This window comes from Molossus molossus, unplaced genomic scaffold (genome assembly GCF_014108415.1).
Source record: "Molossus molossus isolate mMolMol1 unplaced genomic scaffold, mMolMol1.p scaffold_m16_p_4, whole genome shotgun sequence".
In the NCBI taxonomy this organism is placed as follows: domain Eukaryota; kingdom Metazoa; phylum Chordata; class Mammalia; order Chiroptera; family Molossidae; genus Molossus; species Molossus molossus.
The window spans coordinates 65297868-65369229 of NW_023425377.1; the positions used below are offsets into that span (position 1 = coordinate 65297868).

Below are 71362 nucleotides of genomic sequence, written 5' to 3' on the forward strand. Positions count from 1 at the left end.
GGAAGAGTATTGTGGGGCCCACAGGGGAGTGGTTAGAAGCAAGGGCTCCCTCGTACAGGCTGTGAGGCCCCCCCGCAGGTTATCTGACCCCTCTGAGCCTCTGTTCCCTCCTGGGGGGAAGGAGTGGACTGAATGAAGTCACACATGTGCAGCTCCCGCTCAGCACACACTAAGCTCTCAAACTGCCATAGGCTGTGTGTTTCCAGTTCCTCTCCCTTTTTACTCTCAAGTAAACAGAAACGCCAGGGACGCGGGGATAGAACTGACGCAGGGATAGAACTGGGCCCCATCCCGAGGCAGGCAAAGCTTGTTGTTGGTGCTGCAAAAAGAAACCTCGTTTCCCCAACACACAACACAGCGCCCATAGGGAGATGTTTACGCAGCTGTCACCCACACAGACACCAAGATACACCACCCCGTCCCCAACCCTGACCAGGGGCCTTTTCCAGCTGCCCTCGTTGTAGGGTGACCATTTCTGCAGAAGGTCCCCACGGTCAGGGGAGGAGAGGTGGGGCTGAGGAAGGCACCCCTCCCCACGCACCTCGGAGTTCTCCACCACCTTCTCCAGGTACTTGTTGAAGATGGAGTAGTCCTGCAGCTTGCTGCTGAGCCGCTGGTGCTGCAGCCGCAGGGCCGCCATCTCCTGCTTGGCCTTGGCCAGCTCGCGCATGCGCTGCCTCCTGAGGTCCCTCTCCTTGTTGGCCTTCTTCAGGGCGCGGATCCGCTTCTGGTCATTCTCCTGGGGCCAGGGAAGGGGTGTCTGTCAGGCACTTGCCTTGCCCACCCTGGGACCCAGCTGGTGGTGCCCCAGACGGGAACTGTTTGCTGAGCTCGGCAACCCTTAGGATGTGCAGGGATCGTCCAGGTGGGCAAGAAGGCCTATCCTCCCCCCCGCCCCGGATTTGGTACTTGGTGCCTCAATTTCTCCAACTGCGCAAGTGAGAGGCATTTCCAAAATGCCTTCCAAAAGCTGGGGAAATAGTGCTCCAGCCATAGGGAGATGAGAGAGGGATGGGCCTGCTCCAGAGGGCCTGGGGGCAAGGCCATGTGACAGAGCTTGTAGCTAATAGCTCAGACTGGCATCAGGCTCAGGCAGGAGGAAACGATGCAGGCCATTCGATGCCCAGAAAAAGACACGGGGTTCAGCTACTGGGACCAGGCTGGCACCTTCTCCTTCCTTCTGCAAAGCCCTCCCCCCAAGAATAGAGGGCAAATCCACCCCTCAAATGCACTCAGGTGGCTCCTTCCCTTCTTTAGGGGCTCCTGTGAGGCCACACTGGTGGGCATATGTGCTGGTGGCACTTGCAGGTGTGTGGAGAAGGCACACAGAGGATTGGCACGGTGCCCTGTAGCCCAGGAGAGGACTGAAGGGCCTCGAACCAGTGGTTTTCAGGTCCAACTGTACATCACAATCTCCAGAGGGGCTTCTTAAAAATGTAGTTGCCTGATCCATCAGCTTCTTTCCCCACCTGGTTTAGGCCCAGAGCAAGACAGAAGATGCTAAAGAGCAGAGTCCCCTGTCACGCAGGCCAGTGATTTCTGCCTGGAGCTGGGCCAGGCCGTTCCTTCTCGGAGAAACCTGGATTGTAAAATGGTGAAATCACTCCTCAAAGGACCAATGGAGAGGATTTGCTTCAGAATGGACTCTGGTGCCTGGTCCTTCAAATACCCATTCCCTGGACCCTCAGTGTTAGGAGGGAGAGGTGGAGTGAGTTGGGGGGACTAAAACTCTGCCTGATTCATCTTTGTATCTCCAAGTAACTCATTCAATCATTCATTCATTCATTCATTGTATTGTGTGACCCAGGTATGGGCAAGGAAATGGTAAATGGACATCTAGAAGGAACAAAGATGGACAAGTAAAAAGAAATTACAAACAGCAGTAGGTGGGGACACAAAGGGAGAGAAACCCTAGGTATTGTTGAGCACTGAAGAGACGTCTAATCCAGGGTGAGGAATCAGCAAAAGCAAGGAGGAAGAGGAGGAGGAAGATGTGGAGGAGAAGGAAGGGGAGGAGGGGACCGCAGAATGTGGGTTCCACACCCTGATACCTGGATGAATTGTTCAAACTTCTGAATGTGGGCATTCAGCTGGGCCTCCTTGGTGCCCAGTTCCTCCCAGCGCAGGTTCATTGTTTCCATTCTACGTTGAAATGTCTTGGGGTGGAGAGAGCAGAAAGGTCAGGAGGGCCTCTGACATGGGGACCAAGGGAGGCCCCAGCACCCTCTGCCCAAGTACCTCTATCCCCAGGCCTCCCACTTTCCCCCCCATACCTGCTTCAGAGCAGAGCATCCCAGGACACTGGTACCCCAAAACTTGAATAATTTCTGTCTTTACAGAGGGAACCCAGAACCACTATCCAGGACTCCTGGCACTGGCCACTGTCACCCACAAATTGAAGGGCTGTCTCGGTGGCCCCTGCACCCCACCCCAGCCCCCTACCTCTTTCTTCTGCAACATAGCATGATGCATGATCTTGACCTCCTTTTTCTTCTCCAGTAGCTGGATAGATGGGGACTCTGACTGCTCTCCAATGTGGGGGAACTTTCTGTCCAAGACATGGGCAGGAGGGGCCTGGGGCAGCTGGGACTGGGAGTAACCCATGGAGACAGAAAGCCAAGGGGAGGGAAGGGAGTCCTGTTCCCATCTGAGTGAGAGGAATGCCGTGTCCAAGGAGCCAAGTGGAGCCGGGGCATAAGGGGTGGGGATCCGGGTGACAGGGTGGATTGGTGCCAGGGTGATGGGGCAGGACGATCTGGGACACGGGGTTATAGGGGCAGGAGGGGTGGCAAGGTGGGGCATGGGTGAGTATGGGAGGTCCCAGGCACAGAGTCGAAGACACTCACTGAAGTAGTTGTAGCAGCCGCTCCCCATACTGCAGCCTGAAGTACTCGGCCAGATCTTCCTCTTCCATGATGCCCAGACTCATGGTGGCAGTGACCTGAAGGCCGGGGCAGCCGGACCTTCACAATAAGACAGTGCGTGGTGGAGCCACAGGTAGTGCAGGAATGGTTGGGCTCCTGCTTCTCCTTTCTGCCTACTTTTCAGGGTCCACCGAGGGTGGGTGCCCGAGAGACTCCTGGAAATTGCTGGAGGCCGAAAGCAGCAGCGACCAGAGATCCGGTTACCTAGCAACAGGTCGCTCAGTTCCGTGGACCACACAGGAAACGCAGGCTTTGCCCTCTGACCCCTGTCCCCGCTGACCCCGCTGCAGCTGGGGTCTTGCTCTCTGCTCCTGCGTTCACCCTTCGGGAACTTCGGAAAGAAGTCAGGCCTGATCAGATGCTGTTGTCCAGTCTGGGAGGCAGGGCCTGGGCGCCCATGGCTGAGAAACGGGTTTGGGTAGAGGGGTGTCCTGTGAGGGACCCCTGCCCCTGGGGCCTCCCTCGGGGTTCAGGGTGTGCGAGGGTCAGCGAGGAGGCTGGCCGGGGACACGGCCAAGAAGACAAGGAGAGAAGGAAGGGAGGCGCTCGGCGCAGGCCGGCCCGGTGGACAGAGAAGCGGGGACCTGCGGGAGGACGGGGGACCCGGAGCTGAGAGCCAAGGGGCGAGGGCAGAGTGGGGTGCATGTGGGGGCGGCGGACAAGAGGCCTGGGAACTACAGAGGCCTCCCCGGGAGCACGGAGGAGGGCCGGGCAGGGCGCCTCGGAGGGTAACACGCCTTCTTTTGGGGTTGGCGGAATATTAAAACAAAAGATGTGCCAAACCGTGGTACCATAAATGTCACGTCTGTTACGTGTTTACTTGACGCCGGCTGCCCGCCTGGACCCCAGAGCATTGCGCGAGCTCATCTGGCGGAGGGTCAAGGTCTCAATGGGGGAGACTGTGCGTGCAGAGCGGGTGCCCTGGGCGGTGCCGGCTGGGCTCCCCGGCTCCTCTCTGCGCCCTCGGCGACCCGGCCCACGCCTGCCGAACCGCCTGGCTCCGCTCTGGGTCTGGGAGCCTGGGGGGGGTCCCTGCCGGGGGGCGGTGTCCCGAGCTCAGCAAGCCCAGCCCGCGGCATTTCCCGTCCTCTGGCGCCCCCTCTGGCAGCGCTCCCACCCCAGCCCTAAATCCTGGCCTGGGGGAAGAGGAGACTGAGGGCGAGGGGTGAGGGGCGGGGGTGAGTGGAAGGGGGTGGACGAGGTTGCCAACCTCCACCCTCCCCCATTTACACACCCTAGTCTATCGTCCAGCCAGCCCTGGGGGCTAGACAGAGGCAGTGGTATCGACCCCACCCCACCCGGGAGCACACCCACCTACCCACCCTGTCACCATGCCCACCCCACCCTAAATCCCTCAACCAGAGATTGAGGGGGAGAAGGAAATACCAGGAAAAACTTAGGTTAATGCAAATATTATCCTGTCATATGGACCAGCATAGTGCTGGGTACACAATTGAGTATCCGCTATAAGGAAACTGCTTTTTATCTGTTATATTCCATTCCATATGTCTTCCATTTCACAGAAGTGGATCATGCAGATAAATTCTATTAAAGACATTCGTGTCTCTTAACAAAGGGGATATGTTCTGAGAAATGCATTGTTAGGCAATTCTGTTGTGCCAACATCGTCGTATCTGAACACAAACCCAGGTGGAAGAACCTACTGCACACCTCTATAGTGCAGCCTACTGCTCCCAGGCTACAAACCGGCACAGGATGTAACTGTACTGAATACTTAGGCGCTTGCAACACAATTGTATTAGTCTATTTAAACGTATGTCAACACAGCAAAGGTGCATTAGAAATATGGTGTAGAAGCTGAGAAGCAGTACATCTGTGTAGGGCACTGACATGAACGGAGCTGGCAGGGCTGGAGACGCTCTGGGCGAGTCAGCAGGTGAGTGGGGAGCGAATGGGAAGGCCAAGGTCGTTATGTCGGCCACGCAGACTTTATAAACACTGCACACTTAACTACACCAAGTGTATAGAAAATATTTTTGCCTATTTATTAATAAATTAACCTTACCTTACTGTAACTTTTTTACATTCTACACTTTACGAAGTTTTTAACTTTTCAACTCTTTTGTAACAGCATTTAGCTTAAAACACAAACATGTTGTACAGCTATGCAAAAATGTTTTCCTTCTTTATATCCTTATTCTATACATTTCCCCCCACTTAAACATTCTTTTTTACTTATTAAATATTTTTGTTTGAAAACTAAGACACAAAAACACACAGTAACTTAGAACTGCAGAGGGTCAACACCATCAGCATCAGTGTCTTCCACCTCCACATCTGGACCCCACTGGAAGGTCTTCAGGGCCGTGTATGGAGCTGTCCTCTCCTAAGACAACAATGCCTTCTCCTGGAGGACCCCCTGGAGGACCCGTCGGAGGTTCTTCTTGAGGGCGTATCACCCTTTTTTAAAAAAAAAAGTTATTCTCACCTGAGGACATTTTTCTATTTATTCTTCAGAAAGAGTGGGAGGGAGAGAAAAGAAGTGAGAGAGAGAGAAAGAAACATTGATGGGAAAGGGACACATCGAATGGCTGTCTCCCACAAGACCCAACCAAGGCCTGGGACAAACTGCAACCGAGGTACACACCCTTAGCGGGAATCGAACCTGGGACTCTCTGGACCGCAGGCCGATGCTCTAACTGCTGAGCCAAACTGGCCAGGGCGAGGGGGTATCACCCTTTTGAGAAATATGTCTATGGTGGTTTGCTTCTTTTTTTTTCCATCATAGATTTGCTTATAAGCAGATAATGTAGCATGAACAGTCCTCTCTATTAATGAAAACCTTATGATGTTGAGGTCCATGTTTTTAAACTTTCTAAGAAGCTTGTTGAAGTCTGCATAAGCTTCTGCTAAACCGTTCATTGTATAACCTTAAGGGACCACTGTTACACATACATGCAATCTACCCTTAACCAAAATGTAGTTCTGTGACATATAGCTGTTTCAAGATGGTGTTGTATTGTGCGGTATTGTATTACATTAATAAAAAGGTTTTTTTCTTTATTGATTTTTAGAGAGCGAGGAAGGGCAAGAGAGATAGAAACATCAATGAGAGAGAACATCAACTGGCTGCCTCCTGCATGCCCCCCACTGGGGATCGGGTCCATAATCTGGGTATGTGCCCTGATCAGGAATCAAACCAGCAACCTCTTGGTGCATGGGTCGACACTCAACCACTGAGCCACATGGGCCGGGCTGGAATTGTATTGTAGTGGATTGCATCAGTTACTATAACAAACAACTTCAAATCTCAATAGCTTAACAAAGTCCAGTGTGGAATTTCCTAGTGGGGTGGTTCTCCTCGGAGGTCTTCTTCCAAGCAGTGAAAGGTATTATATGCCTTTTCCATCTTGCAGCTCCATGACCTCCATGGTTGCTGTGGAAGGGAAGGGGGAGAGAGAGAGAGGGAGAGAGAGAGGGAGAGAGAGAGAGAGAGAGAGAGAGAGAGAGAGAGAGAGAGAGAGAAGGAAAGAAAAAACAAGGCCCTTCTGCTTTGAACATACTTATCATCACTTTTGTGCCCTGGCCTTTGGTGGAAACAGTCATAGTCACACACAAGGGGTTGGTGATGCGGTTTAGCTGTGTTCCCAGGAAGAGGAAACTGATCTGATAAACATCAAAGCAGTTTGTGCTATACTCCTGAGAATTGAAAGGATGTTCGGAAGTAAGCTGAAAGTCAAGCTTCAAAAACAAACTAATTAACAAAGAAAAAAGACAGGCCAATCACAATCTCATATATGAAAATCTTAATGGAAACATTATCAAATTTAACTTAGTATAATATTAAAAAAAAATCCACCAAAACCATGAGTACAAAAATGTTTTAATAGTAGGAAATCTATTAATACAATTAATTCTATCAATGTGTCTCAAGAGGAAAGGCTTATTATCATTGCAACAGACGCCAATATGGCATTGAAAACTTCAACATTCATCCTGATTAAAAAACAAATAAACTGCCCTGGCCAGTTTGGCTCAGCAGTTAGAGGGTCAGCCTGTGGACCAGAGAGTCCCGGGTTCGGTTCCCACTAAGGGCACGTACCTCGGTTGCAGTTTGTCCCTGGCCCGGGTTGGGGTTGTGTGGGTGGCAACCACTCGATGTGTTGATGTGTCTCTTTCACATCAATGTTTCTCTCTCTCTCTTCCCCCCTCTCTCCTTCTCACTCTATCTGAAGATAAATGGGAAAATGTCCTCAGGTGAGGATAACAAACTATTAGTAAACAAAGGCATTTTATTAACATGATAAAACAAATCTGAACCCTACAGATAACATTAAAATTTACTCTAAAGACTTTCTCATTAAAGTTAGGGACACAGGCTTCCTTCTGTCACTACAATCATTTCACATTGTTCTGGATACTCCAGCTGTTGAAAAAAAGACAATAAAATTAAGTTTTCTTTTTTTAAATAACGAGAGATGCTGTGATCACAGACTGTGAAAAGCCAAGAATGGTTAACTAATAAAAAATGGTTAGAATTTAATGTAATACTATACACATTATAAAGAGTGAGGTTGGTTTACACGCATGGACATGGAGAGGGGTCTGTGATAAACCATGTGACAAAAGCCAGAGGCAGAACAGTGTGTGTAGTGTGACCTGGTCAGTGTGCGTGCGCTCGTGCGTGCATGATTACGGATAGAAAAAGCTGTAGAAAGATAGTACCATACCTCTGGGGAAGGAAATGGCATTGGTGGGGGTGATGGTTCTTTTACTTTTTACTCTTTTTATTTCTGTATTGTTTAATTTATGTTCCCAGTGACTGTATGTGGCTGCAGTGGGCATCCCCGTCTGGAGCTGGGTCTGGGAGGAAAGGCCTTCAGGTTCCCGCATGGGTCACGTCAGCTGTGCACCGTCGTGAGTTGTCTTTCGTGTGTCGAGGACATTTTTCTTTCTATTTTTTAGACTGTTTGTCATGAATACATGATGAATTTTCTCAAATGCTTTTCCTCTACAGAGATAATCATGTGGTTTTTGTCTTTCATTCTGTTAATATGATGTATCCCATTGATTAATTTTTGTATGTTGAACCAACTTACATTCCAAAAATAAATCCCACTTGGTCATGGTGTGTAAACCTTCTGATGGGCTGTATTCTGTTTGCTAGTACAGTATTTTATTGAGGATCTTTGAACCGATGTTCATCAGAGCTATTGGCCTGCAGTTTTCTTTTCTTGTGGTGTCATTGTCTGACTTTGGTATCAGGGTGATGCTTGCCTCATAAAATGAATTTGGAAGTGTTCTCTCTTATTCTATATTTTAGAAGAGTTTGAGAAAGATTGGTATTAATTCTTTGAATGTTTGGTAGAATGCAGCTGTGAAGCCGTTTCGCCCTGGGCTTTCCTTTGTGGGGAGGTTTGAGATGACTACCTGGTTCCCCATATTTTTTATCGATCTGATCTTTATTATTTTCGTCCAACTTTGGGTTTAGTTTAATTTATTTATTTAATTTTTTAGTTCTTGGAGGTGTAACATTAGGTTGTTTATTTGAGATCTCTTCTTTTTTTAAATGTAGGCATTTATTGCTATAAAATTCTCTCTTAGTACTGCTTTTGCTGCGTCCCATAAATTGTGTTCTCGTTTTTGTTTGTCTTGAGATATTTTTTGTTTCCATTTGATTTTATTCGTTAATCCAGTGATTATTCAAGACTATACAAGTTTAAATTACAGGTAAATTAGAGTTACATGTAAAAATACATTATGTAGCAGGATATCCAATGAAAATGACATTGTTCTGTTTCCAATGAAATTGACACTATTGTGCCCCAGAGGAGAGAACTGCCAGAAAACAGCCTTGAAACAGTGAGGTGCCGAAGTCGCATTCGAGTCTCTGAAGACTATACTTTGCAAGTATGTATTCTGACCAAAAGCATATGGAGTCTTCATTTCTCTGCATCCTCACCAACACCATATATGACTACTCCTTAAAGTTTTGCAAGTCTGATAGGTAAAAATAATGTTTCATTGTTGTTTTAAATTAATTTTCCTAATTCTTTGTGAAATGATGCATCTTTTCATATATGTAGCCATTTCTTCCTTTGTTGTTTTTGTTCATATTTGATGCACATTGTTTGTGTAGTTTAATTTATTTATAGGAGGTCTTTCTGTATTCTAGATAGCAATCCTATAATGTCGATGCTCTCTTATACCCATCCTAATATTTTGAGTGGGTTGGACTCACATTGATGCAACAACAGGCACAGAAGGCAACCAATGGCAAGCTGACCAATAGTAAGTAACCAAGTCAGCTCACCAAATCACTGGGAGAATGAGCTCAAGAGCAGAGATGGCACCGAGCAGAAGAGAGGGAGGCACTTTGGTTGTTTTACCCTGTGACCACATCATAGGAAGTACTACGGACCTGCAACCCCAAGAATGTCTTGAGCAGATTCTTTCTTGAATTTATTTTTTATCTTCACCTGAGAACATTTTTGCATTTATCTTCAGATAGAGCAGGAGGGAGTGAGGGGGGAAGAGAGAGAGAGAAACATCAATGTGAGAGAGACACATCAACTGGCTGCCACCCACACAACCCCAACTGGGGCCGGGGACAAACTACCACGGAGGTACGTGCCCTCAGCAGAAGTCAAACCCAGGACTCTCTGGTCCGCAAGCCGATGCTCTGACCACTGTGGCAAATTGGCCAGGGCCAGACTCTTTTATAAATAACCTGAGTGCACCCCTCTGTGAGTTCATTCTTTGACATTGCACAGACTCTTACCAAATGCCTCTCAGATCTGGCTGGCCGCATTTGCATGTGCTTAGGTGTCAGTGAGAGGAGGGGTGCTGTGATGGAGCCAGTCTGGAGTAGTACTTGCACCGTTCTGTTTGCTTGAATGATTGTGTTCTTGGCTCGACCACTTGGTTACAAAAACATCAACACTCTGCAGCCTCCTACTTATCTTGTTTGTTTCTCCCAGTGTCTCCTCTAAATTCATTGACTTTCATTTATTTCTAGCTAAACCCACTACACTTCCCTGCTCCCATACAATAGTTTTCTTTTATGATCAATACTGCGCAACATACAAACGTAAATATTTTCCCCCAGCCTATCTTTGTCTTTTACTTTATTTGTATTTTCTTTTATCATAGGAATTTAAATCTATCTAGCCAAATCTGTTTATCTTTTAAATTTTTATAATAAGGAGCCCTGTGTTTTGTTTAAAAATCTTCCACACTTAAAATTATAAATGTATAATATACTTTTAGAACTATATTATTAAATATTTTAGTTAATTGTGGCAAAATACACATAACATAAAATTTACCATTTTATCTATTTTAAGTCTACTGTTCAGTATTGTTAAGTATATTCATACTTCTGTGCAACCAATATCCAGAGCATTTTCATTTTGCAAAACTACAACTCAATACCTATTAACCAACAACTCCCATTCTCCCTAGCACCTGGCAACCACTATTCTGCTTTGTTTCTATGAGTTGGACTACCCTAGGTACCTCATATAAGTGGAATCACATAGAATATGCCCTTTTGTGACTGGCTTATTTCACTTCACAAAACTTTCTCAAAGTTTATCCATGTTGAAATAAGTGACAGAATTCCCTTTCTCTTTAAGGCAGAATGACGTTTATTCATATGTACATGCCTCATCTGTTTATCCACGTACGTGTTGACAGATGCTTGGGTTGCATCTACCTTTACCTATTGTGAATAATGCTGCTATGAACATGATTGAGCAAATATCTCTCTTGAGAAGTTGCTTTAAATTCTTTGGGTATATATCCAGAAGTGGAATTGCTGGGTCATATAATTCTGTTTTCAGTATCTTGAGGAAATACCATACTGTTTTCCATAGTGGCTGAGCCATTTTACATTCCTACCAGCATTGCACAAGGGTTCCAAGGTCTTCCCAGCCTCACCAACCCCTGCTAGCTATTACTTTCTCCCTCCCTCCCTCCCTCCCTCTCTTTCTTTCTCTCTCTCTCTCTCTTTCTTTCTTTCTCTCTCTCTCCCTCTCTCTCTCTTCTTTCTCTCTCTTTCTTTCTTTCTTTCTTTCTTTCCTTTTTCTCTCTCTCTCTGTCCCTCTCTCTCTTTCCTCCCTCCCTCCCTCCCTCCTTCCCTCCCTTTGTCCCTGCCTCTCTTCCTTCCTTCCTTGTTTTGATGGTAGCCATCCTGATGGGTATGAGGTGGTATCTCGTTGTGAAATTACTTTATTTTTTAATTAGAAGAGTATTAAGTGAATGCATTCTCATTATATATCATTCAAACAATAAAGATACAGCTGGAGCTCTGTGTATCCAATCCTCAAAGTGACTGTGCATTCAACAGATACTTATGTTGAATACCTAGAGCTGTGCCTGACACTCTCCTCGGCTGGATACAACAGTCAACAAGAGAAGCTTCCCACTGTCACAGTGGTTGAGGGTGGAAATAGGGAATACATTCTGGTGACTACATCTGGGGATGTTGTCTTCAGTGAGCCCCTCACTACCACCATGAGTGACCCTCAGCAGGGAGCTGTGGGGAATTGAGACAAAGAAGCCCATAATGCCCACAGACCCAGGCACCCCCCATAAAAGTTTATCTATGTTGGAATATGTGACGGAATTTCTTTCCTTCCAGACCTGTGGGCACAGAACCAAGGTTCATGATCTTTTCAAGAGCCTACAGTAGTGTTTGAAGCCTGGAAATGGTTACTGGCTCTAAAATACAAAACGGAAACCACAAAAGAAAGAATACATTTTTAACTAAATGCATGCAAAGGTAATGTTCCAACTTCATAAGTTCTTAACTTTGGCATTCATACCACAACATTTCACTCATCTGAAAGTAATTTGTGGAGTTGATTTCCTCACTTATCAAAAATTCCCAATTATGTGCAGACATTTAGGGGGAAAAAAATCAAAGCAAATTGAAAATGAAATGAGTTACTCAGAGACAAATTATTTCAAAAGCAAATTTATAAAAATGCTTTCACTTTTCCCACAATTATATTAATGTTGATTAAAATATATTACTACTATTCATTTTCCCCAAATTTTAGAGTACATTTTAATCTGTTTGTTAAGACAGGGTTAGGGCTTAGAATTATCCCTTTCAGCCTGGCTAGTGTGGCTCAGTTGGCTGGAATCGTTCCATCCACCAAAATGTTGCCAGTTCCAACCCTGGTCAGGGCACATGCCCAGGATGCAGGCTCAGTCCCCATAGTGGGTGGGCAGGAGGCAGTCAATCAATGTATTGTTCTCACATTGATGTTTCTCTTTCTCCCTCTCCTTTCTCTGTAAAAATGAATTAAAAATTAAGAAAGAAAGAAAGAAAGAAAGAAAGAAAGAAAGAAAGAAAGAAAGAAAGAAAGAAAGAAAGAAAGAAAGAATTGTCCTTTTCTTCTAACCTTGATGTTCTAGGAGTGTGGCCCTCTCTCGGTATCAGGAGGCTGTCCAATGCTGTCAGTTGATCTATGGGAGATTCTGCCAGTGACCTCATGACTAGAAGAGACCTAAATGAGTAGGAAGAAGCTTTCCATGCTATGATACAAGTTATTCCATTTGTCTTATTATTCTCCTTGCCTGGGACTCCCTCAACAATGACACATTTTCTTAAAACCTCAAAGAAGTAGTTTAATCGTAATACTTCTCAGTGTTCAAATATCAAAGTTGAGATTTTTAAAGATAAAATATTTCCCTTGAGCCCTGGCAGATTTGGCCCAGTGGTTTGAGCCTGTGGATTGAAGGGTTGCAGATTTGATTCCTGGTCAAGGGCACATACCTGGGTTGTATGTTTGAACCCCAGCCCTGAATGGGCCTGTGCAGGAGGCAATTGAGACACATCGATGTTTCTCTCTCTCTGTGTCTCTCTCCTTCCCTTCCACTCTATCAAAAGAAAGAAAGAAAGAAAGAAAGAAAGAAAGAAAGAAAGAAAGAAAGAAAGAAAGAGAGAGAGAAAGAAAGAGAAAGAGAGAAAGAGAGAAAGAGAAAAATATACTCAGGTGAGGATTAACAACAACAAAATACTTCCCTTGAGTACAAAAATAGATAGTAAAAGTGTAATGCTCTACTAGGAATGATAAACAACAAATTAGGATAATCCTTACTACCTCTTGGTGGTGGAGAGAGCGTTACTGCATGTTGCTAAGGAGTAATGTAGATTGAGCACTGGGGACACAAGTGTTCAGTAGATTATTGTGTGTACTTTGCTATGTCAGAAATATTTAGTAGGAATTGAAAAGAAAATATTGCATCTTCTTAAGGTGTATGTTATTCTCACTTGCTGATTCTCCTTCAAACCTCTTTTCAATCAGTGGTTTTCCTTTCACCTGTGAACCCCTGCCCATGTCCACCCCCTTCGCATACTTGAAACTTGATTGACAATCCACCCTCTAAACTTTAATCCATTTTTGCTAATAAGTCTCTCTTGCTGGGTGTTCCCCCATCAGGTCTCTTTATCTCCTTTGAAACTGTGTAGTCTTAAAATGTCTCACTGTGTCTACGCGCCTCCTCTTCATCCTCCGCGTGGAATCACAGGATCTAGAGCTAGAGCAGCTTGAGGAAAACTCTTCCAAACTTCGCATTAGAGTTAGAAAACAAGCCCTGGCCGGTTTGGCTCAGCGGTTAGAGCGTCGACCTGCGGTCCGGAGAGACACGGGTTCGGTTCCCGTTAAGGGCACGTACTTCAGTTGCAGTTTGTCCCCGGCCCTGGTTGGTCATGCGGTGGCAGCCACTCGATGTGTCCCTTCACGTTGGTGTTTCTCTCTCTCTGTCTCTTCCTCTCTCTCCCACTCTCTCTGTACAAAAAATGGAAAAATGTCCTCGGGTGAGGATTAAAAAAAAAGAAAAGAGTTAGAAAACAAGAGGAGGCGTGAGATTTCACTTTATCTTCAGCAACTGCAAAGCCAGGATCCCACAGGAGACGAACTTCAGCTTCTCCACAAGATTACAAACTGGGAAAGGCTCTTTGCTCCCGTCCCGGGAGATGCTGCAGAGGTGGGAGGGAGGCTGGTGGATCCTTGAACTGAACACAGAAGTGTAGAAGAAACCCTAGGGAGGCAGAAAGTGCTTGGTTGTCTCTCTCTCTGTGCTGTGCAGTCTAGAGCTGAAGAGGGCCAGGAACCAAGAACAGGGGTCAGACCCTGCCGATTCCGTCTTTTACATTGCTCTGGGGGGATTGCTGCCCCAACCCTACACGTGTGGCAAGAAAACAGCATTGGCCCAATGCCAACTTAATGCCAGCCCAGAGCAGTGGGGTGAGAGGAGACAGCTCTGAAGCAGACACAGGGCACTCAGAGGGAGGCAGCCCCTAGAAAACAACCTGTCTGAGAAGGAGGTTCCAGATGATTTCCGGAGAAAGTCTTGCCTGGTTGGGAGAGGCAAAAGGCAGGAGAGGTTGCTCTCAGCAACACCGGGCCCTCTGGCTGCTCAAGTACGCGCGCTGCCAGCCGAGGTAGCTGGTGGGCTCCAGGACACATGAGCTCATGAGAACAAATACATAATGTGATGTCTGAGCAGGGCAGCGGTTACAAAAGAAAGGCAACAGACTGAAGAACCTGGACCACAGGAAGCAGAACTAATGGATCAAAGGAATGAGTTTAAAATAAACATAACACATATCCGTGGGGAGATGAGAGAAGATATTGGAAACCCAGAGCCAGAAGCAGGCAAAAGTGAAGAACAAATGTGATTGACATGCTGGATATGAAAACCGAGTGAAGTAACGCAATGGGCGCATTAAATGGCAGGATGGACATAAACAACGAACATTAGTGAAAGGAAGACCACCTTTAGGAACATTCCCAGAAGCATCAGAAAGAGATAAAGGAAGAATAAAAGCGAAGGAACAGAGGATTGAAGTAAAAAGTTAGAAAATCTAAGTAATAATAGGAATTTCATAAGAAGAAAAAATGGAGAGAATAAAATATTTGAAGAAAAAAATGACCAGGAATCTCCTGAAGAGATTCAAATTGTATACAATTTATAGCTGAGAAAAACAACAACCACACCTTGAAATATCACAGCGAAATTTAAAAATATCAAAAACAAAGGGAAAGGTATTTTAAATTTTAAACAGATAATCATTGTCATGGTTTAAAAAAAAAATCCAAAAAACAGGTGCACAGTGAAAAATCCAACTTTCACCCCTGCTTCCATCTGCCCGATTCTCAGTCCTTCCCTAAATATCATCACTTTCATTAATTTTTGTGTATTTTCAGAGTTTCTTTATGAAAATACAAGCAGACATGAATACATTCTCTTTTCTCCCTATTTCTATACAAAAAGTGGCCCATAGACACTTCTGCCCCTTACTTTGAATTTTCTAAATTGAATAGCTATTAGGCACATTTCCATATTAATATATAAAGGGCTGCTTTTAATTGTTTGATGTTCTATATACCATACCTTAACTGGTTTCTTAGCAATGGACATTTGTCTGTGTTATTTTTATTTTTTTGCAATAAATAACACTATAAATATCATTCCACATATAAGCCGGTATATCTATTGGGTAATTTCTAAGAAATGGGATTGCAGGATCGATCCATTTGTATTGCCTTTTCTATGAACTGCCTATGTTAACCTTTCCTATCACTCTATTGGGTTTGTTGGCCTTTCCCTTATAGGCTGTAGATTTGTAGGGAGAAAACCTTTTTGTACATGAAAGAGTTACAGATATTTTTCCTAGTTTGTCTTTCGACGTATGGTGGTTATTTTTTTTCTTTTGGTAAAATTTACTTTTATTTTAATACATCAAATACATTAATATTTTTATGGTTTCTGGATTTTGAGTCATTGTTAGAGAGACTTCCTAGTGCAAGACTATTAAGGAATTCTTCCACTTCTGTGGTTTAATTTTTACATTTTCATCTTTAAGCCAATTGGAATTTATCTTGTAAGGTAGGTGTGAGGTAAAATTCTGTTTTTCCACCCTTCTGATAGTTGCCCAACTGTCTCCAAACCACTTACTGACTAGTTCACCTTTTCTTCACCAACATTTTCTGTTCAATTGGTCTGTCCATTCATGTCTTTATATTGAGACTTTAAACGTGTTGGTTACATCTTTCAGAGCGAGCATCCTTCCTGTAGTGCTACTTTTCCAGTCTTCATAGTTATTCTTGTTTATTTTCACATATGAACTTTAGAATCAGATTTTCTAGTTCCAAATAAAATAATCAACAAGCCCTGGCCAGTTTGGCTCAGCGGTTGGAGCGTTGGCCTGCGTACCAGAGAGTCCCGGGTTCGGTTCCTGCTAGGGGCACGTACAAAAAAAAAAAAATCAACAAAACAACAAGACCTATTTAGTGTTTATTGGGATTGCATTAAATGTATAAATTAATGTAGAGAGAATTGACGTCCTCGTGATATTGAATTTACCAATCAAAAAACATCGTATGTGTTTTCATTTATTTCAGGCTTTTCATTTTTTTGTCCTTCAACAGAATTTTACAATTTTTTTCTATAGGTCTTGTACATTTTTTAAGTTTATTTCTAGGCACTTTATTATTATTCGTTGTTGTTGTTGAAAGAGAAAATTGTAAAACTTTCCAGAGAAAAAGCATATCACCTGCAAGTAACAAGAAATGTGTTGATATCAGACTTTTCAATGTGAAGCTGGATGCAATAGAACAATGGAGTAGTATTTTCAAAAGACTTAAGGACAAAATACTTTTCAAATTCTAGAATTTTTTAATGTTTTTTAAAATATGTTTTTATTGATTTTTTTTTAGAGAGAGAAAGAAAAGGAGCGAGAGATAGAAACATTGATGTGAGAGAGAAACATTGATTGGCTGCATCCTGCACAGCCCCTACCGGGATTTGAGCCTGCAACCTGGGCATGTGCCCAGACCAGAAATCCAACCAGGACCTCTCAGTCCATGGGATGATGCTCAACCCACTGAGCCACACTGGCTGGGCTCAAATTCTAGAATTAATGCATCTTAACTACTATTAAAATGTGACCATAAATTTAAAATATTGTTAGGCACATAAATTCTCAAAACATTTACCATATCAGGATCTTTTTTGAAATTATTTAACAAATTATTTTCTTAGTGCTTGACCTTGGTACTACCATTCGTGGGGCAACTTTCCTCTAAAACAGTGTGTCTCCTAGATGGGAAAAGACAGCCGAGAGCGCTAGGGTCCACAAGCTAATGAGTGACGGGAGGAGGCGCCTCGCTTTGGGGTGCCCCTTTCCAGAGATGGTTGATGAAACTCTCATCTGTTCACTCCCCATTCTTTTAGGGAGGAAAATGAAACTTCATAAAGCTCCATGGCCTACTGAGGAGAAAAACATAAAAACCGGGCAAATAACCAGTTTTGTATTTGTCAAACTTGATAAATTAGGATAGTGCAAGGTTGCATCATGTCTTCTGTGGCCCCAGGCATTTTTATCTTCAAGGAGCACTTCATTCACACACACATAAAAAACTAAACTATGAAAAATTATATTTTACAATGCAATGGTATAAAGAAAAAATACTGATGGGTTCATTGTTATATTCACTTTTCTTCTGCTTTTAAAATAAAATTAAAACAGCCCTGTGGACTCCTAAGAGTATGGTGGGCCCTAGGCATTGCACATACTGTGGTTACTAATTAAGTGCACCCCCAGACCATGTTTGGGTGAAAATTTAAAAAAAAATTCTCACTCACACCTGGCTTATTAGCACATGGTCTGCACATAGGAGAAAGAGAAATATGTGAGTCAGAACCCAAGGCAGCCCACAGATACATGTATGAGCCCAGCCACATCTAGCCTAGCTCAGCAAAATCAGTTGGCACGAGGGTAATCAATATTATTTTACACTACAGAGTTTTGGGGTGGTTTTTTATGTAGCAATAGCTAACTGACATAGACAGCCTTAGGAGCTATTATATTGAGTTTGGAATTTTTTATTTTTCAGGATGCAATAAAAAAAATAGAAGAAAAAATAAAAAGAAAGAAGTCCTAAGACGCCTGGCTGGTGTGGCTCATTTGGTTTTGCATCATCCCATGCATCAGGAGGTTGCTGGTTCAATTCCTGGTTAGGGCCAGTAGGGGATGTGCAGGAGGCAGCCAATAGACATTTCTCTCTCATCGATGTTTCTCTCTCTCCCCCTCTCCCTTCATCTCTCTGACATCAATAAAACATATTTTTAAAGACATACTAAAATAACAATAAATATAAATGAGATGAATTAAACTCACAAAACAAAATACAGATATTCTCTGATTGGCTATAAAAACAAGATGTAAGAATATATTGTTAGCAGGAGATCATGAGCAAAATTGAAAAATAAAAGGTTAAATATGAATAAAGTAATATTAAATATAAAATAATATTTATGTACTATTTTAATTTTTAATATTATTTTATTAACCACATTTTTAAAAGAATTTCAGGGTAATAATTTTAGCATCAGAAGAAAAAATAAATTTAGAGTGAAAAATAACATAAGCAACACAAAGAAATGTTATATGCTAATAAGGAATAATAAATCAAAAAGACATAATCATAAACATACATGCACTCAGCAATGTACCCTCAAAATATATAAAGCAACAAACAGCTAAAATGAAATAAATGGATATATCTAAAATTATATTTGCATATTTTAGCACAACTCTTCCAGAATATAACAAATCAAGCAGACCAAAGATAACAATATGTGACTAAGACAGTTAATAATCTTGAACTGAAATATGTGCACACACACATATTTTAGACTAACTAACTGTTCAAGTGGCAAAGGAAATCTTCACAAATCACAAAGAACATGTTCAAACCATAATGAAATCAAGTTAGAATTCAATGAAAAGAGAACATTAAAAATCCCATATTTCTGGGGAAAAAATAAATTACCTTTGGGCTAAAGAAGAAAGGACAAGGGAAATTATGAGCTACTTAGAACTGAGCTACAACGCCAAACTTTGTGCTGAATCACAGTGTCAAGCTGGGCACTAAAGCGATACTTAAGGAAAATTAAAACTTTTGACTACATTTATTAAAAAATTAGGAATACTGAGAACAGAAAAGCCAAGTCTGTAACAAGTAAAAAAAAAAAACAAGTCTTTTGCTTTTGCAAGAAGCAAAAAAGAAAAGAAAAAGAGCAACAGAGAAAACTCACAAGAATAAGAAGGAAGTAAATAACAGATAACGGCAGAAGTGAAAAGAGGGAGCAACAAAACCAAAACAAGATAAAATGAACAAAAATAAAAACAGGTCCTTTGAAAATACTAAACACAAACCTCTGATAAGTGTAACTAGGCAGAAAAGACTATGTCCAACTGAGTATAAACTTTCTCCCTCATGCTTGTCAACTTGTGGTTTCAAGGTGGCTGTTTCTCCTCTTAGGAAAGGGGAGGAGGAGGGGATACACCTGCATAGGAGGTGCAGCCTATACCTGGGAAACTTTTTGCTTTGAATAACAGTGGTCCTGGTAGTGGTAAAATGCAGATGTCCACATGCAAGGGAATCTGGGAAGGTAGCCTTTATCTAGAATACAATGGTTAGGAACACAATTTGGGTAAAGAGAAGAATGGATATTGGGTAGGCAAGCGACAGTTTTTGCCTCAACAACTATATACCCAAAGCATTTGAAAACTTGGATAAAGAGCATACATTTTCAGAAAAACATGTAAAATGTCATATGAATAAATAGAAAACACTCATATATTAAGTTTTCTTTATTCGAGAAAACTTGTTCTATTAGCCTCCATGCACAACCAGTGTTACCATCTGTTGAACAAATCAGCCTTATTTTACAGTTTTTCCATGAAATAGTTCATTTAAAAGTACTAATATAATCATAATGATGAAACTGGTTAAGAAAGTAAAAGGAAAGAAAACAAAGTAAACATTAATGAACAAAATATTTTAAAAAAATATTGGCCAGCCCTGGTCAGTTTGGCTCAGTGGTAGAGCGTCGGCCCGCGGACCAATGAGTTGCAGGTTTGATTCCAGCCAAGGGCACCTCAGTTGGGGTTGCCCCCTGGCCCTGGTCGGGGTCACAATTTGGGTAAAGAGAAGAATGGATATTGGGTAGGCAAGCGACAGTTTTTGCCTCAACAATTATATACCCAAAGCATTTGAAAACTTGGATAAAGGCATAAATTTTCTGAAAAACATGTAAAATGTCCCCATTTCATTCTATCTGAAGATAAATAGAAACATATCCTCAGGTGAGGATTAAAAAATAATAATAAAGAAATAAATCTTGCCCTGGCCAGTTTGGCTCAGCGGTTAGAGCGTCGGCCTGCGGTCCTGAGAGACCCGGGTTCGGTTCCCGCTAAGGGCGCGTACCTCGGTTGCAGTTTGTCCCCGGCCCTGGTCGGTTGTGCGGGTGGCAGCCACATCGATGTTTCTCTCTCTCTCTCTGTTCCTCTCTCTCCCTCCCACTCTACCTGAACAAAGAATGGAAAAATGTCCTCGGGTGAGGATAAAAAAAAAAAAGAAAGAAAGAAAGAAATCTTAAAAACAGAAAAAAATATTGGCCAGCCAAATCCAATAGTATATTTAAAAAAAATTTTTTTTCTTTATTGATCTTAGAGAGATATAGAAACATTGATAAGAGAGATCATCAATTGGCTGCCTCCTGCATGCCCCACACTGGGGATCCGCCCACATCCTGGGCATGTGTTCTGACTGAGAATCAAACTGGGGACATCTAGGTGCATGGGTCAACGCTCAAACACTGAGCCATACTGGCTGGGCCCAACGGTATATTTTTTAAAATGTAATTTATCAGGATTAAGTAGAGGTTATCTAAGAATTCATGTTATTTCAAAATCAAAAGCATATGAATGTAAAATTCTCCATACAAATGGACTAGAGAAGAAAAATCACATGATCTCAATAGATGCAGGAAATTCTTAATAAAATAAAGGTGAAAATGTTATGAAAACTAGGAAGAAAAGACAACTTCTTTTGCTTAATAAAATGTTCAGTAAATATATTTAAAATTTTAGATGCAGTTTTTAAGGTTTGGAACAAAACAAAAATGGTTACTTTACCACTACTATTGAATATGGTATTAGAAAGGCTCACTAATGTAAAGTAATCAGACCTTACAATTTTCCCCCTTAAAATTTGTTGCTTGGGGATGGGGGTGAAGGCGACAGAAAGAAATCTACCAAAGAACAAACATGCATCTATGCATAACCCATGGTTATAGACAATAGTGTGGGGGAAGGCCAGGAACAAAAAATGTTTTGAGGATCTTATTTAAGAATTTTACCCCACTCCAAGGTCACAAAGATATTCTACATTTTTCAATAATGACTTTGTAGTTTTAATCTCTCACATTTAAGCCTTTAATCTATTTGGGGTTTCTTCCCCATGTACTTAAGATAGGGATCCATTTTTATATTTCTCCATTTAGCCAATAATGTTCTCAAGGTTCATCCATGTTGGAGCATGTGACAGAATTTCTTTCCTTTTTAAGGCTTCCTAATACTCCATTCTATGTATATATTACATTTATTTATCCATTCATCTGTTGACGGCCACTTGGTTACTTCTACCTTTTACCTACTGTGAATGATGCTGCTATGAACATGGTCCTACAAATAACTCTTCCAGACCCTGCTTTCAATTTGGGGGTATATACTCAGGAGTGGTGTTACTGGGTCATATGGTAGTTCTATTTTCATTTTTTTTAGGGACCACCATACTGGTTTTCCATAGTGGCCACACCATTTTTCATTCTCTCCAACAATGCACAAGAGTTCCAATTTTTCTACATCTTTGTCAACACTTGTTCTTTCTTTCTTTCTTTTTTTTTCTTTATTGATTTTAGAGAGAGAGAAAGGGAGAGAGAGATCGAAACATCGAAATCGATTGTCTGCCTCCTGCATGCTCCCCACTGGGGTTTGGGCCCACAACCTGGGCATGTGTCCTGACCTGGAATTGAACTGGGGACCTCTTGGTGCATGGGTCGACACTCAACCACTGAGCCACACCGGCCGGGCAAACACTTTACTTCTTTTTTAAAATATTAGTCAACCTGATGAGTGTGAGTTGGTATCTCATTGTGGTTTTGGTTTGCATTTCCCTAATAATTAGTAACGTGGAACATTTTTTATGTGTGTGTTGGTCACTTGTATGTCTTCTTCAGAGAAAAATCTGTTCAAGTCCTTTGCCTATTGTAACAACTGGATTATTTGTTCTTTGTTAAGTCATAGGAGTTCTTTATATATTCTGGATATTATCCCCTTGTCAGATGTATGATTTGCAAATATTTTCTCCCATTCTGTAGGTTTCCTTTTGGTCTGTTGTATCCTTTGATGTTAGACCTGCCTCTTCAGAGTTTTGTCTTCTTCCTGTGGATCCCATTGCTCATTTCCATTGGGGGTGGTCATGAAGCTGGTGAAAGGCCCCAGTTTAAATGCAGTAGGGGCACCTGGTGGCCCTTCTCTCCCAGGTTGTCCTTACTGAGATCCCTTCGGTTGCGATGAGACAAAGATTTCTGGGTACCAATGAACAGTTATTAAAAAGGTATTTTTTTGCCCTGGCCGGTTTGGCTTAGCAGTTAGAGCATTGGCCTGCGGTCCAGAGAGAACCAGGTTCGGCCCCCTCTAGGGGCATGTACTTGGGTTGCAGTTTGTCCCAGGCCCTGGTTGGGTCGTTCGGGAGGCAGCCACTGATGTGTCCCTTTCACGTCGATGTTTCTCTCTCTCTCTCTCTCTCTCTCTCTCTCTCTCTCTCTCTCTCTCTCTTCCTCTCCCTCCCACTCTACCTGAACAAAAAATGGAAAAATGTTCTTGGGTGAGGATCCAAAAAAAAAGGTATTTTGTTTTCTAACTGCATTTTTAGTCCCTCTCCAAGACAATGCTAAGCAAAATTTAGATATTACCCATACTATCTCTGGCCCTCCACGGAAGAAAAGATTTCTTCAAATTTGCAAACAGCCTGAGTCCCTGAGTTGTTTGGCTCCCGAGTCCCAGGCACAGGCACAGCCAGGTGTGTTTGCTGCTCACAGCTGGGCTCAGGCAAGGCGGGCCGCTGCTGCGAAGGGGATTCAGATCTTTCCCAGGACTGTCCTGAGACAGTACCCTCGCAGGCCTGGAAAGCCATCGTCTACCGTCACATGGGGTGGAAGGGCCATAGGATGGGACTGAAGAGTGCTTCTGAGGCAGGCGAACCAAGACAAGAAGGGATGGAAGGAGCAAGGGTTCCACCAGCAGTTCAGAAGCTTTCCACCAGGAGGCACCAAACACACTGGGAAAACTCCCCAGGGGCTAAAAGTTCATGATCAAGGTGCTGGCAAATGCAGTTTCTGGTGCATCCTCTCTTTCTGGCCGACAGACATCTGCTCTCTCACTGGTCCTCACGTGGCCTTGCCTCTGCACTGGAGGTGGCGAGGTTCCCTGGTCGGTAACACTCCATCCATCACGCGCCAGTGCTGAGAGCTGACGCATTCTGACTCCGCAGGGAGAGACACACTTCACACTGGGGACCTCCCAGACCGCCCCCCTGCACCTCTTCTTCTGGCTGGTTCTGATTTGTGTCCTGTGGCTATAATAAAATTGTGATCATAAGTACAGTGCTTTCCTGAATCCTGTGAATGGTTCTAGCGAACTCTTGAACCTGAGGGGGGAATGGGCACCTTCAAATGTGTAGCCAGCGAGGTAGAAGTGAGGTGTCTGAACTGAGGGCATCGGAATCCAGGGCAGTCGTGGCCCTCAGCCTAGAGGAGGGCCTGACTCCGGTAGTTGGCGTCAGAAGTCATCGCAGTTATGCCCAGTGAAAGAAGTCGGACAGAAAGGAATACACATCATAGTCTTTAAAAATGTAAATGACTATATAAACAGGTAGGCAGAAGTAGCTTTACAGCTGTTTGTATGGAAAAAGACAAGAAGGTTATGATCATCACAATAGCTTTATGAACTCAAAAGAATATCACTCACAACTGTAAACCTACTTTTGCCATCCCCTGTATAGTGACAGAAAGCAGATCAGTGGCTAAGACCAGGTGAAGGTGAGGGGGAAAGGAGGGATTATCAAGGGGCAGGAGCAAATTTGGGGGTGGTGGTGATATATATGTTCAGTATGTTGGTTGTGGTGATGGTTTCATAGGTGTACATACATGTTAAAAACGTATCCCCTGGCCAGGCAGCTCAGTTGGTTAGAGCATCATCCCAATACCCCACAACTGCGGGTTTGGTCCCCAGTCAGGGCACATACAAGAATCAACAAGTTTCTCTCTCTCAAATCAATAAAAAATTATTTAAAAACATCAAATTGTACAATTTAAATATGTTCAGTTTATTATATGTCAATAATAAGTCAATAAAGCTAATTTTTTTAAAAGAAGCTCAGCACAGTCCTCACCTGTCAGGACCTTGTCCAGAACTTTCCATGGTTTACTCAAGAGTCTACTGAACCAAGATCTTCCATGATCTGGTCATAAGCTATCTTCCCAGCTTTGCCTTTCTGCATTGCCCTACACAAATCCTCTGCTCCCATCAAACGATATTTCTGGCTATTCTCCAAGTAGACCCCATGCTTCCAACCTTTGTAACTGCTGACACTCGTCCCTCTGCCTAGAATGCCCTTCCCCGAGTTACCACCCTCTCTCTACCGATTAGGTTTGCTATCCTTTAAGCTTAGCTTAAATGTAATTCCACAAAACCTCCTGGAGTTCTTGAGTCAGAAATGATCTGTCCTTTTCCTAAACTCCTGTAATGCTTTTCGTGTGTGGCATTTTGCAGTGTCTTGTGCTTCCTTTGTATGTGTGTATGTATAGAAGTAAATCTCCCAGTTAGACTCAGGTTCTTGAGGTAGGGGGCTATGTGCTTTATGTATTCTTGTATTTTTACAAGTAGCATATTCGTTGCAAATAGAGGCTAGTCAAAGAGTAAATAGCCCAAAACACAAATTTCTCAGCATCCTTCCCATAAAGCTTTTTTGATCCTTAAACCAGTATATCACAATCTCCTTTTCCTACTCTTCCACCAGCTCCTCTTTCTTCTTCTTTTCCTCTTCTTCCTGTGAAACCACACTTACCTTCTTAACTGTTTTCTTAAGCCAAGTCCTGTTCCTTATCCTCTTGTTTTTGTTAGGGGGACACACATATGGTTGTATTTTGGTATTATTGTATGTTCTGTCTCCATAGTGAACACTATCTACTCTTCAAGAAATTTCAAATGATAGCTGCCTTAAAACTTAATATTTAATTTTCTATCTTTTGTCCAATTTCTTGGCCTTCGACACAGTGATTAAAGTTTCAGGGTTCGGTGCCACCAGGCTGGATCTGAAACCCAACTCGGCCACCTACTACTAGCTGTGTGACCTCAAGCAAGTGACTTAGCCGCCAGTTCTGTCATCTGTAAATCAGATGTGGGAATAATGGCTATGTCCTAAGATGCTCTGAGGACTGAATAAGCTGATACATGTGAAATGTTTCCAAAAGCGTCTAGCATATAATGACCACTCAATAGCTATTATCCTTTCTACTTCACGCTAAGAAGCATTTGGCAAAGGAGTGGTGAGACACGCAGGGCTGGAAAGGATAACCAAGCGGATTTGTGCTTGATCCACTACAGAGAGTCACTTGGAGTTTGCATGAAAGCACAGACTCTGGGCCCACCTGAGAGTTTCTGATGGACCCCAGGAAACTGTCTTTTTGGGTATGCTCCTCAGGTAGCTCGGGTGGCCAGCCAGGAGTGGAACTGTTGGCATAGCAGAAAATGCACTAAATTTGTGTTAAGGAGATCAGGCTCTGGTGGTGTTTTTGCCTGGGACCTAATGTGTAATTTTTTCACAAAGTCTCCATCTTCTTGTTTATAAATGCAGCTAACATGCTTGATTTATTCCTACAGTTGTTGTGGGAGGTCAACTTGCCAAAGTCATTTATTTGGGGAAGCAGGCTTGCTGGGCCTGAATGTGAATTCCACTTCTGACACTATGCTAGACATTGCCAGCCCCCTCTTCTTCCTAATAGGACCCTGATTTTGCATGGGGCATAAATGTGCCCAGTGGAAAATACTCCACTTCCTGCACTCCTTGCAGTAAGGGTGATGCAGTTCACTCACTTATGCTAAGGATTTCTGGGAAGGTTCTTGTTTTTCTGATGTAGGCATTCAATCCTGTTGCTCCTTTTGTCCTCTTCTTCCTGCCTGGAACATGGACGACAGCTGCATCAGCCACCATGCTATGAGTGAACAAACAAGGGAGGGAGGCCTGTAAGCTGAAGATAATGGAGCAAAGAGATGAAAAGATTTGGGCCCCCTGTAGCTCAGCAGCTGCACTGGCTCTGGACTGCCAACCCTAGACTTCTTATGTGAGACAAATGAATCGCTAATTAGTTAAGGTCAAGGTTATTTGTACCCTAAAGCTACTTAGAAAGAATTTTAACAGAAAAAGTTGCTCGAGCTGTGTCTGACCCAGTGCCCATTCAAGTGTCTGTCCCCCTTCTCCAGCTCTGAGACATTTTCTGCATGTGTAAAATGAGGCCCCTTCTAAATCCGATGTCCTATACCTACCTGATTGTAAGAGAGAAGAATTGGGTTCTGGGGACTGGTTCCTGGGATATGGGAGGGTCTGTAAGTGACTCGGCACAGGGCAGTGTGGACTACCTGTAGCATCTGAACCCTACAGAGGCTGCCATACCCTAATCAAAGCAGATGCAAAAAATCTCCACGTGCTCCTGGGAGGTGAAGTGTGCAAAATGCGAGTCCACAGGACACAAAATTGCCTTTGCTCTGACACAAGCTTGGAAGACAATTCTAAGGATCCTTTCCCTAGTGACACACACATTTGAGAAGAAGAATGAAAACCTATTAACTTCCACCCCTCTCCCCTGGAGACAGATTACATTTCCATCATATTCTCTTATTGGAAACTTAAGTACCTGGGTGTGAGTTTGGGTACCTGTGTGTTGATGGTGGGGGGTGGGGGGAGTTTTGGGTTTCATTACAATTCTTACCTGCCCAAGCATGGCTTTAATAGCATCAGGGCGCATGCCCTCTAGGACCCATAGGCATGTACATGACTCATCAAAGCCAGCTGCTCCCTCTGCTGCCTGAATCCTGCAGGTCCCCATTGCCTTCTGGCACCACCAGTGTGATCTGAGGACTCCAGCCCTGGCAGAAATCAGCTGCACCAGTCTTGCAGACCTTATACACCAAAGCTCTTGCAGACCTTATACACCAAAATATAGTGAACACAGAGGGAATTTTTTTTTAAATGTATTTTTCCTCCATTATTTAAAAAAACAAAACTGAACTGCAATTTTACTATCAAAGTAAAGCAAATCATACAATGAGATGAACCCATGGGGCTTCAGCATAGACTTGCTTTCTCTCTCCCGAGGTTCCCTGGAGCCCCAGGCAGCGCTCCAGATTCTGTTCTCAGAAGGCTGAATTTTGTCCAGTCCTTTGGCTCCTTCCCAGACTGGCCTTCACAAGCCAGTCCCATTCTGTACCCTGCTCAGAGTCGCTCGTGTCACTTGCCTCCACGACCAGCAGCTTCGAGTAGCTGATTTTCCGCTCCTGGGACAGTCTTGGCTGGATGGACAGGAACAGGGCCAACCAGAGCAACAGGACCCCGCAGCTGGCCTGGTAGATAGAGCACAGCCAGGCTGAAGTGCCTCACCGTGAAGCCCCCCACAAAGCTGCCCAGGCTGGCTCCGCCCTCACAGAAGTAGCTTCGGAACATGGCACTCAGAGGTCTCTCCATTCCAGGAGTGGCCAGGTCCTCTACCGAAGCCCCCACTGCCCACCACAGAGCCCCATTGCTGACAGCACTCAAGATCTGAAGAGGAAGGATGGACCACCAGCTCCAGAGGAAAGAGTAGTACAGCAGCTGCCCCGAGAGACAGCCCAGCCCCAGCCCTACTGTCCCTGCTCTGGACAGTTTCCTAAGCAACCTCGTTTTGATGGATGAAGTAGAATTTCCCCCCCAGCAAGCCCAGGGCACCGGAGAAACCCATAACCAGCTCACTGCTCCGGTGGTCTTCCATGTGCCAGAACAGAAAGTTCTGGACTGTGCTGGTGGCAGCTCCTATCAGAAAGACAGTGAAGGCTAGGAGAATGAGGCAGGGGTCACCCTCTACCAGAGACAGTGCTTTGACAGTTTTGTAGCTGGGTTCCTGCCGCCCACAGATGGGGAGGGGAAAAACAATGCTCACCAGTAAAGCCAGGGTGCTGACCAGCAGTAGCCATAGAAGTGCACCACACCCCAGGGGCCACTTGTCTTCAGGAAGCAGGCCAGCTGCTCCACCAAGGCTGCAATGCCACACACGCCTGCCGACGTGCCCAGCAACTTCCAGATGCAAAGGTTTCTGTAAGGGTCAGTGGCATCCACAAAATCCAGGTATTCAAAAAGGCTGTCATCTGCCACCTGCTCCAGAGGGGCTGTCAACAGCTCCCAGAACACCAAGGACAACAAGCAGGGAATGAAAGTTCTTCAAAACCCTTCCAAGGAGAGGCCAAAGGTCCCTGAGCTTCCTTTGGCTGCTGACAGGTTGGCTAGACTTCCCAGCGTTGAACCCCAAGCAAGCAAAGAGCGGGCAGTACTGACCACCTTAAAAGCAACTTCCCCGGAAGTATCCCCCCCCCCCCCCAAACGACTAGATGGAGAACTTCGGATGTGGTCCTGGCTCTTTCAACAGAGCCCACAGTTTCTGGGCAGATGACTAAAAGGTTCTTGGACACTTTCTGCTGGTCCTTTTCTGAAGCCAGAGGCGACCCTGAGGCCAGTACTTCTCTTGGCTGGGAAGCTGGACGCTTCTGCTGGGTGGTATGAGCCCGGCCGGCTCTTGGGCCGACGTGAAGTTCACAGTTAGTGCGACCTCCGGTGGTAGGACTGTGGGGGGTCACGCTGCGGCTACGGTTACAGGAGCTGGATCCCAGATCTCTGTCCAGCGGCAGCACCAGCACCATCAACAGGCTGGCTCCCACTGAGCCAACAACCAGCCTATCAGAAGCACCCTCCTTTTCTGGTAGCTTTCGGCCAGGAAGGCACAGAAGGGAGCTCAGAAGGCTGCGATCAGGTGCTTGGTTCCCATTAGAATGCCCACCCAGGCCGCGGCCAAACCCAGCTGCCTCCGGTAGAAGGTCAGAAACGGGGTCACGGAGGCATCCCGGACCCCACACACCAAGTGAAAGAGCTTGGCCACCCCCAGCGCCCTGCTGATGTCCCACTGGGGATTGGCGCTCATGGCTGCCCCGCACCGTCAGACCCAGGCTGTCGGAGGGCGGAGCTGGGCCCCCTGCCGGCGGGGCCAAGGCCCGGGTGGGAGGCTCTCGGGGAGGTGCAGGCTGCCCCGCCTCCAGCCTTCCGCAGCCCCGGGGTCACCGGGGTAACGGCCGCCCCCGCCCCCGCCCGTATGATTGGCATTTGGCCCGGGAGTGGCCCCGCCCCAAGGGGCGGTGCACCTGGAGGCGGGACCAGCGCACCGGTGGGCTGCACCTGCCAAGTCCCGCCCTCTCCTCCGCCTGGAGCGAGGCCCCCTGCGCCGCCGCCTGACTGAGGTGTGCGAGGGCCGCGGCCTGAGACTTGCAGGGTGCGCTCCAAGCTGAGCCTCCAAGACCCCGACACTGTTTTGCGTCGCTCACAAATCTGAGTTAGATCCCTGAGCAGCTTCAGGCGAGTGCAACTATCGGAGAGGCGGAGAGCGAGAACGGAAGTGAAGATCGAGTTCCCTTGCTTATCTTCAGGTCTTTGCTCAAATGCCCCTTGACAAGGCCCACCCAGTTATTGTCAGGACCCGCCCACGTCCACCTCCCTGAAATCCGCATCCCAGCCCGCTCACCAGACTCGCACTCTCTCCTCTGCTTTATTTTCTCCGTAGCGCATACTACTATCCAACACACTACAGGTTTCTACATCACTTATCTTGTTCGTTGTCTGCCTCCATCAGAATCCAAGCTCCAGTAGGGCAGCTATTCTTGTCCGCAGTGCCTAGAGCTGTTTCACTGGACGTGAGCGACCTGCGGAAGGGGCGTGACTGGGTGAGACAATCTTCTTCAGTTGGGACGATCCCCAGAAAGGGCTTGACAGCTGAGGGCTGTCCTGGAGTGGCACTCCAGCACCCCATTCGGGCATCTGTCCTAGACCCTGAAACAGTATGTATGTATTGAAGAGTTTTAATCTACACCTAAACTGTCCAATTTGGAAGTACACACTCCGGAGGAGGTTAGCTAACATTTAATTTAAAAGCCACACTCCAGAGACAGTGAATACTAGCACTTCAACAATCTTAGAACAACAAAAGTGACCTTATAAATTAGCCTGATAGATATTGGCAAAATTTCATTGGTGAAATTAGTAGTGTCCAAGTTACATTGATTGGTTATAATTTTCTCTTTTTTTTTTTTTGGAGTATTTTGTCCTTGTTGAACAGAGTCTAAGAATCTAGATATTCCTGCATTCCACACGCTTTGGAATGGTGCTATTCCAAATGGTACCAAGATGGTCCAGTATCCAGCCACTGATTCAGTTAATTTTTTGTGCCAGGTTGGTTAGAGTACCTAATTTGGGTGGGGTGGAGAGGAGAGGAGTGTGTGTTTGGGGAGTGGGGGGTGTATGTAGCAGAATTTTTGGTCCACAATTTGCTTTCATTGCAAGCTGGTAGAGAGATTTCTGGAGGAGGCCCAGAGTCCTCACCTAACCCTAACAACTGTTTACTTGAACCTAGTAACTATGAAAGCCCATGTTAAGAATCAGTGTGCATCATCCCAATAGCAGAAAAAAAAATCTAGCTACCTTCAGGTAAATTCACTCAAATTCAGTGACATCCATCACTTCAGGTTTAAAACCACCTCAGTTACATTGAGGGCTGTCCCTAGTCCCGCTCCTCTCTGGGTTCTGCAGCTTCAGTGGAGGATCTCACATCCATCTACTCGTCGGTTTTCACCATCCAGAGCTGGCCTCCATGGAGGCACTCCGCCATGTTGGTGTCCATCAGATGCCGCTCACAGCTGCACCTCTTCCCTTGTATTGTCAGGCCCCTTGGACTTGTTTGCTTTCAACTACCTGAGAAAACCTTACCTGCTTCCCATGCCCCATGGGGTCACAGGAACTCTCTCTAAGGCTTCCCTTGGGCCCATCTACCTAGACACCCCAGGTAGCCCTTCTTACACGATCTCTAGGCATTGAGAATGTGCTCTGGGATTTGCCCACATTCCCAGGGCAATGAGGCCAAAAGTGAAGAACCTACTTCTCTACTCTTGAATCTCCAAATGCAAAAGGGATTCTTCCACCTTCACCTCAACCCCACAATCCCCAGGAATCCACCCAGGTAAAAGGGATGAAATAAAGTGAAGCTTTTATGTTCTCTCTATTACTTTCTCCTGTACCCCACAGCTAGTCCTGGGGGTGAGGGAACTGGTCTGTGCCGCTGATATTCCCTATTTTATACTGGGTGTGAGTTTTTGAACTCAAAAGCTAAGAATTTTGATGTCCCTAATCTCTAGTTTCTCTAAAACTAGCCTGCATTCCCACCTCTGTCTTGGGACAGTGCATGTCCTAAGTCAGCATGTGGTCAGGTCGACAGAACACACCAGTAAACACTTTTCAAACTCTTACCTGGCCCAAGCAGATTCATTAGGGTAGATGAAGTCTTGCCTTCAATCTCTATTCAGATACAAATGTTGCTGGGTGTTAGATAAAAGCAGAAACACTTTAGTGTACATTTGTTGAATCTGACACTTTCCTCTCCACGTGGAGAAATGCCTGTCTGGGAGTAGGTGAGGTGGGCAGAGGCCCAAGTGAGGGAAGGGAGCAGACTGGAGGCGGAGGAGGTGGAGCTGCCCTTGTCTACTTCCCAGTCCCCCCAGGACACAGGGTCCTGGTGAAAACAGCAGCTCTCACTTTGGTCTTAAGGGCTGGGTGGGGAGCTTGAGTGGGAGAGGTGGGAACTGAAAATCATTGAAGGAGCAGACATTCGTGCAAGGAGCTGGGCTTTGTGTGTGTGCAGCTTTGCCCGGACCATCGTCGGGTGACCTCGTGTGGGCCCTGCTCCAACACTCCCATGGCCAGCCTGCTTGTGCTCCGGGCACTCGCTGGCTCCTAGTCAGGGCCAGAAGCTGTCCAGGGCAGCCTGGTCTTGCTCAGGCCATTGGTGTGAGTATTTGGACTGGTGAGCTAGTGTATTCTTCCTCTTGGGCCCAAAGCTCTCAGAATCAGCATCCCCACCACCCCTTTAGGGTCACTGGACGATGCAGGAGAATGTGTTGATGGGCATAAGAAAGGGCTTGAGCTTGGCTTTGGTTCTTTCCATCTCTTTCTGCTGGTGTGAACTTAGCCATAGTGCCTTGAACTTCTGGGGCCCGGAACATGGCTCTGGGCAGGGAACAACCTCAAATCTGTGAGGAGAGAGAGACCAGCTCAGGAGACTGATCTCAGGGGTCAAATCTGCCAGAGATTGTAAAGGTAGTCCCTTTATTGTAAGGTATAGAGGTGGGGGCCCCACAGAGGGAAGAGGAAGCATCAGGACAAGAAAGAGCACCCCTTGCCCAGCTGGTGTGGCTCAGTGGTTGAGCGCTGACCCATGCACCAAGAGGTCACTGGTTTGATTCCTGGTTTGGGCACATGCGCAGAGTGTGGGCCCAATCCCCAGTGGGACCATGCAGGAGGCTGCCAATCGATGTTCTCTCTCATCAATGTTTCTCTCTCTCTCTCTCTCTCTCTCTCTCTCTCATCAATAAAGAAACAAAGAAAGAAAGACAGAGCACCCTGGGCCTAGGGTGAACACTGGGAGAGGAGAACATGCCCAGATGGGTCACTGTGTGTGGCTTCCTTATCCAAATACATCTCTCCAAGAGAAACCAGTACGGGTCACATTAATGGCCACAGCTGCCACAGTAGGTCAGCTTGTGTTGAAGGGGGCAGTGCCAGTACTGGGCATTGAATCAGGAGGACTGCAGGCTGAGGGTTCATGGAGGAATCTCAGCTACTCAGGGTCAGCTGTTCATTAGCCCTTCCTCCTGGATTTAAGTCATAGGGCAGTGGCCTAAATTCACACCCACCAGGTACACCTACCTGGTCTCAGGATCTGCCTCTGGAAGGCTAGAGGCAGGAGGTGGGAGGAGCTGGCTTCTGCTTAGGTCTGCCCCAAGGAGCATGCAGCCCAAGAGTTGACAGGCCCAGCCTCACCTGACCACATCCCTGAAAGTGTGCCAGTTGTCCTTGTCCAGCCACAGTGTCAGCAGCCTCTGGTCCTGGCTCTGGATCTGGATGCTGGCCGTCCGGAAGGTGTTTGTCACGGTCTGCAACAAAGAGACAGCTCATGCATCACCTTTGTGACAGATGGCCCTGCCAATTTCTCCTACCCTGAACTCCGGTGTGTTTCTTCCGTCCAGTGCAGGAGGTCTCTGGCTTTCTTTCTGTAAGTGACTCAGAGCAGTGACAATCCTGTAGGAACTGCTTCTAGGCTGCTCTCATCCCTGGGGGTCTCAGTGTTCTGCAGTTCTTTCCAAATCTGTCATCCTCTGAACACAACCTGGGATGCCGTGGCTAGTGCTTGCCAGGTTATCAAGTTACCCAAGCACCTCCTATATGACAGGCATGCTATGGGTGGGATTTTCTGTCCTGACCCCAGCACTGTGTTGGATTACATACAAAATTATTTACCAGGGACAGAGGGTCTAGAAAGAGGCCACCTACCCGCCATGACTCAGATCAGACCTTATCAGTTTGTAACATGGAATTGTCTGGGGGCCAGAGGTGGGTGCAAGGAATCAACCCTCCGCATGGAGAACCTGACCCAAGGTGTTCCAGCCTTGCACACCCCACAGCCCTACATGGCTTCTCTAGAAAGTACCCAGGGCCAAAGGAAAGCAGCCCCCAGGCACCTCACTTACCCCCGATCTGAGGGGGCCACTCGGAGAGGACCTCTCCCACTGGGCAGAGACTTGGAACAGCCTGGGTTACAGGTGGGGCATCAGAGGCCCTTCCCAGGTCACTGGCCCAGCCCACATGCAGACAGTAGCTTTGGGTGATTCACCAGCACAAAACACTCGAGGTGCTAGAGTCTTGGAGTCGATCTTGTCCAAGTGTTCTCAACCCTGGCTGCTGGCAAGAACCATCGCTCAAAGCATAAAATTAGAGATTCTGATTTAAATGGTCTGGAGTCCACCCAGGCACAGGCATTTATAAAAATCCTTACCAAAGATATGGGTTTTTTTTTTTTATTGAGTTTTAGGGCAGGGGGAGGAAGAGAGGGAGAGGCAGAGGGAGAGGCAGAGGGAGAGGGAGAGGGAGAGGGAGAGGAGAGGGAGAGGGAGAGGGAGAGGGAGAGGGAGAGGGAGAGGGAGGGAGAGGGAGAGGGAGAGGGAGAGGAGAGGGAGACATTGTATGTGCCCCGACTGAGGATTGAACCCACAACCCAGGTATATGCCAACTGGGAATTGAACCTGCAACACTTTGGTGTATGGACGATGCTCCAATCAACTGAGCCATCCAGCCAGGGCCAGGCATGAGCATTGTTAGAAAAGCTTCCTATTGTAGGCATGGCTGAGAACCACTGAGCAACCTGCCTTTTCATTGTCGTAGAGCAGAGGCACCAGCAGCAGCGTAAATGGGGGTCAAGCATGTCCTGGCATCTCATCTGCAGTTTTGTGGGGTGGGGATAGGCCAGCCAGAAATCTATGGGCAGAGTGTGCAAGAATCTCACAGGAGGGTTACAGCTAGACCTCCTGGGTTCTAACGCTGGCTCTGCCACGTACTAGCTGTGTGACTTTGGGTATATTTCTTAATCTCTTTGTGCTTTTGATTCTCACTTGTTTAGGAAAAAATATGGCAATGATAGCAACTACTTTGTAGGACTGTTGTGAAGAGTAAGGACAGTATGTATGACATCCTGGCTGGTGTATAGAGCTTCTGCCTGTCCACTGAAGGGTCACAGGTTTGATTCCAGGTCAAAGGTATTTTCCTGGGTTGCAGACTTGATCCCTGGGCCCTGGTTGGAGAGCATGTGGGAGGCAACTAATCAAGTCTCTTTCACATTGATGTTTCTCTCTCTCTCTCTCTCTCTCTCTCTCTCTCTCTCTCTCTCTCTCTCTCTCCCTTCCTTCTCTCCCTTCCATTCTTTATAAAAATCAGTGGAAAAAATATCCTCAGGTGAGAATTAGCAAATAAACAAACAAACAAAAGACAATATATGCTAAGCTTCTGGGACATAGTAAGCACTGTATTAGTGCTGGTTGTTTATTATTATTAATTATACTTTTTTAAGAAGGAGCTAGGCATAAATGATGGCCTCAGCTGTCAGAGGAGAAGGGGAACCCACTGTGGATTCTTCCACCCTCAGCCTGTCTCCTAGCCCAGCCCCCTTCTACCATCACTCTGTAGACTCCTGTGAATCTGAACAGGTGGGCTGTAAGTAAAGACCAGGTTTACCCAAATCCTTCTAAGACAGAGGGTAACACCGAGGGAGAGGGGCTTCTCCCTGCTATGCGACAGAACCTGCGGCTGCCGTTGGTACCCTGGCCTCTCAGTCATGGCGGGAAGGTGTGGCCTGGGGGTTGGGGGAGAAGCAGTGGAACCTGGTGGACTCTGACCAGACAGCCAGCTGGATGACTGTGAACACTCAGATGTCATCCAAGACCTTCCAGAAACCCCTGGAAAGACAGCAGGGAGGCTGAAGTCCTGGTGAGCTGGGGGCTGGGGGAAAGCCAGGGGCATTCAGGTTAGGACATGGGTGGTCCCCCACCTGAACTGACCTAGCTGGTGAGGGAAACTCACGGTTTCCACAGAAGGGCAGGCAGAGGTTTGGAGGGATTGACTGACCCAGTGCAGGGCTCAGAGTGGTAGGTGTGAGACCAGCTCCCTGACTCTGTGTTCATGCATCAGGCTGCTCTATGTCTGCTGGCAGGACCTCAGCCCTGTCCCCTAGATAACCAGGGGCAGACTGAGCGTTCACCACGTGCCCACAATGCAGGCAGATGCCTTCGTTTCCCCTTGGTGGTCTGCTGTCCTAGACACACCCAACCTGCCTGGCTTTGGGTCGCAGGAGTCTTGCATTTCAATCTATAAATGTGGCCGTGAAGGTCAGTTGAAGGGACCAGATGCAGAATTTGCAAGGTGTCCCAGTCTTAGCTCATGAGGGGAAGAGCAAACTGTGGCCAGTTTTCCCCTGCCTTCTACACCACAAAGGCAAAATTGTACCATTCTTCACTAATTTTCTAAATCAAAATTCCAATCCAGCCTAAATAATGTCATTGCTGCCCCCTTAAACTCACAAAGCCACAGTGCCTGAGACCCGCTCTTCTTGAAGCCCGGAATACCTCACCCTGGCTCACCGTGAACTTCCCTGGGCTTAGTGTTTATCTCCTGACCCATTTGTGCAGAACACACACATGCACCTGCCGGGTTGGAACGGGAAAGCACAGCTACTGGGATTTCCCCCAGCAAGTCGGTGCAGGAGTCAAAGGGAACTCACTGGGGCAATACTTTTAGATTTGCAAAAAGCCCACAACCAGGTCGTTTAAATAGGTCATTAAAAACAGAAAGCATGGCAAGAAACTGACTTCAAGAGAGGAAAGACACAAGGGTAAATGGGTCCACCTTGGAGCTTAAAGGTTAAGTATAGAGCTGTCCCGTAGGAAGGAAGATTTCAGCTCAGCGCAGTAGGTCTCTTAGCCAATCATGCTCTCCTGCAGTGCATAGGCTTCCTCAGGAAAAGTGGGCTTCTGTTTGGGATAGATCTTGTCGTGGCGAAGGAAGGACTAGCTGACCCAGCAGACATCTGGTGTGGGCCAGACATCATGCTGTGTGCTGGGGAGCACAGGGAGGACAAGGGCCTGAGTGTAGGGCGCTGACGTCCACTGACACAAAGATCATGTCACCTGTGGTGTTGTGAGTGCTTCTATGGCTGTGACCCTGAGGCTTCACGGGAGCACAGAGGTGGGACATCTAGCTCACCGGGGAGTGGAGAGAAGGGTAGGGGGGAGAATGAGGAGGGAAGGGGGAAGAACATCAGGGAGGGGCACCAGGAAGAGTTGACACCTGGGTTTCATCTCAAAGGAGAAACCAGAGTTATGAAAGGAAGATGGGGAAGAGAAGGGAGGATTGTGGTTTCAGGCCAAGCAAAGCCATGAACCAAGGCCCAGGGGCGTGTCTGCCAGGACTCTTCCAACTACCGTGGTGTAAAGGGCCTGCAGGGGTGGCCGGAGCTGTGGAGGGAGAGGAAGAGGAGCCAAGCTGTGCGAGACTGAAGAGTTTCTCTGTCCTTCTGCCATGGAGAACGAGAAACAGCGGAGGGTTGTAAGCACTAAGTGACATGTCCAAGTTCTGTTTTAGAAAGATCACTTGGGCAGAGAGATGTGGAAGGTGGACCTAAGGAATGAGGGAGACATCAAGGAAACCAGCTGGGAGGCGATTGAATTTGTCCAAAAAAGGGGATGGATGAAGGTCTGGACCGAGGGCAAACAACTTGTCCTGGTTTGCCTGGGATTGTTCTGATTTTAGCTGGAAGTCCCATGTCCCAGGAAACCACCTAGTTCTGGGAAAATTAGGCTGGTTGGTCAGCCTGGCTGGACCCGAAGGAGGAGGATGAAGAGGAAGGGAGAGGTTGAGAAGTGTTTGAGAGAGAAAAGCTGCAGACACAGGAAAGTGAGGAAGAGGGGACATCTGAGATGACGTCCAGATTTGTGGCAGAGGTGACTGCTTAATGAGGGCAGCATTAAATGACAGTCAGAACACAGGGCAGGAGGGGAGGAAATAAAACAGTTGCTAACACATACATAGCTCTGATTTGGCCAAGCACCCCTCCCAGAGCTTTACATGTCGCAACCATTTCATCCCAACTACATAAGGTAGTGGTTGTTTTATCCCCATTTCATAGAAAATGATACTGAGGCCCAGAGAGCTTGAGTAACTTAGCTGGTAAATGTCACAGCCAAGATCTTAACCCAGTCGGTCTCGCTGTAGAGAATTCTTAACTTGAGAAAGCACTGGCTTTGGTTTTGAATATCTTGAGTTTGGGGGACTGTGGGACATTCAGCTCCTGCTAATTTAGTTGAACGCAGAGTCAGGAACTCAAGGGGTGCATGGCGGGGCAGCACATGTAGATTTGGCTGTCCTCAACAAATTGGACTAAAACTGTGTAAGTGGGTTTGCTCGCCCAGGGAATGAGAAAAAAAAAAAACTGGGCCATGGGAGAAGCAGAGAACAGTAGCTATTTAAGGAACTGGTTTAGGAAAAAGAGTCCAGGGAACGAGGCCAGAAAGTAACAATCAGACATCTAGAAGAAGAACTATGAGAGTGGTGTCTCAGAACTCACAGATTTAGGGAGTTTGAAGACTCAGAGAACAGGGCTTCAGTTCTAGTGGTGGAAGTCATTCAAAACTGATCAAAGAACAGAAATCTAGGGAAAAACACTTACGACAGTGTTGCAAGCCAACTTTATTGGAGTATAACATATAAATATAATTTCAAATACATTTTCATTTTATTAAGATTTTTTCTTTATTTATTTTAGAAAGAGGGGAAGAGAGAGAGAGAAACATCAGTGAGAGAGAACATCAATTGGCTGCTTCCTGCATGCCCCCCACTGGGGATTTGGCCCACAACATGGGCATGTGCCCTGACCAGAAATTGAACTGGAGACCTCTTGGTGTATAACTTGATGCTCAACTACTGAGCCACATTGGCTGGGCTAATATATTTTCATTTTAAAGATAACCACTAATAGAAAAAAAGAAGCCCTGGCCAGTTTGGCTCAACGATTAGAATGTCAGCCTGCTGACCAAAGAATCGCAGGTTTGATTCCTGGTCAAGGGTACATGCTTGGGTTGCAGGTTTGATCCCCAGCCCTAGTGGAAGTCATGCAGGAGGCAACTAATCAATGTGTCTCTCGCATCAGTGTTTCCCTCTCCCACTTTCTGTCTCTCTCTCTCGGAAAAAAAAGTAGTATATATAAATTTCAAAATACCACATAGCCCTGGTTGGTGTGGTTCAGTGGTTAGGGTGCTGATCCGAGGACCAAAAGGTTGCAGGCTTGATTCTGCACAAACTCGTGCATGAGTTACAAGTTTGATCCCTGGCCCTGGTCTGGCACATGTGGGAGGCAACCCATGGATATGTCTCTCTCACATGGATGTTTCGCTCTCTCTCTCTACCCCCCTCCCTTCCTGCCTTCTACTCTTTCTAAAAATCAATAGAAAAAATACCCTCAAGTGAGGATTAACAAAGTACAAATCAAAACAAAACAAAAAAAACCTGAGCTCAAAGAAACATTAAACAAACAAACAAAAAACAGCAGAAAGCATTTAAGAAACCCACAAAATACGACATAAGATGACAGCTTATATTAGTGTCAAAATAGCATATAAAGTTAGTATTGATGTATTAAACACTCATTTGTCAAAAAACAAAGGTTTTAGACTGAGTCAATAAAATCAAATTATATGCTAGGAGGCATAGCTAAAATAAAATGCTTTAAAAATAAAGGGATAAAGATTTCTATTTCAAAATGGCAGAATGTACATTTTCTTATTCTTTTCCTCTAAAAATTCTTATCAAAACAAGGAGGCACATATTGAATGGAACTAGAAGACACCTAGTGCCCTAAAGTACAATATTTGAGCACAGAGAGAGGACGTTCAAACATAAGGATCAAAACGTGAGAAAGGCTTGTGAGCTGGGGGCCACAGGTTCCAGGAAGGTTGGAATAAGAGAGAGCCTGAAAAAAGGGAATCGACTGAAGGTTGAGTGAGAAACAGATGGCTTCAGTTACCCATTCCCACCCTCGGCAGCCAAGCAATGAGCCCGCCCCTGCCACAGAGACCAGAGAAACTGGACCAGAAAGACCCAGGACTTGGGGACACCAGATCTGGAGGAGGATGGAATGAAGTGCTGTACTCCATCAGGGAGATGACAGCAATGTGTGCTCACCGAACAGGAGAGCCTATGCCCCTCCCTCCACCCAGTTTCAGCGTACAGACACCACGGTCCAGTACCACCCCCTCGCTCCCCAAGGCAGGAGCGTGAAGGACACTTTTCTGAAATAATGACACAGGCCTAGCCAAGAGACTTGCAGATACTGACATTTGGGTTTCCCCCATGGAAAGGACCATGACTGCCCATCGAGAAGCCCACCACTGACTCAGCTTTTTAGTGCCCCTCTCTTAAATGTGAACAGACAGCCAAGGATCACCAGGTATTTGGAGACAGCCTCTAAGATTTAAAAAAGAAAAACGAGGAAGACCAAAACAAGCAAACGGAGAATAGAAGTTTAGAGGGAAAAAACACAATGCAGGGAGCAGAAGAAAACTTCAAATAAATAATAATTACTACCCTTAGAGAGATAAAAGAAGGTACTGCGTTGCCCAGCCGGTGTGGCTCAGGGGATTGAGCATCGTCCCCTGCCTCAAGAGGTCACTGGTTTGATTCCTGGTCAGTGCATGAAGTAGTGGAGGTGTGGGAGGTGGGGGAATGTGGGAGGCAGCCGATCGGTATGTCCATGTTCCCCTCTCATTGATGTTTCTATTTCTTTCTCTCTCCTTATTAAAAAAAATATTTAAAAAATAAAATAAAGATCCTGAATCAATGAAGCAAGAATACAATGCTATTAAAATGCATAACCAGAATACGATAAAGATTCTTGAGGTTTAAACACTCAATAAATTCGTTTGAAGAAAGCTCCCAAAACTTGAAGAAAAGAAAGAGAAAGACGATGGGAGAGAAAAGATTAGAAAATTCGAGGATCACTCTAGGAGGCCTAATATCTAGGAGGCCTAATGAGTATTTATAGTTCAGAAATAGCAAAGATACAGGAAATAATTTTAAAAACTGTAGGAGAAAATATCTCAGAGCCAGAGCATGTGAGTCTCCAGATTTGGACTGTCGAGAGAGTCTCGTACAAAAACTGGACATCAGAAGCCACCACAGTGGCGGTATCAGAAACTAGAAGAACATCCAGGTTCAAACCAAGATGGAATTGACAAAACCGTAGCAGGAATGTTGACAAACCTCTCTCAATTTTGGATAGATGAGGTGGGCAAAAAATTTTAAACGTTGTAGGTTAGAGTAATATGATACATTCAATTTAATAATTAAACGTAGTTTGTATTCTGTAGATACAAAACACACGCATACTTTTTAGTTGTTTAGGACATTAAAAAATCGATCATGTACCAGGAATTGAAGAAAATATCAACAATTTCCAAAGTTGTAGTCATGTGGAGAGATGCTTTTGCTATCCTGGGGCATTTGCTAATCTCAGAGATTGAGGGGCTTGGATTTCAACAGCCATGGGGAAGGAGACAAAGCCTTGGGCCCACAAGATCCAGGGATTTGAAACCAAGACTTCTTGGAGGACTCCTGAGGACTCTAGTCTCCGTGCAAGATTCAACTAGGAAAAAGGCCCGGGGGTCAGTGGGAGGTCACGGGGAGGCTTGTCTGCCATGGCTTGTGCTATGAAGAGCCTCCCCTAGAAATTCTTGGCCACAAACCTGTTCTTAAGTGGATTTGGGGTACACATTTATGCCATCTGCACGGTCTGGGAATTTATGAGCCAAAAATTTAACTTGAAATATGGTCCTGGACTAGTAATGTCATTGGGGCACTTGGTAAGAGCAAATACAGAATTCCCCTACAAGGGCAAGATTTCCACCCAGGTTTCCCACAGATGAAGACCCCAACAACAAGACAAGTAATAACAAGTGCTAGAGAGGTTGTCAAAAAAAGGAAACCTTCACTCACTGCTGTTGGAATGCAGGCTGGTACAGCCACTGTGGAATATAGTCTGGCGAGTCCTCAAAAAAGAATAGAGCTACCATACGACCCAGCAATCCCTCTCCTGGCATATACCCCCAAAAGCTCAAAAACATGTATCCACAAAGATGTGTGCACCCCCACGTTCATTGCAACGTTATTCACAGTGGATAAGACATGGAGACAGCCAAAGTGTCCTGAAGGAAGGGAGGGAGGGAGGGAGGGAAAGAGAAAGAAAGAAGGAAAGAGAAAGAAAGAAGGAAAGAAAGAAGGAAAGAAAGAAAGAAAGAAAGAAAGAAAAGAAAGAAAGAAAGAAAGAAAGAAAGAAAGAAAGAAAGAAAGAAAGAAAGAAAGAAAGAAAGAAAAAAGGAAAGAATTAGCTAGCAGGGGTTGGTGAGGCTGGGAAGACCTTGGAACCCTTGTGCAATGCTGGTAGGAATGTAAAATAGTGCAGCCATTATGGAAAACAGTATGGTATTTCCTCAAGATATTGAAAACAGAATTATCATATGACCCAGCAATTCCACTTCTGGATATATACCCAAAAGAATTTAAAGCAGCTTCTCAAGAGACATATTTGCACAATCATGTTCATAGCAGCCTTATTCACAATAGGCAAAGGTGGATGCAACCCAAGCATCTCTCAACAGGTACATGAATAAACAGATGAGGCATGTACATACAAAAGAATGTTATTCCGCCTTAAAAAGGAAGGGAATTCTGTCACATATTCCAACATGGATAAACTTTGAGAAAGTTTTGTGAAATGAAATAAGCCAGTCACGAAAGGGCAGATACTATGTGATTCCACTTAGGTAGTCCAAGGTAGGTACCTAGGGTAGTCCAATTCATAGAAACAAAGCAGAATAGTGGTTGCCAGGTGCTAGGGAGGAGAGGGGAATGGGAGTTGTTGGTTAATAGGTATTGAGTTGTAGTTTTGCAAAATGAAAATGCTCTGGAAATTGGTTGCCCAGCAGTATGAATATACTTAACAATACTGAACAGTACACTTCAAATGGTTAAAATGGTAAATTTTATGTTATGTGTATTTTGCCACAATTAACTAAAATATTTTATAATATAGTTCTAAAAGTATATTACACATTTATCATTTTAAGTGTGGAAGACTTTTAAACAAAACACAGGGCTCCCCATTATAAAAATTTAAATGATAAATAGATTTGACTAGGTAGATTTTAAATTTCTATGATAAAAGAAAATACAAGCGAAGTAAAAGACAAAGATAGGCTGGGGGGAAATATTTACATATGTATGTGGGGCAGTATTGATTATAAAAGAAAACTATTGTATGGGAGCAGAGAAGAGTAGTGGGTTTAGCTAGAAATAAAATGACGAAAGTCAATGAATTTAGAGGAGATACTGGGAGAAACAAACAAGATAAGTAGGAGGTTGCAGAATGTTGATGTTTTTGTAACCAAGTGGTTGAGCCAAGAACACAATCATTCAAGCAAACAGAACGGTGCAAGTACTACTCCAGACTGGCTCCATCACAGCACCCCTCCTCTCACTGACACCTAAGCACATGCAAATGCGGCCAGCCAGATCTGAGAGGCATTTGGTAAGAATCTGTGCAATGTCAAAGAATGAACTCACAGAGGGGTGCACTTGGGTTATTTATAAAAGAGTCTGGCCCTGGCCAGTTGGCCACAGTGGTCAGAGCATCGGCTTGCGGACCAGAGAGTCCTGGGTTTGATTTCTGCTGAAGGCACGTACCTCCGTGGTAGTTTGTCCCCGGCCCCACTTGGGGTTGTGTGGGTGGCAGCCAGTTGATGTGTCTCTCTCACATTGATATTTCTCTCTCTCTCTTCCCCCCTCACTCCCTCCTGTTCTATCTGAAGATAAATGCAAAAATGTTCTCAGGTGAAGATAAAAAATAAATTCAAGAAAGAATCTGCTCAAGACATTCTTGGGGTTGCAGGTCCGTAGTACTTCCTATGATGTGGTCACAGGGTAAAACAACCAAAGTGCCTCCCCCTCTTCTGCTCAGTGCCATCTCTGCTCTTGAACTCATTCTCCCAGTGATTTGGTGAGCTGACTTGGTTACTTACTATTGGTCAGCTTGCCATTGGTTGCCTTCTGTGCCTGTTGTTGCATCAATGTGAGTCCAACCCACTCAAAATATTAGGATGGGTATAAGAGAGCATTGACATTATAGGATTGCTATCTAGGATACAGAAAGACCTCCTATAAATAAATTAAACTACACAAACAATGTGCATCAAATATGAACAAAAACCACACAGGAAGAAATGGCTACATATATGAAAAGATGCATCATTTCACAAAGAATTAGGAAAATTAATTTAAAACAACAATGAAACATCATTTTCACCTATCAGACTTGCAAAACTTTAAGGAGTAGTCATATATGGTGTTGGTGAGGATGCAGAGAAATGAAGACTCCATATGCTTTTGGTCAGAATACATACTTGCAAAGTATAGTCTTCAGAGACTCAAATGCGACTTAGGCACCTCACTGTTTCAAGGCTGTTTTCTGGCAGTTCTCTCCTCTGGGGCACAATAGTGTCAATTTCATTGGAAACAGAACAATGTCATTTTCATTGGATATCCTGCTACATAATGTATTTTTACATGTAACTCTAATTTACCTGTAATTTAAACTTGTATAGTCTTGAATAATCACTGGATTAACGAATAAAATCAAAAGGAAACAAAAAATATCTCAAGACAAACAAAAACGAGAACACAATTTATGGGACGCAGCAAAAGCAGTACTAAGAGAGAATTTTATAGCAATAAATGCCTACATTTAAAAAAAGAAGAGATCTCAAATAAACAACCTAATGTTACACCTCCAAGAACTAAAAAATTAAATAAATAAATTAATTAAACTAAACCCAAAGTTGGACGAAAATAATAAAGATCAGATCGATAAAAAATATGGGGAACCAGGTAGTCATCTCAAACCTCCCCACAAAGGAAAGCCCAGGGCGAAACGGCTTCACAGCTGCATTCTACCAAACATTCAAAGAATTAATACCAATCTTTCTCAAACTCTTCTAAAAAATAGAATAAGAGAGAATACTTCCAAATTCATTTTATGAGGCAAGCATCACCCTGATACCAAAGTCAGACAATGACACCACAAGAAAAGAAAACTGCAGGCCAATAGCTCTGATGAACATCGGTTCAAAGATCCTCAATAAAATACTGTACTAGCAAACAGAATACAGCCCATCAGAAGGTTTACACACCATGACCAAGTGGGATTTATTTTTGGAATGTAAGTTGGTTCAACATACAAAAATTAATCAATGGGATACATCATATTAACAGAATGAAAGACAAAAACCACATGATTATCTCTGTAGAGGAAAAGCATTTGAGAAAATTCATCATGTATTCATGTCAAACAGTCTAAAAAATAGAAAGAAAAATGTCCTCGACACAAGAAAGACAATTCACGACGGTGCACAGCTGACGTGACCCATGCGGGAACCTGAAGGCCTTTCCTCCCAGACCCAGCTCCAGACGGGGATGCCCACTGCAGCCACATGCAGTCACTGGGAACATAAATTAAACAATACAGAAATAAAAAGAGTAAAAAGTAAAAGAACCATCACCCCCACCAATGCCATTTCCTTCCCCAGAGGTATGGTACTATCTTTCTACAGCTTTTTCTATCCGTAATCATGCACACACGAGCGCACGCACACTGACCAGGTCACACTACACACACTGCTCTGCCTCTGGCTTTTGTCACATGGTTTATCACAGACACCTCTCCATGTCCATGCGTATAAACCAACCTCACTCTTCATAATGTGTATAGTATTACATTAAATTCTAACCATTTTTTATTAGTTAACCATTCTTGGCTTTTCATAGTATGTGATCACAGCATCTCTCGTCATATAAAAAAAGAAAACTTAATTTTATTGTCTTTTTTTCAACAGCTGGAGTATCCAGAACAATGTGAAATGATTGTAGTGACAGAAGGAAGCCTGTGTCCCTAACTTTAATGAGAAAGTCTTTAGAGTAAATTTTAATGTTATCTGTAGGGTTCAGATTTGTTTTATCATGTTAATAAAGTGCCTTTGTTCACTAATAGTTTGTTATCCTCACCCCAGGACATTTTTCCATTTATCTTCAGATAGAGTGAGAAGGAGGGAGGGGGGAAGAGAGAGAGGGAAACATTGATGTGAAAGAGACACATCAACACATCCAGTGGTTGCCACCCACACAACCCCAACCCGGGCCAGGGACAAACTGCAACCGAGGTACGTGCCCTTAGTGGGAACCGAACCCGGGACTCTGGTCTGCAGGCTGACGCTCTAACTGCTGAGCCAAACTGGCCAGGGCAGTTTGTTTGTTTTTTAATCAGGATGAATGTTGAAGTTTTCAATGCCATGTTGGCATCTGTTGCAATGATAATAAGCCTTTCCTCTTGAGACACATTGATAGAATTAATTGTATTAATAGATTTCCTACTATTAAAACATTTTTGTACTCATGGTTTTGGTGGATTTTTTTTTAATATTATACTAAATTAAATTTGATAATGTTTCTATTAAGATTTTCATATATGAGATTGTGATTGGCCTGTCTTTTTTCTTTGTTAATTAGTTTGTTTTTGAAGCTCGACTTTCAGCTTACTTCCAAAAACCCTTTCAATTCTCAGGAGTACAACACAAACAGCTTTGATGTTTATCAGATCAGTTTCCTCTTCCTGGGAACACAGCTAAACCACATCACCAGCCCCTTGCGTGTGACTATGACTGTTCCCACCAAAGGCCAGGGCACAAAAGTGATGATAAGTATGTTCAAAGCAGAAGGGCCTTTTTTTTTTCTTTCCTTCTCTCTCTCTCTCTCTCTCACACACACACACACACACACACACACACACACACAGTCCATCATCTTTTCCCAGGCTGTTCCCTGTAGCAATTCTCAGCACTAGAATGGGGGGGGGGGGTAGGGGCGGAGTTTGCCAAATTCAGATGCCAGGGATCACTTCAGACCAGTTTATTCATCCAAATCTCTTGGGGTGGAATCTGCCAGGTGTCCTTTTTAAAGTTTCTCACATGGTTCCAACATGCAGTCAAGATTGAGAACCCCTGGTCCAGCTGCACGTGCCCCCAACATATGGCCCATGCCCATACCAATCCAACAGAAGCAAGCAGCGGGACTACAACGGCCTCACAGCCTCGGCCCCTTGTCCTTGTCCTGGGGCCCGTCTTCTAGGCCAAGGAACCTAGGCGGGAAGTTGGCAGGGAGCAGGGCAGCCGCACAGGGCCCTGGGGCCTCTGCGCAGTGAACCGAGCTCCCTCCACCCCCCACTGCAGTTTGAGGAGATCCACGAGCTGATGGCGCGCTACAAGACGCTGGTGAGCATGCACTCCGACCTCATGCAGTCGGCGCAGGAGGGCCAGGAGAAGATCGAGCGTGCCAAGGCGCGGCTGGCCCGCTACATGGAGGAGAAGGACGATGAGGTCCTGCAGCACAACAACGAGCTGGCGCGCCTGCAGATGCGCTTCGACCGCGCCCGCAGCGACGTCATCATCTGGGTGAGGGGTGGGTGGCACAGGGACACATGCACGCAGGGCGCACACATGTTTGCTGCGCTCACATCCCTTCCTCATCCCCTCCCCAGGAATCTCGCTGGGCACACATCCAGAACACCGCTGCCAAGAAGACCCTCTTGCTCGGCACCATTAAGATGGCAACACTGAACCTCTTCCAGATCGTGAGCAAGCAGCTGAAGGAGACAACCGAAGTGTCCCTAGAGGACACGCACAAACAGCTGGACATGGTAAGAGGAGACGCAGGTGCAGGTTGGGCTGTATCCACTGAGCCAAGATGGTTCTTGATTGGTTGAGTGGATGAACCGGATGGAGCCACGGTCCTCAGATGTTAACAGGATCAGAATCATCAAAGTCTGGGGAGCATTGCTGGGTCCCACTCCCAGAGTCTCTTTCTCAGTAGGTCTGAAGTGAGAAGCCATGAATTTCCATTTTCAACAAGTCCCTGGTGCTGGTGCTGGTCTGGGTTCCACACTTTGAGAACCAGGGCATTAGAGCTAAGACCCTGTGGGCCCCAGTCATCTCGGATGGTGGCAGGGACCCACTATTGAATCCATTGTGCAAAACAGTCTTATTAGTCTAATAAGTTCCTGGAGGCTTATGCCTGAGGCCCACTCTTGGGGAAGAGAGACTATTGGTGAGGGAGAAGGGAGGTAACTCAGCAAGTTCAGGGAAATCTTAGAGTCTATTAGTCCCTATCTGAGATTTTCTCTTTGAATTAACCAAAAGGAAATAACTTCTTCAAAGCTGCATGATGCCAGGTCCATGTTCCACCTAAAATCATCTCACTTCTGACCAAAGGTGAACACACCCCATAATTTGAGAGACTCCGTATCAGCAGGTGAATTTGCCGTGCTTCTTGTGACATGCAGAGAACCACGACAATTTGTTTGTTCCTTTGGCAAAGTCTTTAGATCTTCTGTGAAAGGGTGGAAAGTGAGCTCCTGAAAACTGATTTTTGTTTTGTTCCCGGCTGTGTCCCCAGAGTCTGGCACAATGCCTGCCTCACAGCGGGCGCTTGATAATATTTGGAGACTGGAGATCAAACACAACCCCACAGAGCAACCGGCTGAGAGGCACTTCCCCTGTTTACCAACAACAACCGGGAAACTCATGAAATGTAAAGGATTTCACCCACTGACCAGCCAGGAAGAAGGGTTTCCCTGAACCAAAAAATCTGCCTGCTTCTTAAGGCATGTTAGGGCAGAACTGTTGACAGACCAAAGACTCTTACGGGAATTTGTAAGTTTCTTTTGAAGCAGCAATTCTCAGACTTTTTTTTATCCTCACGCGAGGACATTTTTGCATTTATCTTTAGATAGAGCGGGAGGGAGAGGTGGGGAAGAAAGAGAGAAACATGGATGTGAGAGAGACACATCAACTGGTTGCCACCCACACGGCCTTGGACCCAACCAAGGCCCGGGACAAACTGCAACCGAGATATGTGCCCTTAGCAGAAACCAAACCCCGAGTCTCTGGTCCGCGGGCCGGCACTCTAATCGCTGAGCCAAACTGGCCAGGGCAATTCTCAGACTTTTTTGGCATCAGGATACCTTTACTCTCTAAAAATGCATTGAAGACCCTCACAGAGCTTCTGTTTATATGGGTTACATTTATTGTTATTTACCATATTAGAAACTCAAACAGAAAACCTAAAAATACTTAATTCTTTTCATTTTCAAATGACAAGAGGCAAATGAACATAAATAGCATTTTTAATGAAAAGTACATTTTCAAAAATCTTTGGGGGGTGAGTGGAGTTATTTGACATGTTTACAAATTCCCTTGATGTCTGGCTTCATAGTGGACAGGCGGGTTCTCCTGCCTGCTTTCACACTCACTCTGTGTGACAGCCCATGTCATGGAAACATTCTACTCTGCTAAAAGCCACTGTTCACTCATCAGAGCATAAGAGCAAAATAATAATAAAGATAATAATAATAAAATCTTAGATTGTCCAAAGAGCGTTGGCCCTGCAGCCTCTCCCCCAGCAGTGGGTCTCGGGGACTCCCGGAGGTCCTCAGGCCCCTTCCTTCAGCTGCTGTTAAGATGGGGGGGCAGGAGGTGTGAGCTCCCGCTGCTGCCCTGCCTGCATTCCCTGCTGAGACCATGGCTTCCAGTGTATCCACCCAGAACTGTGAGCTTTCTGACTCCCTTTCAACCTTGATCTGCCTCTGCAGGAATGCTTAATATCGCCCAAATGTTATTTTAAACTATCCCGCTTCATTCCCATAAGATAGGAGTCTACTGAGGGAAATTGAGTAGTCTGAAAAATAAAAAATAAGGACCAGGAAAAATATAAGCTAAAATCTGAGGTCAGGGCAAGAGAGAGAAATAAAGACTGTAGATCCTTGTATTATAAAGAGCAGTAGTTGGCTCTGAGCTTCCTGGTGACCAGAAGGAAAAGCAACACATAGTTCTGGTACCAAAACATAAGTTTTCCTCAGAGAAAACAAACCGTTTCCAGCACTTTAATTTCTCGAGGAAGCTTCAGAGACACTAATCAACAATGCTCTCAACAAATCCCCACAACAGATCCCAGCATGGGTTTTGGGAACCTCTTACTAGAACTAGGAGCCCAGCACCATAGTACAACTTCGGACAATTGATTCTGCGAAGGGCCAGGACAGTTAGAATTCCATCTACTGTGTTGTTAACGCCCAGCATTACCCCTGAAAAAAGCCCAAACTGTCTGGAGCAGCATTTTCCAAACTGGGCTTGGAAAATCCTAGAATCCCAAGATGTTAGTAAGTTTCCTATGGAGGAATAGAAGGACTCTATGGATTAATACATTTAGAAAACTCTGCAGTTAAACGAAGTTGGATACTTTGCAAGGTTCTGTCCTGAGACTCTCTAAGCAGATTCAATATAATTTATCTTTAGTTTAATGTTTCTGAAACTTACTTGACTACTGGATCCTTTGGGGGTGGGGTGAATTATGTGATTACTTATTATAAGAACAAAGTTTGGGAAATGCTGGGTTTGTCTTCTCTGTGACCTTGGGAACGTTACCTTAATTCACTGACCCTTTGTTTCCTCTTCTGCAAAACAGGAGTCACATCAGTAATAGTACAGCTTTTGCTACTGACAGAGTTGTTGAGATTTTTAGATGATCTATGTAGTCCTAACTCCAGAAACATTCTTGAAAAGGAGAAGTTTTAGAACTGAGATCTTAGAGGTCATCTAGACTAGCCTTTCCCCCTCTACCCTTTTTAAAGATGAAGGAACTGAATCCCAGAAAGGTGACGTGATTCCCCAGAGCTCCATCAGGACCCCAGGTCTTCCCACCTGTGAGGCAGCACTGTTTCCTACCGGTTACCGGTTCTTCAAAACAGAAGCCAGCAAATGGAATTCAAACTTCCTGCATGACTCAAGATTAGCATAATGAGCATCAGGTCTGGGATTCAGGTCAACGACCACCTTAGAGGTTATGAAATTGTGGAGAGCCATCTGCCCGACACCAGCTGGACCCTGCCTGCTACATGCTTCTAGTCCCCGGTGTGCTCAGGGTCCTCTCTCTTCTCCTTTAGTCAGACTGTCAGCCTGTACTTCATCCCATCTCGGTGTCTGTTTCTAGGAGTTCCTACTCCATTGGTAGGTATTGCTTTTAGTCTAGAAAGCCTGATCCTCCATGTCAACTAGAATAATTGTCAGATGAGGGGACGTGGCTTCAGGAGTCAGTCACAGGAAAACGGTGACTCCTGGACATGCTCTGTCTGTGGATGCAATGGCCTGTCGCAGGGTCGGGTTAACTCTGGTCCCCTTGCCTCGTTAGATCCAGCAGTTCATCCAGGACCTGACAGACATCTGGGCAGAGGTGAAGAAGAAGGACCAACAGCAGATCCGGGTTTAAGGAGCAGCCATGAACAGAGATGGAGAGAGAAAGTCCCTGGTGAGCTTGCAGTTGGTCACCCAAGGCCAGCGCTCGGAGACCCCCATGCCGTCCTGCTAGCAGGCACCCTGCCATATTTCCCCTTGGGCCTCAGCCCATCCGCCGCTGAAAACATTAAATTCTATAAGAAGTTTGTTCCTAAGTTCTCATTTTGGTTGTTTATTCAAGGGGAAAAGGGTCTACTAAGGAAAGAACCCCCCAAAGTACCCCCACTTAAAGCTGGTCACTGATGCTGCCCAGGGTATAGAAATCAAATCTCAGGTGCAGTGTCTCCTAGGCTTCGGACTCGCACACAGTAAGTATTCACGTGGGCAGCAGGCCACGCGGGGTAAGTACACGGGACCATTTTTCCTCTGCCATTTCAAAGAAAATGTTCAAGTTGGTGTTTCCAATTGGGGTGTAGACTCTGCTCACTAGAAGCTATGAAGGCAGCTTCACAAGTCAGAGTTCCAACCCTTCCCTGACCTTGGAGGCAAGCCCTGCCCCCACCCCCACCCCCACCCCCACCCCCGTGAACCCTAACACTAGAACGTGGTCCACGCTAGTGCGGGACTGGCAGGCAGGCTGCCAAAGGACAGCCCCTGGGCAGGCTGGGACAATGGCTCAAAACCAGCAAACTAAGCGGAGGACGGGTCGATGGAAAGTCTTACACTTAGGGTCAAAAACTCAGTTACACGTTTCTAAATCGGCACTGACAAAAGTCAGGCCAGAGGTGGAGCACACACGTAATGCTCATCATCCCAGTGAAAACTCTGTGCGGCACTGCTGTTCCTGTCGTACTAGAAGGCCACTTGCCCAAGGACACTGGTACAGATGACAAGGTCAGAATTCACACTGGGTCTGCCTCCCTGAGCCCGGGCTCAGGCTGCCTTGCAGAAGACAGAGACACTGCTGCTGCCCCCACCAAAGAAGGCTGAGGATCCGGCCTGGGACCCCAGAGGGCCTGCAGGGATCCCCATCACCTCTCGGCGCTGCTGCACCCTACCCCTCTGGGTTCCTGCCGTGGGCAGCGGTACCCCTCATCTTGGCCCACACCGCCATGTACAGCAGGCTTCTCAACATGGCTTCTGGACCAGCGGCATCCGCATCACCTGGGAACTTACTAGAAATGCAAATTCTCAGGCCCTACCCAGACCTGAGAATCAAAAACCCTGGGTGGGCCCCAGCCATCGGCTTTTAACAAGCCCTCCAGGTCACTCAGACACACGCTCCGCTCTGAGAACCAGTTTCCTAGTGAACCAAACACTCCAGGACCCGGGCTCCCTTCACCCCCCCCCCCCCCCCCGTGTGAAGTAACACATGTCGGGAACACGGGTCTCAGACCGCGGCTGTCAGAGGAGCAGAACCGCAGGGGCAGAGATGGACCTCTCTCTAGACCCACAGAATTTCCTCTGCCCTGCTCCTGGGCTCCTTTGGAAACCTGAAACATACAGCAGTCTCAGAGCGAGCTCTGTGACAGGGAGTTGACCTTGGGCGGTGTGGGTGCTGGTTGAGCACTCTCTGCAAAGCTGTGGTCTTCACATCTGACGCTGGACCTCGAAGCCACCGCGGGAGGTGGTTGGGAAAGAAATATGGATGTAAAGTGGGGGAGATCAAGAGTGAGGCAGAGCCCTGGCCGGTTTGGCTCAGCGGTTAGAGCGTCGGCCTATGGTCCAGAGAGAGTCGGGTTCGGTTCTCACAAAGGGCACGTACCTCGGCTGCAGTTTCTCCCTGGCCCTGGTTGGTTGTGCGGGTGGCAGCCACTTGATGTGTCCCTTTCACATTGATGTTTCTCTCTCTCTTCCTCTCTCTCCCTCCCACTCTATCTGAACAAGAAATGAAAAAATATGTCCTCAGGTGAGGATTTAAAAAAAAAAAAGTGAGGCAGAATCCATAGCACAAGCTGGGGACAGACAGAAACCCAGGGCAGTTCTTGTCACTTCCGAACTGGGCATGTGTCCTGCAGCCAGCAGGCCCCTCCCCTGGGAGCTGAGCACCACCCCCTGCAGCCCCTGGAGGAGCAGAAGGGCCAGCAGCTGCCTCCCCCAGGGGAGGTGATGGGTGAGCCCACCCCCCACCCAGCAGCAGCAGAAGGTGTAAGCGACCCAGCACTGCCACTTCACCCCCAAACCTCCCGCAGCCAGAGTTTCTGTGAACTCCACCCCCACCTTGTGGAGACTCCAGGAGAGGGAGTTCCGGGAAATACAGTCCAGCCTAGCCCAGCCGCCACGTCCCCAGGCCTGCACATGCCACTGTCTGCTCCAGGGGTGAGGAAAGGAGGGGACGACTGGTAGGCTGGGGCCAAGGGCGCTCTCTCTGAAAGGGTAGAGGAGGGGCAAGTTCTAGGGGTAGTGCTGAGGGGAATAGGTAGACTCCCTGGAAGGAGACCAGGGCCTTTCAGAAACTGGTTTGTGGGTAAAGGATATGCCTCTAAAGTAGTTTCCCTTTATCTTTGAGCCTCCTGGGCTGCATCCTGAGATGCAGGAGAGGGCGCGGGACAGAAGGTTCCCCAAAGCCCCTGTGTCTCTGAAGTGACATTTGAGGAGTCCAACCTGTAAAGAGTGAACACAGTTCCTGGGAGGCTGTGGTCCCACATCTTTTTTTTTCCTTTCTTTTAATCTTTATTGTTGAATGTATTACAGATGTTCCTCATTTTTCCCCCATTGACCCCCTCCTCCCTACTCCTGCCCCCTCCTGCCTTTTCCCACAATGTTGTCTGTATCCACTGGTTATGCATATATGCATATAAGTTTATTTCTTCCCACTCCCCAATTCCCCTCCCCTTTCAGGTTTGTCGATCTAGCAACCAATTTGTGCCTTTTTTTTTTTTTTTTATCCTCACCCGAGGACATTTTTCCATTTTTTGTTGAGATAGAGTGAGGAGGGAGAGAGAGAGAGAAAAACATCGACGTGAAAGGGACACATCGAGTGGCTGCCACCTACACAACCCAACCAAGGCCAGGGACAAACCACAACCGAGGTACATGCCCTTAGTGGGAACCGAACCTGGGTCTCTCTGGACTGCAGGCCGACACTCTACTGACAGCCTAATGGGAATTCCCTGGTAGGTAACTAGCTGCCTTTCTCTTGCTGCTTTTAAGATTCTCTCTTTGTCTTGAACCTTTTGCATTTTAATGATGATGTGTCTTGGTGTGGGCCTCTTGGGGTTCATCTTATTTGGGACTCTCTGTGCTTCCTGGACTTGTATGTCTGTTTCCTTCACCAAGTTAGGAAAGTTTTCTGCCATTATTGTTTCAAACAGGTTTTCAATTTCTTGTTCTCGCTCTTCTCCTTCTGGCACCCCCAAGGTGCGAATGTTGGCACGCTTGAAGTTGTCCCAGAGGCTCTTTACACTATCCTCATTTTTCTGAAATTCTTTTTTTCTTTTCGGTGTTCTGATTGGGCATTTTTTGCTTCCTTATATTCCAAATCGATGGTTTGCTTCTTGGATATACGTACTCTACTATTGGATCTGTGTAAATTATTCTTTATTTCAGTTAATGCCTTCTTCATTTCTGACTGTGCATCCATCATTTCTGACTGGTCCTTTTTTATGCTCTTGAGGCCCTCACTAAGTTCACTGAGGTTCTCACTAAGTTCATTGAGCATTCTTATAAGCAGTATTTTGAACTCAGCATCTGCTAGGTTGCTTATCTCCATTTCGCTTAGTTCTTTTCTTGGGGTTTTGTTCTGTTCTTTCATTTGGGACCTGTGTTTGTTTCTGTGTATATCTTAACGAGCAGTATGGGGCTAGTTAAGATGCTGAGACCACATGCTGCTTTTTTGAAAGAATTAGGAAAAACCTGAAGCAGGATCCAAGACAGGCCAATCCTATGGTTAAGCAAGTGGCAACAGCTTGGGTGGGCCTGAAAGTTGGGTGGGGCGGGGCAGTGCCTCAGGGAGTCACCAGGGCGGGGCTACCAGGTTGCTGGAGTACCAGGTATGGCGACTGTCTGCCGACCCAGGGAAGGGCTCACCAAAGGAACAAAGGCCTCTGACAGCACATCTGTCCCGGAGAAAGCCCCCTCTCCAGCCCTCGCTCCAGTGCCAAACAGCTCAGTTCTTCCCTGTATGTCTCTGGTGCCCCTCGAGCTGCCTCCCCTCCAAGCTTAGAGGGAGAGAGTCCGATAAGTCCGTGCGCGGGCCCTTTAAGGAGCTGCCTGGGGCTCCAGCCGCCTCAGCTTCCCTGAGCCTCAGTTCCCGCTGGTTTTTCCAGCCAGAAGTTATGGGGATTCTCTTCCTGGCACTGGAACCCTGAGCGGGACACCTGGTGTGGGACGGGGACCCCTCAGTCCTCAGGAAGGACCTTCCCAGCTGAGGTGTCCTCCTGATTTTGTTTGTTTGTTTAATCCTTACCTGAGGACATTTTTTCCATATTTTGTTCAGATAGGGTGGGAGGGAGTGAGAGAGAGACAGAGAAATATCGACGTGAAAGGGACCCAGATCTCTCCGGACCGCAGGCCGACGATCTAACCACTGAGCCAAACCGGCCAGGGCCCTCCTGATTTTTATCTGCCACATGTGGGTGTGGGATCAGCCTGTCGCGCCTCCGCCCTCCTCCCAGTCTGGATGCGGCTGCTGCTTTAATTTTGTAGTTGTAGGACTACCATTCAGCTTGATTTCAGGCGGTTTTGAACAACGGTTGTTCTGTAGTTTGTTCTGTAGTTTGTAACTTTGATGTGGGTGTGGGAGGATACGATACTGTGTTTACCTACGCTGCCATCTTGACCGGAAGTCCTAAAGTATTCTTTATTTCAGTTAGTGCCTCCTTCATTTCTGACTGTGCATCCTTCATTTCTGACTGGTTCTTTATTATGCTCTTGAGGCCTCACTAAGTTCACTGAGCATCCTTATAAGCAGTATTTTGAACACAGCATCTGTTAGGTTGCTTATCTCCATTTCACTTAGTTCTTTTCTTGGAGATTTTTTCTGTTCTTTCATTTGGGACCAGTTTCTTTGTCACCTCATTTTGGCTGCAAATGCCACAATAGAGCCTGCAGACATTAAACAGAGTAATAAAAATAATAAAACAAAAGAATAATAATGAGCCCTGGCCAGTGTGGCTCAGCGATTAGAGCGTCGGCCTGCGGTCCAGACAGACCCGGGTTCGGTTCCCGCTAAGGGCATGTACCTCGGTTGCAGTTTGTCCCCAGCCCTGGTTGGTCAAGCAGGTGGCAGCCACTTGATGTGTCCCTTTCACGTCGATGTTTCTCTCTCTCTCTCTTCCTCTCTCTTTCTTCCACTCTATCTGAACAAAACATAGAAAAATGTCCTTGGGTGAGGACAGAACAAAAAAACAAACAACAAAACAAAGAATAATAATGAAATATTATGAAAAACTTTATGCCAATAATTTTGACAACGTAAATAAAATAGACAAATTGCTTGATAATTATAGTTTACCAAAATTAACACAAGATGAAATTGAAAATCCCAAATATCTTTTTTTTTTAATCCTCACCCGAGGACATTTTTCCATTTTTTGTACAGATAGAGTGGGAGGGAGAGAGAGGAAGAGAGAGGGAAACATCGATGTGAAAGGGACACATCGAGTGGCTGCCACCCGCACGACCAACCAGGGCCGGGGACAAACTGCAACCGAGGTACATGCCCTTAGCGGGAACCGAACCCGGGTCTCTCCGGACTGCAGGTGGACGTTCCAACCGCTGAGCCAAACCGGCCAGGGCCCAAATATCTTATCTGTTAAAAAAATTAAAAGTATTATCAAAATCGTTCCCATAAAAAAAAAAAAAAAAAACATTTCAGGGAATGCAGACATTTGGGAGGCTGTGTCAGTGTGTGTAGGGCATCTTTACAGATCGCTGGCCCCTGGCTTGTGAATCAGCCTTCTTAGTGCTTGATGAGTTTTATAAAGCTGTTCTCTCTAACTCAGCAAAATACCATTACCTTAAATTTTGTTATTATTTCAATTGGCCTATAGCAAATGATTCGTTGTTAAATTGTTATGCTAAAAGCAAATATGCATATATATCTTCGTTCTCCATTTGTAACTTTTAGAACATTATTTACTGTAGCTTAATGCTTAACCTGTTTTAAACAGGGAACTAAATATGTCTGATGTGGTAGGTGATAGGCTGCCTATGGGACCCTCAGCCCATAAACAACTTGGGAAAAATCAAACAAATGGCAAGATTACCATGACTTCTCAGGTGAACTTTTTTTGTTATACAACATCTATTTTGAATTTGTAAATATTTTAAGTGTTCTATTAAGGCATGTAATAAACTATTTTCTTGGGTGGGGGAAGAAAACATTTAAGGGAGAAATAACACCAAACTTAGACAAACTTTCAGAAAATAGAGGAGGAAACACTTCCCAATTCATTTCATGAGACCAGAAATACCCTGACACCAAATCTCAACAAAGACATTGTAGGTAGGTATGTAGGTAGATAGATGATAGATAGATAGATAGATAGATAGATAGATAGATAGATAGATAGATAGATAGAATCTAGATCTCAGTAGTTTAACCAGATTTATTTCTTCTTATGCTACCTTTCTAAAATGGATCATCAAGTGTCCATCAGTAGATGAGTGGATAAAAAAAGCTGTGGTACATATACACAATGGAATACTATGCAGCTGTAAGAAAGAGAGATCTCTTATCCTTTGAGACGACGTGGAGGGACCAGGAGAGTATTATGCTGAGCAAAATAAGCTAGTCAGGGAAAGAAAGTACCACATGATCTCTCTTATTTATAGAATTTCATGAACAAAATAAGCTGATAAGCAAAATAGATCCAGAGACATGGATGCAGGGAACAGACTGACAAACCTCAGAGGGAAGAGGGTTGGGGGGTTGGGAAGAGCTAAACCAAAGAACGTGCACGCATATATGCATGACCAATGGTCACAGACAATAGTTTGGGGAAAGCAGGAGGCGGGTGAGAGCGGGTAGTAGGGGGTCAATGGGGGGAAAAGGGGGAACATCTGTAATACTTTCAATAATAAAGATAAAATCAAATCAATCAATAAATTAGCCTATTAAAAATAAATAAGTAAAATGAATGGGTCATCAGAAAGGCTCAGCTAGTCACAGACACTCAGGGACCAGGCTGATGACACTTCCATCTCAACACGTGCTCCCATTAGGACTCAGGTGGAGAAAGGAGACAGTGATTCTCAAAGCTTCTGCCCTGAAGTGACATGTGTCACTTATGCTCATGTTCATGACTATGTCCCGAGGAGATGGGTAAGCTCTAACATGTTCTTGGAGAGAGAAGGAAATGGATAGTGAAAATTCAGGAGGCGTCGAGATATATGTAACAGAAGAGCTGTGAGTAACATGAATGACCTGCCCAGTGAGAGTGCAGAGGGCCACACGGGGGCCGAGGGCCTGGCCTTAAGACATTTCACCAGCCCTGGCCAGTTTGGCTCAGCGGTTGGAACGTCGGCCCACAGACCGGAAAGTCCCGGGTTCAGTTCCCACTAAGGGCATGTACCTCTGTTGCAATTTGTCCCCGGACCCGATTGGGGTCGTGTGGATGGAAACCACTGGATGTGTCTCTCTCACATCGATGTTTTTTTTTCTCTCTCTCCCTCCTCCTCTCTCTCCCGCGCTATCTGAAGATAAAAAAAGAAAAAGAAAAGAAATATCACCAGCCTGCCTGGCCTGTATGGTTGAGCATCGACCCATGCACCAAAAGGTTGCCAGTTTGATACCCGGTCAGGGCACATGCCCAGGTTGCGGGCCCAATCACCGAGAGAGGGGGGGGCATGCAGGAGGTGTCCAAAATCAATGTTCTTTCTCATCAATGTTTCTATCTCTCCCTCCCTCTCACTTTCTCTCTCTCTAAAATCGATTAAATAAATAAATAAATAAATAAATAAGAGGGCAATTGCACCAGCCTAAGGGAGGGAGATGAGCCTGTGAAGGAGGCTGAGCTGGAGCAGCCAGAGCGGGGCTGGGAATCAGGTGAATTCATGAAGGGATTGGCCAATGGTGTCTAATGGGTTGAGAGGTCATGTAAGATGAGCATGTCGCTGCTACCAGAACAAGACTTAGTCAGTGGCGTAAAGGAGTTGGAAGCCCAAACGGAATGAGTAAGAACTGAGTGTGAGGTGAAGAAAGGAAAACAAAATATGGACAGCCTTTTAAGAAGTTGGTTGTGAAAGGAAGAAAAGCTGTCACTGGAAGAGAACACGTGTTAAGAGGGTTTGTTATTTCAATGGGAGAGCCTGAGGATCTTTAAACACAGGAGGAGGGACCTGGTTTGGAGGAAGTGTTAACCATATGAAAGGGAGTCAGGCACAGCATAAGGCTCCTGGACAGCAGGGCCTGCACATCCGCAGTGAAGAAGCAGGAGGAGGAGTGGGGTGGGGCTACATCCGCAGTGAAGAAGCAGGAGGAGGAGTGGGGTGGGGCTACGGAGAGCTGAGCTGCTGTGAGTGGAGAAGAGGCAGCAGAGGAAGCCAGAGGGAAAGGCAGAAGAAAGGAGCGAATGCTTATCCAGGCAGACAGTGGGGGTCGGGGGCCCTGCAGCCCTCTTGCTGTCCCTGAGGTTGCTCCCCTTCTGATTGCCACTTCTAGTTCTGGACCTTCTGTATCCTCATAGCAACCCCTTTTCCCTTGAAAAATATGTCATTCATTTAACAAATATCTGTGGAACATCTGCTATGTGCCAAGCCCGGTGCTGAGCACTGTACAGAGCATGACAGAAGCCATTCTTGTCCTCAGACTCTATTGCTGCTTCCAGAGAAGCTGAGTAGCCCAACCTCTTTGGCACAGCAGGTGCCTCACTTTGGACCGATTGCTTCAATAGCAGCAAACAGATGCAACAGACACGAGAGTCAGAGCAAAGTGGAATTCCCATCATAGGAAGGGGGCTGTTGGGTAAGGCTTATCATCTAGAAGGTCTTGGGGTCCTTGGGGGGGTTATGTCCAGATGTGTCTTGGGAGCAACTCAATGCAGAGAATCACTGTCTTGCGATGTGCACATGTTTGTGGTTGACACCACACATGTGTGAAGAAAGAGAGAGGACACCAAAGTGACACCCTCCCAGGAAGTATGCCCATTCTGGCTTTTTGCTGTTGTTTTTACTTTTGTTGTAGAAATTTGAAAACATATATACTAATGAGGAGAAGAGGACAGTGAACTTCCATGACCCATTATTCTCACTTCTACTGACATCTGCCTCCTCCAAACACCTCTAACTTGTCCAGCCTCCCCCTGGACAATTACTCATGTACTTTCTCATGAAATCTTAATTCCAGCTACTCTTGAAACCAGCACTATTCCTAGGCTTTTCTGTTATGTGAGTCAATAAATTTTGTTCTACACTTCAGCTTGAAGTGAATTTTTCTCTCTTATAATGAATCCTGTCTAATACAGAGACATAAAGAATCCTGTCTAATAGAGAGAATATAGAGTCAAGTCCTGCCCAACCTTATCTGCCTGTCACCCTGGGCCCAAGTACCCTTTCAAGGGCATCTGCACTTTGTTAATTACCTATGGCTGCATAATAAATAACCTAAAATGTAGTAACCATGGCAACTGTGATAACCAGCCTCCAAGATGGCCCTCTAACATCTTCACCTCCTGGCACACATGCCCGTTGCAGGCTCCTGTGTTCTTCCACGAGATAAACAGAATATAGTGGAAGTGACGACGTGTGACTCTCAGGCTAGGTCAGAAGAGACAGTCTGCTTTGCTCCTTGCTCCCCCTGGACGTATCCCACTGCATTCTGATGTCCAGGTGAGCACAGGAGGGTGCCTGGCTTGCTCTGGGAGCCAGGGAGGGCTTCCTGGTGGAAGCAATGACTAAACTGAGTCCTAAAATCCATCCTTCCCTCTGGATGCTCAGTGGACAGGGCCCTGAAGGCATTTTTCAGTGGTAACACTCACCCTCTTTCAGGACAGGCTCTCATGCTTCCAAACTGTCAGAGGACAGAACTGGTCAATCTATGCACCCTGGAGGGGAGAAAGCAAGATAAGACCTCCAGACCCTAGTTCCCTGCAGGGCCACACCAGAGCATTTTCTCAGGGACCCCCTGCAGCCAGTGAGTGTCCCAGCCTCTGTGGTAAACACAAAGAAGTGAACTACAAGGGCCACAGTTCCCACAGGAGAGGACAGGAGTGTCAGAGGGGGGTGTTGACCCCCTGCAAAGACACAGACACACAACACATCCTGAGCTAAACTGGGTGGGAGGGCTAGGGAGCTAGGTTAGAAAATCTATGCTTGGTCCCAACCCCTACCCCACCTCTGCTAACCAGCTGTCTCCGTTCCTGTCTGTTCATTCCCCAGACGGGGAGCCCAGAACATGCTAGAATCTCTCCCCTTCCAACAACAACTCCTGGCTCTCCTTCCCACACACTTTCCACTCCCCCTGCCCACCCCTTCCTGGCAAGGTGCCTCCACCAGACCTACCTTCTCTCTCTGGTTCTCACTCATACTTCATTGTTCTTTTCCTCTCTTTTGCTAAATTTCCTTGCTTATAGATGTGGCAGTGGGTGGGCATGAACCTGCATTTCTGCCCACATTCCTGATGAGAGAGAGAGAGAGAGAGAGAGAGAGAGAGAGAGAGGACACCAAGGATACTGGTGTGCGTGCCAGCCCTGGCATATGCTCGGGGATAGTGGGCTCAGATGTGACAATTGGCTGGGGATAGGCAGTGGTCCAGACCCTTTAGCGCCTTTGGAAAAGACCTCCCTGCTCTAGCCTCTGCCTACTCCCCGGCCCTACATCTCTCCACACCAACAGGGAACTCACCCACTCTCTCCTCAGCCCCAAGTCTCTGTTCCTAATCCCCACCCATTATTAGGCAAACCACTGCTACACCTTTAAGCTTGGCTCCAGTGTCACCTCCTCCCAGAAGCCACCTAGAGCCCCTGTGTCTGGGCTGGATACCCCCTACAGCAATGGCCACTACTCATCTCCCCCAGGGCCGGCTGCTTGAGGGCCAGGACCTCGCCTGTGCTGGTCACCATCCCCCAGCTCCCAGCAGGTGCCTGGTCCAGAGTGGGCACTGTCTGAAGGGAGTTCATGCAGCCCTGGGGTTTGGCTCCGGGGGACGGAGGGGGCAGAAGGGAAGAAAGCCAGAATTGGAGAGGGGATATATGTAATAATATATCACCCCCACCTCCAGCTAAGCACTCTGGACTGAATGTCTCTCTTGGTAAGTTAAGGCTCGGGGGAATTGCAGTATGTTGGGGAGCATGGGTTCACTTGATCCTTGGAAATGGGGCTGGACTGTGCCCCTACGCTGCTATCCACATGCACACTGGCACTACACCAGGCTGCTTTCTGGAAAGAATGTGTTATCATTCTTAACTTAAAATCTTCCTGGTTAAAGGCACTCCTGCAGCTCTGACCCTCGCTAATGGGGTTCCTGCCCCACGCAAACCTTGAAGTCAGTCTGGACCTGAGCTCGAGGGGGAAGACAGGAAGGGGGGAGGCCCCGCCCCGTCCTGCTCCCCCAGCCAATCGCTGAGCACCTTCAGTTTCAGAGCAAAGGTGGTTGGGGGTGGGAAGAAGAGAGTCTGGCTGCCAGGGGATTCAACCCAGGCTGGTTGCATACTCTGAGGGCTGACGCAATTGGAGAATTCGGCTTCTTTTTTTTTTTTTTTTTTTTTTTTTTTTTTTTTTCCCTCATCCGAGGACATTTTTCCATTTTTTTTTTTTTGTTCAGGTAGAGTGGGAGGGAGAGAGAGGAACAGAGAGAGAGAGAGAAACATCGAAGTGAAAGGAACACATCGAGTGGCTGCCACCCGCACAACCGACAAGGGCCGGGGACAAACTGCAACCGAGGTACGCGCCCTTAGCGGGAACCGAACCCGGGTCTCTCAGGACCGCAGGCCGACGCTCTAACCGCTGAACCAAACCGGCCAGGGCTGAACCAAACCGGCCAGGGCTCTTTTTATCACATATATCATTTTGCCATATATGGCCACTGAGAGCTACTGGCAGCGAGGCTCGGGCCCAGATGGTGAGCTCCCAGAGTGCAATGAGCTACATAGCAGCCCAGAACAAACAGACCATCGCTCACTCAGCCAGACAGGTGTGTGGGCCAAGAGAGGGGTTATATATATAGTTCCATCACATTCCTTCACTAATGCACGTTGGTCCCTAAATGCACAATTTCCGTATCTGGCTCTTTTTACTGAATTTGCTAATTGCTATTCTTCTATAACCAAGGGAATGAAAAAAGTTCCAGGAGAAATGTGGGGAAAGATGGCTGCTGGCAGTCAATTCCGTTCTTTGATCCCCCGGCCCTCCCATCCCCCGTCCCGCCCCTTCCCTGCCTATAATGCCCCTGAAGTCTTTGCAATGCTGGCCACCTCCAGCGGGCCTCCTCTGCTGACTTTCCTACTTTGTCCCCTTGCCCGGCTCCCCTTCTTCCCTGCACACCTCCAGCCCAAGTGAAGCTGGCCAGGTTGCAGATGATCCCTGAGGCCGGGCAGGATTCAGAGAGGTGTGGGGTCACAGCAGATAAGACCCCCAGCTCCAAGAACCTGTCTTAGCAAAAGATTGGAGACTGGCCCTCCCCATCTGGCCTGATGGAGCAAGAGATGCTGCCCCGTGGTCTGGGGCCTGAAGGCCGAAAAAAAATGACAGCACGGGAAGCCAATCCTGGAGATTTCAGCAGACTTGAATAAATAGTGGTGACCCCAAAGTCACTATCAGGATCTTTCTTTCTATATCCAGCCTGGGGCAGTCAAGATTTCCAAGGTTTACCATGGGTCATATCAAGTAGCCCTGAACATGGATGGCGCTGGAGCATCAGGCTTATGCCTGCCTGTCACTGATAGTCAAGAGATGTGGTATGCATGCACAACGGAACGTGATTCAGCCATGAGAAAGGAGGACATCTTGCCATTTTTTACAACATGGGTTGACCTTGAGCATATTGTGCTAAGTGAAATAAGTCAAACAGAGAATGACAAGTATTGTATGATATCACTTATATGTGGAATCTAAAAAAGTCAAACTTGAAAAAAACAGAGAATAACATAACATGATGGTTACCAGGAGATGGTTGTGAGGATAAGATCAATGTTGTTTAAAGGTAGTAAACAAGCCCAGCTGGTGTGGTTCAGTGGTTGAGCATCGACCCATCCACCAAGGGTCCGATTCCTGGTCAGGGTTCATGCCCAGGTTGTGGGTCTGATCCCCAGTGGGGGCATGCAGGGGGTGGCCAATTGATGTTCTCTCTCATCCATATTTCTATCTCTCTCTTCCTCTCCCTTCCTCTCTCTAAAATCAATTAAAAAAAAATTTAAATAAAAAATAAAGGTAGTAAGAACAAGCAGTAAATAAGCAATAGAGATCGAGTGCGCAGTATAATGAATATAGTCAATATTGTTGAACTATAATGCTGCAATGTGATAGAGGTGCTAAGTATCACTACAACAGTCATCATATTACAGTATATAAATGTATCGAGTTAACACATTGTACACCTTAAATGTACACAATTTATATGTCAAATATATTATATAAATAAGATAATAAAGGACTGTTGTATGAACCCCCTCCCCCACCACCAAAAAAAAGGATTTTTGAGGTTTACACTTCCAGTTCAGATAACCTGAAGTCCAGACCCACAGGTCAAAGGTGGCGTTGTTGAGCCCCAGCGGTGGTGCTAGCCTAAAGCAGGCACATGAGGTGATGTTAGACCAACTCTTGAGTACAAGCTTAGGGTGTTCACAGGAGCAGCTAAACCTCCAGTGTCAAGGACGAGGAAGGTGGCCAGCCTCTTACTATATGCCTGGAAGTCAACCTTAGGGAAGAACAATGGATAGAATGTGGCTTTGGTGGTCCCTGTCTTCTAATTTGCTCTAAATATAGGGACAAGTTCTTTCAGCATGGCACCCTCTGTGCCAAAGGATGGACCTTGAGCGCATTATGCTTAGTGATATAGACAGGGGGAGCTCAACCCTGCTACACATGAGAAACACAGAAACGCTTTTACAAAATGCTGGTGTCTGGGTCCAGTACACTCTGAAGTGATGGTATTGGATAGGTCTCAGGCATGTGATGTGATAGATATCTATTCCCCTAAGCTGCCCAGGTGATCTGATGTGTGCACAGCTGCAAATCAGGCTGGGTCTTTCTGGGGAATCTGACCCACAGCTGCAAATCAGGCTGGGTCTTTCTGGGGAATCTGACCCACCAGCTCCTGATTCCCCAACCTGGGGCAGACTCAGGTCCCCCAAGCAAAGCCACTGACCAGGAGGTTGAGAGGTCTAGCTGACTGATAAGGATGAGCCCCAGCCTGGGAGTCAGAATCTTGACACCCACCTGGCTCTGCCTTGAATTACCAGAGCTCCTTACTTAATACTCCTACTTTCTTAAAATCCCAGTTTCTTTAAACACAAAATCAAAAGTTAAAGAAGTCTGATAAGAACCGATGAGATCATTTATGTCGAAACGCTACCAAACAATTGCTATGAACCACACCATGCTGGGTGCTGAAGACTTATTTCATTTCATTTGGTTCTACTACTTGGCCGACTTCAGAAACAAGAGAACTGAGGCTCAGAGAAAGTGAGTCCCCTTGCCAAGCCCCCCAGCACAGCCCCAGAGTTTGCACGCCTAAGCACCACACTGCTCTCACACAGGCGGATATGAAGGGACTTATTTGGGCTGTCCTTTCCCAGGAAGTCAACGTTACACCCATCAAGACAAACTGTGGGAGGACGATGCTTCAGAGAGTGCACAGAAATGCCCTCAGCCCACTCCTGGATTTGGACACAAGCAGCATGTGTTCCTCCTTGCCTTCCATTGGGACCTGCCCAGGAATGGGTCTCAAAGCTTGCTTCTTCATTTAATAAGGGCACAAAATAGTGTTTGGCCCTAAGATGAGGTGACACCAGCCAACTGAGAACAGCAACCCCTCTCTGTCCAGCAGGAAGGAAAGAAAAAGCAGAAAACAAGAGGATGGCTGAATGAACAGGGGTCTGTCTCCAACCTAGAAAGTCGGTAGCGTGTGGATTCGGGTCTCCCCCAACCCTGCCTCTCCACTCCCCTTTTGAGCAAAATCAAAAGGAAGGGGAATTTGAGCTTCCAAGTAGATCAAAGGTGAGGCTAGTATGGTGAGGCGGTGAAGACAGAGGCAGCCTGAATCAGAGAACTGAGGGGTTGTAAGGAATTGGCGAGTCCAGGAAAAGCCAGCGGGCCCAGTGCCAGAGGGCGGAGGAAGGTTTGTCCTCCTGTGCTGGCTGTTGACAGTACTTACTGGAACTTGGACTTGAGACATGAGACTTCAGAAGAGGACGTGGATTGCCTCTGAGGTACTTTGCCTGAATTTAGGGTGAGCTGCCACCACTGGAACTGGGTCATGATGTTGGGACAGTCAGACATTGGTCAACTACACAGTTAGCATCTCTTTTCTCTCATCATTTTAATTACACACACACAACTCTTAAGTTAAAAATCAAGAAAACCAAGTCTGATAAGCAAACTCTGTAAGACAAAATATAGACAAACCAATTCCCACATATACCATGGTTCTCTCTCTCTCTCTTTTATGTTGTTGTTAATTCTCATCCAAGAATATTCTTTTCAGATAGAGTGGAAGGCAGAGAGAGAGAGAGAGAGAGAGAGAGAGAGAGAGAGAGAGAGAGAGAGAGGGAGAGAGAGAGAGAGAGAGAGAGAGAGAGAGAGAGAGAAACATCAATGTGAGAGAGACATATCAACTGGTTGCCTCCTGCACGACCCCGACCAGACCCTGACCAGGGCCAGAGATCAAACCTGCATGTGCCCTTGACGGGGAATCGGTCCACAGGCCAACGCTCTAAACACTGAGCTAAACCGGCCAGGCACCATGGTTCTCTTCTCACCAAAGCCAGACTCCAGTGGTTCTTGCTTTCTCTCTCCACTGATTGCAGTGAGAGAAAAAACTTGATTTTTGTTTCACCCACTTAATTTGAAGACCACACCTCCCTCCCTAAGAGAGGCTCAGCTCTACAGTTGCGCTTGGGATTCATATCTCTGTTGCTCTTTTTTCCTTTTTTTCTTTTATCATCCTTCAAATAACGAATGTGTGTTTTGTTATCATGTAACATAAATTATGTATCACATTACAAATAAAAGATACGGAACAGTGTCTTAAACAAGACAAGCGCATCCTTCTCCCTCACGTAAAGGAGGTTCAGAGGTGTGCAGCCTGGCATCGCCAGGGATGCGGACCTAGTCTTCATGCTCTGATTCCAGCCTTATGATCCTTAAAACTCATGATGACTGTTGTAGAGCTAAAGGTCAGTCATGTTTCTGGCCATCAGCTGCAAAATATGGTCAGGAACTTCTGGGAAGGCTCAGAAAGGAGATTGACTTATTGGGGGATGATCCTGTCATCTTTCTCTCTTTCTGTCGCTCTGTCTGCTGCACCACTGATGGCGTTGAGGAAGGAACAAGGTAGGTAGGTTTAAAGGTCAAAGAGGGGTGCCACTCTTGGAAGCTCTGATGGCCAGACCCCTTGCCCCAGAACTGACGCGGGTTTCACGGTATAAGACAGGACGTGAAGTATCAGCAGCAGAGGCCCCTGCGGTTTTAGTTTTCCACTTCCCCCTGAGAAGGAAGAAGCAGGTAAGGGAACTGCAGGAAAAGCTTGTATAGAGCTTCCTGATCCAATCCAGTGCCCCGCAGAGGAAATAAATCACCAAAGGGAGGTGCTGAAAAGGCTGAGGAGGAGCTCAGGTCTTCAAATCCTTATAGGCAGTGTCATTCTTCTTTTTCTAAATCCTCACCTGAGGATATGTTTCCATTTATCTTCAGATAGACTGGGAAGGGGAGAGAGAGAAACAGTGATGTGAGAGAGAGACACATCGATTGATTGGTTGTCTCCCCCGCACCACCCCAACCAGGACCAGGGACCGAGCCGCTACCTAGGTATGTGCCCTTGGCCGGAATCAAACCTGTGAGTCATTGGTCCAGTGGCCGACGTGTTAACTGCTGAGCCAAACCAGCCAGGGCAGTAGTATCATTCCTTCAAAATGTTTTCCTTATTAAAATTTTCAAACATAGACAAGAGTGGAGAAAATAATACAACGAGCCCCTTGTGCTCTGGCTGGTGTGGCTCAGTGGTTAGAGCGTTGGCCCGCCCACTGAGTCTCTCAGGTTCAATTCCCGGTCAAGGGCACTACCTGGGTTGCAGGTTCCATCCCTGGCCCTGGTCAGGGTCATGTGGGAGGCAACCAATCGATGTGTCTCTCTCACCTTGATGTTTCTCTCTCTCTCACCTCCCCTCCCTCCCTCTCTTCCTCTCTCTCTCTAAGAAAAAAAAATCAATGGAAAAAATATTCTGGGTGAGGATTTTTTGAAAAAGGAACCCCTTGTTCCTATCTCCCAGTTTCAACAGTTAACAACCCTGCCATTCTTACTTCATTGTTTCCTCCCACATTTTTTTCCCCAGAAATACTGCAAAGCAAATTTCAGATATATTATTTCACCCTTAAATACACCAATCAGTATTTCTCTCTAACTGGTAAGGACTAAACATAAGGACTGTTTTTTAGCTCAAACGTCACTCCAATATCATGAAAGTGTTCAGAAGAGGCCCCCCTAGATGTGCTACTTTGGCATGTGAATTTTTTTGAGCTTAAGGCTATTGAGACCCTGAGGGCTCACGAGAAACATTGACCTCTCCCTAAGTTAGGGGCCTTGCCCATAGTAAGAGTTAGCACCAGAAATAACTTTCATAACCTATCCTGTATGGCAGGGTAAACATCTAATTACTGAACATCTGCTCTGCTTGTCATCCTGCAAATGCCCTTCCTGATTTTCCTCCCCAATGTGCTTTACTTCATCCTTAGCTAAGAAAGTCATAGATACTTCATTTTAAGTTAAAATGGGGTAAATACGTACCTATGTAATTAAAATTGGTTATTTTCTCTTGTTAATCTGTCTCATGCCAGCTTAATTATTAGACCACCTGGAAAACCCTAGAATGGTAGAGGAAAGGTTCTTTCTCTCCCATTATTGCATCCAACAAAATTTACAATAATTACTTAATATAAAATAATCTGTGCTCAGTTTTCTCTAATTGTCTCAACATGCCTAGTTGTAGTTTGTTCAAATCCAGACAGAAATAAAGTCTACACATTGCATTTGGTTCACATGCTTCACACCTTTTTGTTTATAACATTTTCCACTCTCCTGCTGTATATCTCATGACATTTATTTGTTGGAGAAACTGGGTCATTTGTCCTATAGAATTAGTCACACGGCTGCCTGTATTTTCATTGGGTGGTTTAACTTTTCTCTCAACCCTGGCTGCATATCAACATCACCTGGAGAAATAGTAAACACTTCAGACCCCATCAATTCTGATTCAGCAAATCTAAGGTAGAGCCCAGCAGTCTCTTTTTTAAAGCTGGCCAAGTGATTCTGATGTGTGTCTTTCCCTTGAGAAGCACTGACCCCTATCATTCATTGGGCTTTTCTCAAAAAGATGACTTCCAGAAGGAGGAGGACAGGGGAGAGGAAAGAGGGAAGAGGGGTTGGCAGATGCAGAGCACCAAGCCCTAGCTTGGATTGGGATGGTGTTGTGGGGAGAGGAATAGAAGGGGTTCAGTTTACTAGTTTAAAAGTTCAGACCAGGGAAGCAAATGTCTAACTCTAAAAATGCAACAGACTGCCCTGGCCGGTTTGACTCAGCAGTTAGAGTGTTGGCCCACGAACCAATGAGTCACGGGTTCGATTTCGGTCAAGGGCACATAGCTCAGTTGCAGTTCGTCCCCGCTCATTTGGGGTCATGCAGGAGGCAAGCACTCAATGTGTCTCTTTCACGTCAATGTTTCTCTCTGTCTCTCTCTCGTCCTCTCTCCCTCCCACTCTATCTGAACAAAAATGGGGAAATGTCCTCTGGTGAGGATAAAAAATGCAACAGACACCCTGGACAAGTCTTCATCAGGAAAATTCACGGACTGCCCTCGGCGATGGGACATCCTTAAGCTCCTGGCCCTGTTTTGGAGAATGGAAAACAAAGCGACGAGGCTGGCCGCACTGGCCTTGAAGGACTCGGATGTCAGGGACTCGAGCCTGCGTTCCCTGAGTCCTGTCACCGCTGGCGTCCCTGACCTGCTGGTCAGCAGGGGCTCAGAGGGTCTTCAGTGAACTTCTCACACATCTGGGCACCAGAGGGAGGGACAAGAGATCAGCACAGGAGTTGGGGACACATTCCAAGCCAGGGCTAGGAAACAGGAGTGCTGTCTTATCTCAGCACTGAGCTTGGCAGAGTAGCTTTGTGTGGCTGGTCTTCAGCTAGGGCCTGATTCTCTGGGCTCCAGTTCCTTCATCAGTAAATAGGAACAACTAATAAGGTCCCTGACTGTTCAACAATCAGTACGTGTTACTGAGGTCTAACTCCTGGGGACTATCTTTCAGGCTTGCTGGCAGCACCCCGTGAAGTACTGACAGAAGTGCTTGGAAGTGTATGAAGCTCTCTGTGAACATTCCAGAAGTGTGCACCATGGACGTGGGCTATTAATAGGGTCTGTATGTGGGAAAATAAAAAGGGTCTGTATTCAGCTGAGGAAATCCTTGATTAAATCAAATTAAACAGCCATTGATTTAGGACTTCTTGGAGTCTTCTATTGAATGTGCAGGGACTGGCCAGGGCTGAGGCTATGTGAAGGGGGTTGGAGGGTTAGTAGTCAGACCTCCTGAGACTGTTTTGTTTGGTGATACCACTAATTAGTGGAATATCTCGTGTGTGTGTGTGTGTGTGTGTGTGTGTGTGTGTGTGTCAAAATATAACGAACACAGGATTTACCACTTGGTGAATTCATACATTCACATTGTTACCCAACCATTCCCCCCATCCATTGCCAGAAATTGTCCATCTTCACAAACTGAACCTCAGTACCCATTAAATAACTCCCCATTTCCCCCACCCCCTGCCTGGAAACCACCATTCTTCTTTCTGTCTCTATGAACTTGACCGTTCCAGGTACCTCTTTAAGGGGAATTATTCAGGATTTGTCCTTTTGTCACCGGCTATGTCACTTAACATAACGTCCTAGGGTTTATCCTCGCTGTAGCCTGTGTCAGCATGTCATTTCTTTTTAAGGCTGAATGATTCCATTGTATGTATACATCACATTTTGTGTACTCGTTCACCCATGAATGGACACTGGGGCTGTCTCCACGCTGGCCATTGTGGATGACGCTGTGACCTGGGTGTGCAGACCTGCTTGAGTCCCTGCTTTGAGCTGCTCCAGCTCTATTCCAGAAGTGACGTTGCTGGAGCATCTCTTGGGCTCGTGTCCTGTGGAACAGTTTACAAACACTCTTCTTCATGCCTGGCTGGTGTGGCTCAGTGGTTGAGCATCGACCCTGCACCAAGAGGTCGCTGGTTCGATTCCCAGTCAGGGTACATGCCCAGGTTATGGGCCCAGTCCCCAGTGGGGGGCATGCAGGAGGC

General features: G+C 46.0%; 2 protein-coding genes and 1 pseudogene across 3 annotated transcripts in view; 1 reads left to right on the top strand and 2 right to left on the bottom strand.

Annotated features, from left to right (window-relative positions):
• LOC118616193 (coiled-coil domain-containing protein 42) overlaps window positions 1-2929 on the bottom strand; it is an 11613-nt gene extending 8684 nt beyond the window's left edge. For both annotated transcript variants that reach the window (XM_036241653.1, XM_036241652.1), the window contains exons 1-4: window positions 2847-2929; window positions 2443-2548; window positions 2052-2156; window positions 542-739 (exon numbers count right to left, since the gene is read on the bottom strand). In XM_036241653.1, coding sequence (XP_036097546.1) covers window positions 542-739; window positions 2052-2156; window positions 2443-2548; window positions 2847-2929 — 492 coding nt within the window. The remainder of the gene's footprint in view (window positions 1-541; window positions 740-2051; window positions 2157-2442; window positions 2549-2846) is intronic.
• A 24299-nt stretch (window positions 2930-27228) lies between these two features.
• On the bottom strand, window positions 27229-29039 carry LOC118643816 (annotated as a pseudogene).
• Window positions 29040-37060: 8021 nt separating this feature from the next.
• LOC118643817 (coiled-coil domain-containing protein 42-like) lies at window positions 37061-50956 on the top strand. Its single transcript, XM_036282187.1, has 4 exons — window positions 37061-37087; window positions 46780-47088; window positions 47175-47333; window positions 50879-50956. The coding sequence occupies exons 1-4, from the start codon at window positions 37061-37063 to the stop codon at window positions 50954-50956; spliced, it is 573 nt and encodes a 190-aa protein (XP_036138080.1).
• The last annotated feature ends 20406 nt before the right edge of the window (window positions 50957-71362 follow it).

What these genes read in the sequence shown, in the direction of transcription:
- LOC118643817 (XM_036282187.1), top strand. Translation starts at nt 37,061, where the DNA reads ATGGAGAACGAGAAACAGCGGAGGGTT. An exon ending in ACGAGAAACAGCGGAGGGTT is followed by an intron (nt 37,088 to 46,779) that starts GTAAGCACTAAG and finishes CAAGGAACCTAG; the next exon opens with GCGGGAAGTTGGCAGGGAGC. An exon ending in CGCACAAACAGCTGGACATG is followed by an intron (nt 47,334 to 50,878) that starts GTAAGAGGAGAC and finishes TTGCCTCGTTAG; the next exon opens with ATCCAGCAGTTCATCCAGGA.